The sequence below is a fragment of the Oryctolagus cuniculus genome, chromosome 4 (assembly GCF_051225735.1).
Source record: "Oryctolagus cuniculus isolate XC-2025 breed Fujian yellow rabbit chromosome 4, ASM5122573v1, whole genome shotgun sequence".
In the NCBI taxonomy this organism is placed as follows: Eukaryota; Metazoa; Chordata; class Mammalia; order Lagomorpha; family Leporidae; genus Oryctolagus; species Oryctolagus cuniculus.
Genome location: NC_142870.1, coordinates 44,189,295 through 44,261,383, shown reverse-complemented (window position 1 = coordinate 44,261,383; position 72,089 = coordinate 44,189,295).

Sequence of the window (72,089 nt, the reverse complement as noted above, 5' to 3'; positions counted from 1 at the left end):
TATGATTAAACCCTACAGCACAGCCAGATGGTCAGAATGAGGCCATCTATCTAAATAAATTAAGAATTTCAATATAGATGTAGTGACAGGCATCTAGAATAATGTGAAGACAATTATATTAACCTGATTGGGCTATCATAACATAATACTGTAGATTGGATGGCAAAAACAAAAGAAATTTATTTTTCCATAATTCTAAAAGCTGAAAGTCCCAGATCAAGATCCAGCATAGCCAGTTTTTCTTTAGGTTCTCAGATTATTTTTCACCCGTGCATGTGTGCTGGAGAGAGATCTTGTGTCTCTTCCCCTTTTCTTAAGGATACCAGCCTGAAAACATTAAGGCCCTACTGTTTTTCTTCCCGTTTTTTTGAAATAACATAGTTTAAATTTATATTATAGTTAAAGGCTTAACGCTCCACCAAATAAAGAAGTGAACAACAAAAATAAAAATGTAGTTCAGCAGGAATATAGACTGAGGCTTTAAAAATTAATCAAATGAAAAAAAGTCTATCTCAGTCATATATAGTAGATTTTAAAAATTACAATTAGAATTATAGTAATATATCATTCTAAACCCTTTTGTTTGACAAGCATTTAAATCAAAGTTTGACAAAACACTACATTTGCAGGAAAACTGATACACAGAGGTATTTATTTCTTGGTTACTTTGTTTTGTTTTTCTGATTTTTAAAAGATTTATGAACTCATTGAACTTTTATCACCTCCTACTTGGCCCTATCTCTACAATGTCTTCATGCAATTTGGGGGAATTCAAACCACAGAAATCTATCCTGGCCCTTCAAAATCCATGTCCTTTATTCTATGCAAAATATGTGTATTACTTCTCCAGTTCTAACAATTCCATATCTGGAAGGCAACATCTTGAGAAGTTTTGATTCATCATCATCTCTGAAGCCTAAAGTTCAAAGTTTTATTTAAGTACCATTTAAATTACCACAATTTCTCCTTGCAATGCCGGCATCCCATATAAGAACCGGTTCAAGTCCCAACTGTTCCATTTCCAATCCAGCTCTCTGCTATGGCCTGGGAAAGCAGTAGAAGATGGCTCAAGTCCTTCATCCTCTGCAACCACATGGGAACCCAGGAAGAACTCCTGGGTCCTGGATTGGCCCTGCTCCAGCCATTGCAGCCATTTGGGGAGTGAACCGCCAGATGGAAGACTCTCTCTCTCTCTCTCTTTCACTCACTCTGCTTCTGCCCCTCTGTAACTCTGCTTTTCAAAATAAATAAATAAATCTTTTTAAAAAAGAGCATATATAATGCACATTCCCATTCAAAAAGTGAAAGCATAAAATAAGGACGGTGTGACACATTCCGTGCAAGTCTAAAACTTAACATATAAAAGTATTTGATCTTTAAGTTCAAGGATAATCCTCCTACTGGTGGGCATTGCCCAGCAGTTAAGAAGCCTACATACCTGGGTTTGATACCTGGCTCATGCTTCTTCCTGCTAATGTAGACCCTGGGAGGCAGCAGTGATGGCACAAATGATTGGGTTGCTGAATTCCACATGGAAGACCTCAACTGAGTTCCAGGATTTAGCCTCCAACTTGGCCTTGGGAGCATTGCAGACATTTGGGGAGTAAACCAGCCAAAGGAGCTCTCTTCTCCCCTATCTGTCTTTCACACATGTACATTAAAAAAAATAAAGAATAATCTTTGACTTGATACTCTGCACTCTGGGGTCATTAAGGTCATCTGCTTATCCTCATGGTTCTGCAGGATTCTTCTCCAAGGCACTCTGTTCTCTGAAACAGAAGAGGAGGCAGACTTTGCCCCTGGGACAGTGCTAGGAATTGAAGTCCTGATGATTTCTGAATCTCCTTTGAGTTCTTTCTTCCCAGTTCTTAAATGCTAAAGCATATTTGCAATTAAATAGCTCATCCTTCAAGTATGATAGTCTTCATTTATTCTCCTCAGTATTCCCCATGTTATTTTGTCTCTTTTAATCCCATCTGGCAGTATTTCTGCTAATATTATCTCATCCCTACTCCTGGTTTCTGCTGTGGTGGTTGAATAAATTTTCAATTCAAGACCATACTGATCTTTTCAAAGAGTTATTCAACCCTACCCTTAGTTTCTCATATGAACATGCTTTCTCAATGTTTTGCAATAGAATTAGGTTCTATCTCTTTATTGCATTTTCTTCTTAAATTCATCTCTTCCCTCTTACATTTCACTATAAGCAATCAAGAGATATCAAGAAGCTCCTTCAACACTTGCTTAGAATTCTTCTCAGTTAAATATCCAGTTTCAACACTTACAAATTCTATCACCCACAAAACATTAGAGCATAATTAGAACACAATTCATCCAAGATTTCTGTCACTTGTATTTTCTCTAATTTTCAATAAACTTATTTTTGTTTCCATCTGAGATCTCACTAGAATGGCCTTCAACATTTGTATTTTTTACTAGCATCATTGTTGTTCATCTACCATTCTCTAAGAATCTTCCTATGTGTCCATTGTTAGCCTCTACCCATTATCCAGTTCCAAAGTCACTCCACATTTTTAGGTATTTGTAAATATTTATTTATTTGTTTATTTGCAAAGCAGAGCATTAGAGTGAGAGAGAGAGAGTGTGCAGTTCTGTGTTTGGGTTCACTCCTTATATGCTCACTACAGTCAGGACTGGGCCAGGCTAAAGCCAGGAATTCCACTTAGTTCTCCCAAGTGGGTAGCAAGGGCCCAAGTACTTGGACTAACAAATGCTGTTTTACCAAGTGCATTAGAAGGAAGCTGGATTGGGAACAGAGCAACCAGGACTCAAACCAGCACTCCAATATGGGATGCTGGCATCACAAGCAATGATTCAACCTGCTATGCCACAATATCTGCCTGTTCAGGTGTTCATTACAGCAGTACTCCAGTTCTCATTACCACGGTCTCATTACCACAGTGAACAGTTTTCAGAGATACAGAGCCAAGAGTAGTATATAGATGTAGAAATAGAATTATTATAAGGAACTGGCTCATATGGTTATGGCGGCTGAAATATTCCAAGATCCGCAATTGGCACATCTTCTGGAGACCCAGAAAAGTTAATGTTACAGTTGCAGTTTTAGTACAAAAGCTTGAGAATCAGGAAAGTGGTTGGTATAAACTCCAGTTTGACAGCCTGTAGCCTTGATGTCTAAGAAATGTCGAAGTGTCACTTCGAGTCCAAAACAGGAAAATATTGATGTTCCAGTCCAAACAACCAGACATGAGTTTGCTTTTATTCACAGGAGTGTTATCATTTTGGTTTATTTAGGCCTTCAGGTGGTTGTGTGAGGGATAATCGTATTAGGGATGAAAAGCTGCTATACTCAGTTTTAGTATTAATACTAAGCACAAATACCCTAAGAGACAAACCCAGGATAATGTTTGACCAAATATTTGGATCAAATTGATACACATCATTAACCAAGACAATAATGATACAAAACTTTTTAAACATCTGTTTAGGTTTTGTTACAAGCATATATTTGAAAGTGTTTTGATTATCACTTTTTTTTGGGGGGGGGGCAAATTGTGAAATGAGTAGGAGCAAAGATATTCCTAAGAAACTTCAGCTCCAGTATCATAAATACAACACTATCTGTGAACATTGTTTTGTCCTCTGTTGCCTTAAAAGAAAAAAAGGAAGAAAGAAAACAAAGACTGCCCTAAATTAAAAGCTAATTTCTGTTTTATATGATATGAGTCTTCATATAAATAATTTTATATATTTAGATTTTTCTTTTTTACAAATATAACATTTTATTTTATTTTATTTATTTGAAAGACAGTTACAGAGAGAGGTAGAGACACCCAGAGAGAGATCTATCCATTGATTCATTCCCCAAATTGCCACAATGGCTGGGGTTGGTCCAGGCCGAAGCCAGGAGCCAGGAGCCAGGAACTTTATCCAAGTCTCCCAATGGGTACAGAGACCCAAGTACTTGGACAATCATCTTCTGCCTTCCCAGGTGCATTAGCAGATGACTGGATTGGAAATGGAGCAGCCATGACTCAAACAAGTGTCCATGTATGATGCTAGCATGGCAGGCTGGAGCTTTAATCTTCTGCACAGCACAGCTGGCCCCAATCTTCATCTTTTTCTTAATACTTGTTGCTGTGGATTCATTCTGAGAGAAGGAGCATGGTGGGGGCAAGAGGCACAGAATCATAACACAGACACCAGGAGTCAGGTGAAGGTGGGCTCAAGGTGAGCAGCTTGCAGACTCATTTATTTCAGTTGGTGCAGCAGCTTATATAGGCAAGGAAGCCAATCCAGTCAAGGGGCAGTTTATGTCACAACTAATCACAGCCTGTTGCCAGGCAGGCTCCTTTGCCAGGTGGGTTCCAAAGCCATTCCTGAGTAACTGATGCTCGCTTGCCAGCAGCCATCTTGGTGCAGCCTTCTCATTCCACCACATTTCCCCCTTTTTGTTTATTTTTGAGCAACAGGAGACATGATCCTTGACCCCATTTCCATGTGGTCTCCTCATGCAGCTGTGCCTATCTTACGTTGTACCCCAGGGGATCTTACCCATCATTGACTAACCAGTCCTCAAAACAGGAGACCACAGGAGTGCTTGCTCAGATGGGTTAGGAATGAAGAACAATGGTCATCAGGAATGGAGTGACTATACGCAGGCTGTTGGCTGTTCTAATGGCTGACTAGAGCTAAGTGGAGTATAAAGCAGTAGTGGATGTGGCTGTGGGAAGTTCTTCAGGGTAGGATGATAGGACAGCAGCTTGATAATAGGTAGCAGGTGTGTCTGCTCACAAGGTGGGTTCTCAGTCTTGTTCAGCTGGTTCTGGTTGACCGTCAGTTGCAGGCTTGATGTCTCTGGCTGGTACCCAAATGGGCTGTCCCGCATTCTCTGGAAAGACACAAGCATATCCTCAGCTGCCCTGAGAGCCTGGGGTGCCTGGGGACTGCCACAAATGTGGAAATCCTCACTGGGTGTGGATGAGATGACCTCGCATGGGTTGCCTCAAGGTCATCTAAGTTCATCCCACAGATATTTGGGGGGTGGCTGACTAGGCATTGCTACATTGTTTACTGTCATGTCATTTTAACTGTCAGATATCTCTCTCCCCAAGTCATCAACTGTTACCTGTGAGGCAGAGGCCTGGAGTGACAGGCTCTTATCACTCACAGATTCATTACTTTTGGTAATCTGTGTGGTTTTCTGAGAGGGGGGTATCTTTCCCATGTTTGAGCACCTAAGAGCAGTGTACCATGCCAACTCTAGCCAAAGGAAAGACACCCACAGCACTGCTGCCATAACCAAACAAATTCCTAGCACCTCAGCGGCTGATGGCGTTATGCAGGGGGTTCCCTACCTTAGACGAATAGATAGTAATGTGTCAGATCGTAAATATGTCCTATGCTTAGTGGGGGACTTCCTTGATTCATTAGGTCAAGGTTGTATGCCCACACGGTGTCTCCGGAGCATCACCTCTCTCGAGTGAGGGAAGATGACTTGGTTCCAAATTCTAGGATGATCAGTCCCTTATATGAATTCACCAAGCAAACCAAAAATACAAGGAGGAGGCGAGAAGTGGCCTTACGTTTCTGGGCAGTGTGTGTCTAACCTGGGGTCACTTAGACAGAGGACAAGGACAAGGACAAGGAAAGGAGCATAGGAGGGAGTTCTGTGCTCACCCTCACAGAACTGAATAGCACACAAAACACCGAGGGGCCTTCTTGCCGAAATCAAGGGGGGACCTTGCCGAATCCAACACGTTGTCTCTCTCTCAGTCATGTTGGGCTCCAGAGGTTGCTGTGGATTCATTCTGAGAGGAGAAGTGCTGTGGGGGCAAGCAGCGCGGTGTCATGACACAGACACGAGGAGTAACTGACATTGAGACATTGAGTGACTGAGTAACTGACGCTCGCTCACCAGTAACCATCTTGGAACAGCCTTCTCATTCCACCACAAATATTCATAGAAAATTTAGCAAAGAATTTTGAAATACATTCAAAAGCAAGAATAACAATAATAAGATGGCACAGTTATGCTTTTGAAAGGCCGACAATGACAGAATTTAACAAATTATTTCAACATAATATGCTTATAAACATGTATTAACATACAAAATTTATCTTTTCCTTCCATTTTTTCTATAACCCATAGCTAATATGCCTCTGGTTCTCCTTTACTATACTGATTTTTCCATAGTCACTAATACATTTTCTTTTGCAAAGGTCAGCAGTGACTTTTACTTGTTAAAAAATAAGAGCTTTTCTTTTCAATTTTTATTTTACAGCGAATTTCTAATATGTTTGATGCAGTGTTTATTTTATCTTTATACATTTTATATGCTTGTCATATCCATCAAATTCTTGAGTTTGTGTTTATATGCAAATTCCCAATATTTCCTTCTCAGTTAATTTTCAGTCTCTTTTTTTGTCCCATTCACCTTCTGGCTTGAGAATTCATTTTCGTTTTCATCCTGGATGACTTGGTTCATGAAGACCTGCATGATGACTTTTCCAACATACATATCAACTCCATCTTTTCAAATATAATATCCAATACAATTTCAGTAATGACTAAAATAAGTATTTTGTTTAAGATTTTTTAACAGTTTTCAAAGTATTTATTATTTACCCTTAATGGAGTAATACAAAAATATAAAGCAAAACCAGCATCACATATGCCATTTTCATGTTTACTTTTTTTTCCCTAAGGGGAAGGGTCAAATACTGAATTTGGTGTGTACCTCACTTAATAGACTGAGAACAACATGACAAAAATTAGTATTGAGTTTAATCCTATGATAGGAGAGTGTTAAAAAATACCCTATAGAAGTAAACCTCTCATCTTAGTAAATTACCTCTGACTGGGGCTTAATAGTGTTAAATTGTGGTTTGGCTTCTTGTATCCTGGAAGGAGCAATTTATTTCCAATGAACAAAAATTTACCTTCAAAATAGAACTCTGTTTTTATGACTTTAACTGAGCCTGGTATCAGCTAGTAAAAGAGCAATGCTAATGATTCTCTTTGGGAAAATCTTGGGCATTCATTTAAAAGACAACAGTAATACTTTATATATTTATTCAATTACATCATTATTTTAAAAATTCTTAGTGGAATGTAAAGAAAAATTGATGATTATTACATTTGCCCTTATCTTCACATAGATACCATTCCACATTCTGAGCTAGATAAATCATTCAAAAATCCAAATGGGTTTCTTTTCTTTTTGACTATTTTTCACTTAATTCCCACATTAATTTTCAATGATTACTGAGTACCTCTTATTAGCTAAAATCAAGTTCAATACCAGACCTGTGAGAAAGGGACAGAGGCTCAGCACTGCAAAGCTGTTAGCCAGAGAGGCTACAAACTGGCAGTTAGTGAGCGCAGATCTCACCTGCAGATATATTTGCTTGATCTGCTTAGGTCATCACAAATCTCACCAGTCGATATTGATTCCCACCCCTGTCTAGACCATGCACCATTGTGTTTACAATCTCTCATCATGTTTGTTAAGCCTTGTGGCTGGGCTGCAGAAAAAAAAAAATGGGAGAGTGAAATAAACGTTCATGGAATATCTAGCAGTCAAATCCTAGTATGAAGCAACATGGTGAACTTTGATTTGATTTTAGTAGCTTCCTTTATCTAATTATGTATCTAGTGAGTCCATCTGAGAGAGAAAGTATGGGTTTTTCAGTAGGTGCATTTGAAATCATGATAATAGAGGAAGTCACATCAGCACTGGAGTATTCCTCTTTGGTTTTGCTCTGTTTCTTAGTTCAGCTCTATTCTACACAGCATTTTAAAAACAATGTACACTGCCAATAAAAACAGAGCTGCTATGCTTGAGATATTTGTGCCAAGAAGAAATATTCCAGACTATACATAGAGTCTGAAGATACAGAAAGAAAAAAGGGTCAAGAATGGAGCTCTAAAGTATTCCTGCATTTCAGTGTGGAAGAAATAAAAAAGAGCAATAGAAGAAAGTACAGAAGTCAGTGAAGTAGAAGGAAATCCCGAAGCTAGCCTGAGAAGGAATTTCAAATGAAGGCACTTGATCTGGCAAAGATATTTAGAATGAAAAATTTAAACAGCCTTTTGCATTTGGCTATGCATTCACCTAAAACAATAACAGAAAAGGAGGTGGAGAGAATCAGATAGTAATGGTTATAAAAGTAAGGGGAGAGGAGAATGTAGAATTTTATTGAAAAATGGAGGAATGTGATGGGATAACAGTTTGAACAAATAATAGAGTCAATAGAAGATATTTTTATAAAGAGATATTTATAATGTGAAAGGCAGAGTTACAGATGGGGGAGACAGAGAAAGAGGGAGGGGAGAAAAAAAAGAGAGGGAAAGTGAGAGTGAGAGTGAGAGATTCTTCCATCTGCTGGTTCACTCCCCAAATGGCTGCAATGGCTGGGGCTGGATCAAACATTTAGGACATCCTCTGCTGCTTTCCCAGGCACATTAGCAGGGAGTTAGATTGGAAGTGTAGTAGCCAGGATTCAAACTAGTACCCATATGGGGTGCTGGTGTCACAGATGGAGGTTTAACCTGCTGCAGGAAGATATATTTGTTGTTTGGTTTCAGCATGGAAATTATTGAGAATTAAAGCCATGGAAGAAAGCAGTGAAATACACATAGCGATATCTTAGATTTGGTAACAGGTTGTGGGATACAGAAAGCAAAAGGAAGGATTTATAGGAAAAAGACAGGATTTATGAAAAAGACAAGCGTCTATTCATCCATGAAAATATAGAAAGCTAAAGAGTTTGGTGAACTGAAGGATAGGTAATTTGGAGGGGTTTATACTTAGAAAATATGGGTATCCTATATATATATGTGATATATATATATATATATATATATGGGAAGATGGAGAACTCAGGGACTGGAGGAAATTCATATTGGATAGCTTTTATTTTTCTGTGATACAGAAAACAAATGCTTATTAGAATGAGTGGCTACAGATGGGTTAAAAAATTGAATAAATTATGAAAGAACACATGAAAAAGTAACAAAATAAAATTTTCCAGAACCAACTTAGAAAGAGTACTTAGAAAGTACTCTGCTAAGGATCTGATTATTATTATAAACCATATAATTTTTAGTGGTGTAAAAATTAATCATTATCATTTCCCTATTTTGTGTGTATACATATTTATCCTATATATATACACACATATATATACACAAAACACATACACACACATAAAGACATACATACACATGCACCTATGTACACATAGACACATAAAACACATACATATTCACACACATATAAACACACATATATATCACATCTCTAAACACATACATGTATACCTGTTTCTATATATGTATACATATATTTTAAAATTTTATTTATTTGTTTATTTGAGAGAGAGAGAGATTGAGACCAGCACACAGAGATTCCATCCAATAACAGAATGTTTCATTCCCCCCCACACTCACTGGGGTTAGCTACGAGCCAGGAATGCAATTCAAGTCTACCACATGGGTACTTGAGCCATTACCACTACTTCTGAGAGTGTGCATCAGCAGGAAGGCTTGTGTCAGGAGTCAGAGTAAGGAAATTTAACCCAGGCACTGTCATGTTGGATTTGGGTGTCTTCACCGCTTGGCTAAATGCCCATTCCAGGTCACATACTTATCATTGCTAAAGTAATAGAAATTATAGGAATTAGTGTGATTTTGGAATCAAATAATTTTGCCCTAGGTATTTCATGTGCCTTATAGTGCTATATCAATGTAGAAGCTATAATTCTATTTATATCAAATCATACTCTATATTCAAGTGTTTCAAAATCAATGTTTGGATTATTTTAGCCAGCAATTCATTTTGGAACCCACAACTAAAGTCAATCCACATTACAGTCATATACTGGCTCAGCTTTGTGGTGACTTTCAATCAATTCCATTTGACAGTTGAGGTAAAACAAAAAATATTTCTGTGCAAAGATTCATGTATACATGAAAAGAAAGTACTTTATATGGTGTAAATTTTATGGTCAATAACTTCTGATCTTTAGATGATATGCAATCCAAGATTATCTCTTCTTAAGAATATGAGTTTCAAACAACAATAAATGTAAGCTATTTTTGCATTCATGATTCTGACCATTCTGAGATCACTATTTAAAACATATTTATCTCTGTATGTCTTTTAGCAAATCACAATTCTATATTGCAAGGTTGGAAATCATTATGCATAATACAATTATTTCTCATAGTTATTAAAATGAGCTTTTCTTCATATGCACTGATGCTATTGCAGATTTATTATTAGATCTATTATTCCTAGGGTATGTACTTTAAATTACCTTCCCCAGATTTATTATAAGTACTGTGAACTGTTTCAATCTCTTCCCTTCTTCTAATATGAATCTATAGGGTATATTTGCAAAAGACCTAGACTATCAATAGATCTGTTATCCTAAGAAGGAGTGTTTTGTAGTTCAAGGCTAACTGACCCTTATTTGGATCTATGACCTTGGCCTCATTAGAATGGTCTTTAACCATCTGAGCTTACTACTTCAGGCCACAATTATTATGCCTTTCTTGCAGAAAGTTCCTCAATCCCTATTTGAAATGTTCTAAGTTTCCTAAGTTATTTCAGTGACTTTTCTCACTTTCTCCACTTAGAGCCCTCCAACCAGGATAGGTGAGGTTACTTAACCTCCAGTTTTAATCTAATATCCACAGAAATCAAGTTCTGGAACAAATTGCAAAAACAATTTCAGCTTATCCATCAATCATCCATTAGATCAGTGCTGTCACCAAATCACACTTGAATTTTCTTTCTGGCACCAATCTCATTTTACCGCATGCCCTGAACTCCATTCCTCTCAGAGACTGAGTTACTTGATTGGCCACATGGGTATCTCATCATTACCTGTGTAACAACAACAACAACAAAAAATTGAATAACCAAAAGAGATGTTTTGCCAGTTTAGAGCTAGAGACTTTAAATTATTAGCTGCTGAGTTATTGATAGAAATAAAGGTAAGTATAAGTGAAATAAGAAATACAAATGAATAAGAACAGCAGTATCATAGGAAACATGCTCCATTAAACAATAGTCTGTGACGAGGAATTAATAATGTCAATGCCCTCAAAGACTGAATAATTACCCAGAATCTAAAACTATTACCATAACACCTTGGTTTTCTTTTAATTAGCCTTAAAAATGCACACATATATATAGAATGGAGAATGTGGGGAAGGAGCAGAATCTTGGCCTCGATATATAATCACAAATACAAAATGTTTTACATTTTCTCCCCTTGAATTAATTAAATGGATTAATTATTTTATGTAAATATATATCAAGGGGCCAGCGCTGTGGCACAGTGGGTTAATGCCCTGGCCTGAGATCCTGACATCCCATATGGGCCCCAGTTCAAGTCCCGGCTGCTCCACTTCTGATCCAGCTCTCTGCTATAGCCTGGGAAAGCAGTAGAAAATTGTCCAAGTCCTTGGGTCCCTGCACCCGCATGGGTGACCCGAAAGAAGCTCCCAATCCCTGGCTTCAGATTGGCGCAGCTCTGGCCGTTGCAGCCATTTAGGGAGTGAACCATTGGATGAAAGACCTCTCTCTCTCTCTCTCTGCCTCTTCTCTCTCTGTGTAACTCTGACTTTCAAATAAATAAATATTTAATATATATATATATATATCAAAAGAACTTATAAGTCAGTACTTAGAAAGTTTGTTGTTCTGTTCAGCAGTGCACACGATGGGTTACGGCAAAAGTGTTTTCACTCTTTTATTTAGGAGGCTTTATTTAGTGTCTATTATGAAGTCTAGTATGAGGGACAAGTGTTTAGTATTCAATGATGTACAATGTGTACTGCTATTGAAATTAGTGTGGACATTTAATAAGCAGTCCCATTTAGCAATAAGAATTGAAAAGCAATAAAACTAAAGAGAAGAGCTAGTACTTACAAATTACAATGAGTTCGGGGCCAGCACTGTGGCTCACTTGGTTAATCCTCCACCTGCGGCACCGGCATCCCATATGGGCGCTGGGTTCTAGTCCCGGCTACCCCTCTTCCAGTCTAGCTCTCTGCTGTGGTCCAGGAAGGCAGTGGAGGATGGCCCAGGTCCTTGGGCCCTGCACTCTCATGGGAGACCAGGAGGAAGCACCTGGCTCCTGGCTTTGGATTGGCATAACTCCAGCTGTAGCGGCCATTTGGGGGTGAACCAACAGAAGGAGCACCTTTCTCTCGGTCTTTCTCCCTCACTGTCTAACTCTATCTGTCAAATAAATTTTAAAAAAATCTTTGAAAAAATTGCAAAAATTTCAATGAAAGCAATAAAAATGCTAGAGAGAGAGTAGAGTGGCAGAAACCAGTAAACTTCCTGAACAGAAAATTATACGAGTCTCCAAGGTCAAAACTTACATATGGTGTAGACAGTATAATTTATAAGAAATAACTATTAGTGCAGTTATCTGAATGGAGAAAGGACCTGGATGAAGCTCCTGGCTCCAGGCTTCAGTCTCACTCAGCCCTGGACATTGTGACCATTAAGGGAGTGAACCCCTGGATGGAAGACTTGTCTTTCTCTGCCACATCCTCTCCCTCTCTGTAGCTCTGCCTTTCAAATAAATGAAATTGCTTTTGTTTAAAGAAGTTTTAAAAAATCTAAAATGCTTATAACACAGAGAGCTAGTGATTAAGTGACATAAAAAAAAAAAAAACTGTGTAGTGGCCAGAATTTATAGGTTATAGGAAGCATTCAAAAAGCAAAACTCAGAACAAATGGCATAATTTAATCTACTTTCTATAATACTAGAGAAGCTGTGTAATCCATAGATTGAATCCATAAATATTGGAAATAATACATTGATCAGAAAAACATTCTAGAAAACAAGTAATAAACATATGCTATGTACAAAACCATAAAAGAAAAACATGAAAAAAACTGAAATGCTGAATTAAACACAGTATTCCAGACATAAACAACTTACATAGAAAATTATTTTAAAAACTTCAGGGACTGGCATGGTGACATAGAAGGTAAGGCTGCCACCTGCAACACTAACATACCATTTGTGCACTAGTTTGAATCCGGGCTGCTCTTCATCTGATCCAGCTCCCTGTTAATGTGCCTGCAAAAATAAGTGAAAGATGGTCCAAGTGCTTGGGCCCTGGCACCGATGTGGGAGATCCTGATGAATCTCCTGGCTCTTGGATTTGGCTTGGCTCAGCCCTGAACATCTGAATGATGAACGAGCAGATGAAAGATCTCTTTGCCTCTCTCTGTCTCTTCCCCATTCTCTGTAACGCTGCCTTTCAGGTAAGTCAATAAATCTTTAAAAAAAAAAACTAAAGCAAGTTAAGGATTCACCTAATATTCAGAAAAATGAAAATCTATGAGGAAAATAAAAGAAGGTATGTTGCAGGATGAGGTTGAGTCCACGAGCCAAAACAGAATTTCTGGAAACATTTCAGTGCTTTTTGTGCTATTGTCAGTTCACAGTATTTATTGTATAATTTTGATTTCTAAGTCTCTAAGCTAGTGTTTTCTATATTAATTCTTCATACATTATGATAAACTAGAACATATTGGTGGTGGAAGACAGAAGTAAAGGCTAAAAACCAGTGAAGAGACCAGCTATAAACGGATGGAACAGGTGAGGGAGAGGAGCAGGTCAAGGGTGGCTCCAGGGTTTCTGGTTCCATCCACAGGCAGGAGGTTGTTACTGGATCCTGAGATGAGCAAGATTAAAGGAAGAGCAGGGAGACAGTATCCAGTTGTGAATATTTTACCTATGAAATTCCAGAGAGACATTTCAGAGGAGGTAAAGCAGGCAAAGGGTCTTAGAAATCTGTCACTCAGAAACTAACCTGGTGTATAGGCCCACCTTTGGAAGCTGTTCACATATAGAACACATTTGAAGCCATAGGAATGAGTGCAAGAGCAAAAGGAAATATGGGGGGGAGGGCGGGAAGGAATAGTCCTCCAGTTTCAGAAATACACTGAGAGATTGGCACCCTGGCCTAGCGGGGAAAGCTGCCATCCTCAGCTCTGGCATCCCATATGGAAACCGGTTCAAGTCCCAGCTGCTCCACTTCCAATCCCGCTCCCTACCTGAGGAAGCTGGGGAAGAAGGTTCAGGTGCTTGTGTACCTGCACTCACGTAGGAGGCCCAGCTGGAGCTTCTGGCTCCCGACTTCTGCCTGGCTCAGCCAGGCCATTGCAGCCATTTAGGAATTGAACACCAGAATGGAATATCTCTCCCTCTCTCCCTTTCTCTGTCTCTCACTATTGCTGCAAAACTCTTTTACATAAATAAGTAAATAAATAAATCTTAAAGGAAAAAAAGAAATAAACTGAGAAAATGAATTTCAAAAAATCTGAGTGACCTTGAAGTTAAAAGGAATTTTTTTTTAAGATTTATTTATTTATTTGAAAGGTAGAGTTAGAGAGAGACGGAAGCAGAGAGAGAAAGGGGTCTTCCATCCACTGATTCACTCCTTAAATGGCCACAACCGGCCACAGCTGGGCTGATCTGAAGCCAGGTCTTCCAGACGGGTGCAGGAACTCAAGGACTTGGGCCATCTTCTACTGCTTTCCCAGGCCATAGCAGAGAGCTGGAACAGAAGAGGAGTAGCCAGGACTCGAATCTGCACCCATCTGAGATGCCAGCACTGCAGGCAGCAGCTTTACCCACCATGCCACAATGCTGGCCCCTAAAGGGAATTTTTAAGAGAGCAGTATCATATATTCCAAAGAAAAATATTGTCCTAGGAGGAAGAAAATAACTAACATTGTTGAATGCCCTTGTTTAATTCAACAATGTAACAAAAGTTTCTATTTAATTTCTCAATACTGACAAAATTAAAGACCATGGTATGAGCAATTTTGTTGATGCTCAAGGAACTGATTACATACTGGAGCTGGTAAAAAATGAATGATTTATAAGAATCTCTAAGGTGAGCTGTGCTGGCGAGATAGTACAGTGACAGGCTACTTTGTTTTTATTGTCATTTTTATTATCTTAAGATCAAATGAAATCACATTGAAAGAATAGTTTCAAAATTCTGATGAAAGATAAATAACGGTAGCAGTGTACTAAAAGGTAATAGGGGATGGAGTCTAATTTTATTCGTATTCCAAAGGAAGAGTATTTCTCCAAAGTAGAAACTAAAATCAAGGAGAATCTGAGTTTATATGAATGTGACTAAGTTTGTAATCTTGAAAACAAAATACGTTATTTTGGGGATACTCTTTTTTATGAGAAGTATAAGGTAAAAACCTTGCTGAGGGTGAACGAGGAAAAGCGACGCAGAAGCTCTGATTCAGCAGTGAAGGCTATGTTGGCCAGCGAGGAATGTGAGCTGAGGATAGCACATGTTATAGAATCACTCCACGGCTTCAAGTGACTTCAAGACTTTGTGAGCATTCCCAATCTAGCTAATTTTTCTCCAGGGATATCAAACTATCACTCACCACTCACTTGAAGTGCTTCTTCTCCTCTATAAATTCTTGTTGATTTTGGTATCCCGGTTGTAAACTATAAATCCTGACATGTTCATTTAGCGATACCCAAATAGTTGCTAGGAGTACATTTTATCTCAACAATAAGCATGTCTTTTACTCATGCTTTTACTGGCACAGTGACCACGCTTGCTTAGATCCTCATTACTTCTTCCCTAGAATAATCTCCCAAATTCCATTTAATGAATAATAGATATAGTATCATATCATGTATTCTAATTTGCAGGGTGGGTAAATTTTATTCACATTAAAGTCTTCAAAACTCTCATGGTCTTCTACTTAGCTTGTAACCCCTCAAACATACATATATATGCCTGGACTTTCATGATGTGATTTTTTTTTAAGATTTATTTATTTATTTGAAAGCCAAGAGTTACACAGAGAGAGAAGGAGAGAAAGAGAGAGAGGTCTTCCATTCTGCTGGTTCACTCCCCAGTTGGCTGCAAGGCCAGAGCCATGCCGATTAAAAGCCAGGAGCCAGGAGCTTCCTCCAGGTTACCAACAAGGGTGCAGGGGGCCCAGGACTTGGGCCATCTTCTACTGCTTTCCCAGGCTTTAGCAGAGAGCTAGATTGGAAGTGGAGCAGCCAGGGCTTGAACTGGCACCCATATGGGATGCCGGCACTGCAGGAGGTGGTTTTACTCACTGTGCCGTAGCACCCAGCCCCATATGATTTTACTCTTTCTCTGTTTCATCTTATACTTTTTCCCTAGCACACACTACAATTTTCCTAAAGAATCTATCTCCTCTTACCTGTATACTTTTATTAAGTCATTACTCATAAGCTTTGAGTTTTATAATTATGATACTCCTACCCTCTAAGCTAATATTAATAATAATATTAATTATAGCTTATTCACCTATATTTTAAGCCAATCTCAAATCCTGTCTTCGTTATAATTATGCTCTCATCTACTGAGGCAGATAAGACCTAGTCTGTTTTCTATTTGCTTTGCTTACCATGGTTTGCTGTAATCTTCATTTGTGCTTTTTTCATGTGTGGTAACCATTGTATTTTGTTCTAAAGGAACAAATGACCTAAATTCAAATGTATTTCTTTCCTTTTTTAGAAAAAAAACATTTCAGCATGAGCAAATAATACCTTAAGCTAAAGCTTCTTTATTTGAAGAAAATGATATAGGAATTATATTACATTACAGTGGAGATGAAATGAAACAACACATGAAAACAATAAATGTTAAATCTGAACGTTCTCTCCTTTCATTCATTTTTACCATGCTCCCACTTGAACAAAACCTATCACAACATATTCACTTTAAATTTTTGTCAAAGTAAAATGAATGCATCAAAATTATCTTTAATACATGTCTTTAATAGTCTTTAAAATGTTAATGCAGGATTAACATATGCAGCTTTAGTCAGGCAGTCTTCACTGGAACTTATTTTCATGGATTCTTTATTATAATAACCCATTAACAATCTAGATAATAAGGTAATAAATTTAGATTTGTTTCTTTGTATTCATTCATGTTTTCTTGCAGATAGGAAGCTAAAGCACTGTCCCCAAAATAATAAAATAATAATAAAATAAAGTAAAATGGTGGAATGACATCATGAGAAAAAAAGGAAAATGGAAGAAATGAAAAGAAGGGGCTGACTAAGACTGATTTTGCCTCAACAAGTGAGTTTTGGGCCAATCCTGAAGAGAAAATATAATGAAATTCTATGGCTCAAGAGTTGAAATTACAAAATAAAATAGGCTTTTGTTAGGCCCCATTGTTTCCCTTCAGGAGACATAATTAACTGAGATCAGACTGCTAAGCACTAACCTATGTATATATTGAAAACAGAAACTACACATATAAGATGTGATACTCAACTCCTATTTCATAATTTTCACAAACATTTGAAATATATTAAGATATTTCCTAACTAGCAATTACAAAATAAAAAGCCTTTTTTTGTAAATCACATAGGCATTTTCATGTCAGCAGGAACCTCTTGATGGCAACAAAGCTTTGTAATTCATAGGTGCCTGTTTTTATTCCACATTTTAGCATGGTTATCAGAAATGTTTCTAATTCTGTATTAAGTACAGAACTATTATATAATCAGTTTGTTACCTGAAGGGTGGATTATGGCTTTGCATTTTTGTGAAGTTTTAAACTTGTGCTTCAAATGAAATATACATGCTTAGTGGAAATAATACTAAACTGTATTTGCTGTTTACTGTTTTTAATATTGAGAAAACTACAGTGTTTTCAACCTGCTATGGGAAGTTAAGGCACATTGCCAGAGATCCAAGATGCTGTCAATGTAGGAGTAGGGAGAGGAATAGCACCTAAAAACCCAGACAATTTCGTGAGGTACTTGTAACTGATAGGATCAGTAGGGAGTTTCCAAGCTCCAGAATCTAAGGCAGGCAGTGCTCACTTTAGTTTTGGCAAATGCCTTGTATAGGAATGTTGGATATGATTTTTCCCATAAACTAATACTGCAAGTGATAGTAAATTCCTTATGCTCCCTACTAGCATGCTGAATGCAATTATATTCAAATATATATGTATGTACTGTATATAATAATGGCACAGCAGCTATTACAATAGTTTAAAGCTCTCCCTTTCTCTTGTTCACAGATTTTTCTGTTTTTAGTATCTGCAGGGTTTTGGTTGTTCAAAACTCCTGCTATGGATCCTCTGTTTTTGGTGAAGGAAGCAGTTAAAGAAGTCCTTGACTCTAAGCCAGAGAATATGCTTGACATTTAAAATTCACAGAATGATTTGAATTGTGATTTACACATCTCACTAGATTGGTATCCTTTCAGTGGTACAACTACTTGAGGAAGGATGGGAACTCCTTTCCTCTATGAGAAGATCTTCATTGAAATGATGAAGAAAGGAATAATGATATCTGCACAGGAGCTTGCTTCTTAGATCTCTTTCAGTATTTGATAGTGTCCATTGGCCCTTTCTCTGATGAAGGAGAAAGGATGTTTCTGTGAATTTCTGCATTTTCCAAATGCTGCCCTTTTCTTGATTGCCTTAATTTTTCCTTCTTTACTCACCGTCTTATTCTATAAATCCTCCCTTATTCCCAGATGCTCCTCAGGATTCAGAGGCGGATGCTGTGCTCTTTGTTCAGATGCATTGTCTCCAGGGATCTCACGCACTGTAAGTACTCCCACAGTATGCGGCAGATAGATAGATATGCAGGCTTCTAGATTATCACATCTGATGCCACGGTTTTATGAACTTCCAGATTTTTTGTGCTGTAATTTGTCACACTGCTCTCAGTGTTACACCCTCTGATCCAGCAAAGTATATATTTTACCTCTTTACTGTTTGAACACAATTACTTAGTTTCCCCTGTGTACGTTGTTTTTATAATCTCCATGAAGGCACACACTTTGTGCCTTTATGTTTGAATCTCTAGTGTCTAGCACAGTATCTGGCACTAAGCCATTGTTAAAAGAATAAATATTCATAAGAAAATTCTTTTAAGACAAAGTATTGTATTGTGACTTAGAGATCGGACTGAAGGCCATACAAACTGTTAGGTAACACCTGCATTCAAAAAAAAATGTGCTCTATTTTCTCATAAACTTGGAATTTGCTTGAAACTAATAAGAATAAGAAATTAAAGAATTAAGAAATATTTTAGGGGCTGGCGCTATGGTGCAGTGGGTTAAAAGCCCCAGTCTGCAATGCCAACAACCCATATTGGTGCTGGTTCGAGTCCCAGCTGCTCCACTTCTGATCCAGTTCTCTGCTATGGCCTGGGAAAGCAGTAGAAGATGACCCAAGCCCTTGGGCCCCTGCACCCATGTGGGAGACCTGGAGAAAGTTCCCAGCTCCTTGCTCCTGGCTTCAGATCAACTCAGCTCTGGCCGTTGCGGCCATTTGGGGAGTGAACTAGCAGAATGGAATACCTCTCTCTCTCTTTCTGGCTCTACCTCTCTCTCTAATTCTTTCAAAATAAATTAAAAAAGTAAAAAATATTTTAAATTGCTACCCTTGACTTGAATGTGATTAAAAAAAAAACTATCAAAGTGTCCTTCATGGCCTTAAAAAATGTTGAATCACAAGTGAAAAAAAACTAACAAAAGTGTTACGTATCCCACATAACTATCAGACTTGGCTTACCTCCTCCCTGTTCAGGTATTCTTACATGACCAGATTGTGCTCCAATGCTTTTTAATAGGCCCATTGTTAACCTGTTTAAGGATCAGAGAATAGGCAATGGGAATAAATAGTGAGTCTTTAGCTTTGCAATGCTGCCCAGAAGACCTTAATCAACAAGTATTGATTCCAAGTCTAGAGGGAGGTCGGGCACAGTCACGTACATTAATATTTATTAAAAGTTGTAGGTGAGGTATAATAAAAATTAGATTTTCTATTTATCTGCATTTAGATGGCAGGGAAATTAGGCTGTAAAAGGACCAATAATTGATTTCAGTTATTTTCTTTATTTCAGGTTGGCAGGCTTCTGGCACTGACTTGTGAGTGAATTCAGAGGTGATGTTTACATGAAATCTGACCTGAGAACAGGACTCCAATACTTTTATCACAAATTCTTCAGTCAAGAGACAAGCAGTTATCCACAGAGCAATAGCAATGCAATCTAAATTCCCTGTACTCTGGTTTCTGCTTCTGCTTCTGCTTCTTCTCTCCCTATTGGGAACATTGAATTTACAGAAGACTGACTGGTATGGGTGATAAAAGGGAACTTGAAATGACCCCACACTTCTAGGAATCTTACTTAAGCTAAAAATCGTTGACATCAACTGAGAACAGCCCATTCAAAAACAATAAAAGTTGAGTTTTTTCTATTAAATTGGATGTTTGCAAAATGACATAAAAAGCAAGGGAAGAAAGAAGAATGAGGAAGGATCAGCTTTGCTGTTTCAATGATTTTCTCCATGAGTACTGATGGAGGTGATTATTGCTAGTAAAGATGGAGAGATGGTATAGTATGCAGAACTCTGAGGACGTATTTCCTGACTCACCACCTTGTGATGTTCCATGTTCCATGGGCAGGTGGCCACCTGAAGCAACCTGCAAAGTCATTTATTGAAAGTTCTAGTTCTTACATTTTAGTGATTGACTAGAAGTTCAGAGTTTGTCTCTGTCTGTTTTGTTTTTTTTTTTTTTTTTTTTTTTTTTTTGGACAGGCAGAGTTAGATAGTGAGAGAGAGAGAGACAGAGAGAAAGTTCTTCCTTTTTTCCATTGGTTCACCCGCCAAGTGGCCGCTACGGCTGGCGTGTTGCGGCTGGCGCACTGTGCCGATCCGAAGCCAAGAGCCAGGTGCTTCCTCCTGGTCTTCCCTGGGGTGCAGGGCCCAAGCACCTGGGCCATCCTCCACTGCACTCCTGGGCCATAGCAGAGAGCTGGACTGAAAGAGGAGCAACTGGGACAGAACTGGCGCCCCGACCAGGACTAGAACCCGGTGTGCCTGCGCCGCAGGCGGAGGATTAGCCAAGTGAGCCATGGTGCCGGCCTGTCTGTCTTTTATATCTTTCACCCACACAAGTCACTGCAGCAGACAATTCTCCCACAAAGCACAAAGGTATTGGTACCTACATGACAGCACAAGAAAGTACAATAGAAAGAAGCTAGGTCTCATGATCCAGGTAAAGTAGACTCACAGGCCCCTTCATTTATCTTAATATTAAGTTGAATTTACATAATAACACAAGCTTTTTCAGAATATTTTCATGTCATTAAAAATATATAATTATCTCCAATTTATAGGTTGCTTACAGATGTCATATTTATCATGCTAGCATCCTTAACACAGTGTCAATCATATTTCAACCAACCATTGCCAGGCAGTGTTTAGTGACCTCAAAACAAATAGCAGCAAAATGAAGAAAGGTTTTCAAGTCTAAGATGGATTTGACTAATTCCAAGGAAGACCTGGCTTATCCTTGAGAAACCTTGAGAAATCCTGAGACAGCGCATCAACAACTGGACATGACAAATTTGGACCAATCAAGGTCATCAACAGTTAAAAAGGATTCAGAATGAATATGCAAAGACAGTTATGGAACTGGATTAACATTAGTGTTGTGGCCTTTAAACAGGAATGTTTATGAGGCCAGCATTGTAGCACAGTGGGGTAAGACATCATCCACAATGGCAGCATCCTATAAGGAGTGCCGTTTAAGTTCCAATTACCTTACAGCTTCTACTAATGTACCTGGGTAGGCAGCAGAGATGTCCTAAATACTTGGGCCTCTGCCACCCAGCTGGGAGACCTGGATGGAGTTCCAGGCTTCTGGCTTTGTCCTGGTTCAGTCCTGGCTGTTGCAACTCTTTGGTGGATAAAAAAGCAGATGGAAGATGATTTTCTCTGTGTCTCTCCCTCTGTCATGCTGCCTTTCAAAAAAAAAAAAAAAAACAAAACAAAAAAAAAAAAAAAAACAAATTTTAAAAAAGATAAGAGGCCGACACTGTGGTGTAGTATGTTAAACATATGCCTGTAGAGCCGGCATCCCATATGGGTGCTTTTTCAAGTCCCAGCTGTTCCCCATTGGTCTAGCTCCCTGCTGATGGCCTGGGAAAGCAGAAGAAAATGACTCGAGTGTTTGGGCCCCTGCACCCACGTGGAAAACCTGGAAGAAGCTCCTGCCTCCTGACTTTGGATCAGCGGATCAGCCCAACTCTGGCAGTTGCAACAATTTGGGGAGTGAACCAGTGGATGGAAGAGCTTTCTCTCTCTCTCTCTCCCTCTCTCTGTCTATAACTATGCTACTCAAGTAACAAATATTTGAAAAGATAAGAAAAAGGCAGGCATGTTTATAACAGAGCCTAGCTAACTGTTTAACAACACCTGTTTGTTCTTTTTCCTAGATATATGGCTAAACCACACCACTGAATAATTAATTATTTGGTAGCATTGACGGTAAATCCCCCCAAGTAAAAAGATTCATTTCAGTATGATGTAAAAAAGTAAATATATAGCATGTTCAAACCACCACATGCTTTTCATTGATTTTCAAGAGCAGCCAGAACAACCTTAACTAACAATACAGTCCATTCGCACATAGTCAACCAAAGGTCAATCAATACACCTCAGGCATTCTAGTCTGCTTTCTGAAAAACAGCTGGAAGATAATCTGATTTCTTTTGTTTTTGCAACTATTGGCTTCACTTTATCGGCTCCCATGGAGTACCACTGAGCCCCTGGAAATTAACATAGGGTTTAGATTGTTCAGTTTAATCCATAGTATGCCCTAAACTGTATCCCCATACTACTCTTTCTTTGGTGTTTATTGCTATTGGACACTTGGTACAACTTGTCTATCCAATCTAGCTCTGGGGTCTGAGCCCTATTGCCATTGAACCTTTTACTGTTAAGTGCTCTAGCTCTTCTTGCTCAATAAAAATACTATAGGTCCATACCCTGATTCTTACTGATATATCAATATACAAAACAAAATGATAGATTCAATACCTAGCATTATGAAAACCAAAAGCCAACCCCCCTACTGAAGAAGATAATACAAGATAATATATATGTGTGAAGGTCTATAACATACATTAGTAACCAGATAAAGCTCCTGGAGTTTAGAAATTCAGAAAGGAAAATAAGGTGATAATGTCATGCATCAACTTATTTGTGTGTGTAGCTATTTTTTTTTTTTTCAAAAAAAAAAAAAAGCTATGGTATGTGTTTATTTCTTCACAAGAAAGCAACTCAGTTTGGACCAAAAACACTGGCTTACATCAGCCAGACTAATTATAGACCTTATAACAAATTGACAGAACTCAGGGACAGCCTTGGTCAAGAATGACTAAAGATCTGAGAGGAACTGATGTAACAGACTGAGAGATAAGCACCTACCAGTGGGAAAGCCTGGGAGAAAAATTAGTTGACAATTATTTGGCTACAAACCATTCAGGGGGCTGTCGCTGTGGCATCGTGGATAAAGCCACCGCCTGCAGTGTCGGTATCCCATATTGGTGCCGGTTCGAGACCCAGCTGCTCCACTTCCAATCCAGCTCTCTGCTATGGCCTAGGAAGGCAGTAGAAGTCTTCCATGTTTTCTTTCTATTCTAAATTATTGCTTTCAGCAAGCCCCCTTTATTTTGTTAGATTCGAAATTTTTACAAAGTGTTATTCCTCTAACACTTAAAAATCCTGTCCAAAGTATGTGATAGATATATAAGCAAATATAAAGTAGTATGTTGCTTACACAATCCTCTATTATGTTTCAAAATGTTTTCAATAACACTTTTAAAATTGGCATTAAAAATATGGTAAATGAAAAATGCTGAACTAAAATGATTATAGAATATTAGTCCAAAATGTTATGTCTCACTTTAGCAAAAAAAAAAAAAAAAAAGGCGGGGGTGAGAGAAAGAAAGACAAATAAATGGATTCCGGTGCCGCTGTAGCTCAATAGGCTAATCCTCCGCCTGCGGCGCAGGCACACCGGGTTCTAGTCCAGGTTGGGGTGCCAGATTCTGTCCCGGTTGCTCCTATTCCAGTCCAGCTCTCTGCTGTGGCCCAGGAAGGCAGTGGAGGATGGCCCCGGTCCTTGGGTCCTGCACTCACATCGGAAACCAGGAGGAAGCACCTGGCTCCTGGCTTCGGATCGGTGCAGCACGCCGGTTGTAGCAACCATTTGGGGGGTGAACCCACGGAATAAAGGAAGACCTTTCTCTCTGTCTCTCTCTCTTCACTGTCTAACTCTGTCTGTCAAAAAAAAAAAATACATATAGAAGTGTGTAAGCTTCCCTAAAATACACAAATTCACTCTTCAATAAAAGAGAGAACTACATTATGTAGGCTCATACTCCAGATTTTTCTCTATACAGATACAATTGATTATGTGATCCACAGCACATTGTATGCACACACTTTAATTTTTGTGGTCAGGTTATGTATCTTGCTCTATGGTGTAATCCTTTTCACTTAACAATATACTACACTTAAAACTGTCCATATAAGTACATACATATTCTTTTGAGAGTTCTCATTATTCTATATTTTTCTGTGCAATAGTTTACTAATTACTTGATTAACTGTTATGTGATCTTCTCAAGGGCTTTACTATATCCATCTTGCTATGATGAATACTTTTTAAAAGATTTATTAATTTATTGGAAAGACAGAGTGATAGAGAGAAAAGTCTTCTTTCTACTGGTTCTGCCCACAATATCTGGTGCTGGGCCGTGCTAAAGCCAGGAGGCAGAAACTCCATTCAGCTCTTCCACGTGAATGATAGTGACTCACATACTTTAGTCATTTACTGCTTCCCAGAGACATTAACAGGAAACTGCGTTGGAAGCAGAACAGCCAGTAGTCTAGACACAGGATTCAGGCTTCAAAAGCAGTGGCTTAACCCACTGTACGCCATGTTCTCCCCATGATGAATATTGTGGAGGGTGTTTTCTCTGTATTGCTGAATATTTTTGTAACACAAAATTCTGAAATGTATCAATTGGTTGAACAATTGGCTTACATTTAAAGTTTAATAGAGATTTCCAAGTTGCCTTCTCTGACGTCTGGGATGACTTGAAAATGATATATGAGAAGATCCTTTTTAATACACACTTGACAATGATGGGTCTAGCAGTGACCATTGCAACCATCTGGGGAGTGAACCAGTGGATGGAAGATTTTTCTCTCAGTCTCTCTCTTGACTTTCAAAATAAATAAATATATCTTTTTTTAAAAAAAGCTACAAAACACTGATTTGTATTATTAAGTGTCTTTCCCAGTTCTTGTTATTCATGATTTCTTTTTAACTTTTATTTAATGAATATAAATTTCCAAAGTACAGCTTATGGATTACAATGGCTTCTCCCCCATAACGTCCCTCCCACCCGCAACCCTCCCCTTTCCCACTCCCTCTCCCCTTCCATTCACATCAAGATTCATTTTCGATTCTCTTTATATACAGAAGATCAGTTTAGCATACATTAAGTAAAGATTTCAACAGTTTGCTCCCACACAGAAACATAAAGTGAAAAGTACTGTTTGAGTACTAGCTATAGCATTAAATCACAATGTACAGCACACTAAGGACAGAGATCCTACATGAGGAGGAAGTGCACAGTGACTCCTGTTGTTGGCTTAACAAATTGACACTCTTGTTTATGGCATCAGTAATCACCCTAGGCTCTTGTCATGAGCTGCCAAGGCTATGGAAGCCCCCTGAGTTCACCGACTCTGATCATATTTAGACAAGGCCATGGTCAAAGTGGAAGTTCTCTCCTCCCTTCAGAGAAAGGTACCTCCTTCTTTGATGGCCCTGTTCTTTCCACTGGGATCTCACTTGTGAAGATCTTTCATTTAGTTTTTTTTTTATTATTAGGTTCCACTTTAATATTCTCTGTTCCAAGGATTAACCCCTTGTATAGATAACCTCTCCCTTTTTATCAATTTTAATGTAAACATTGCTAATTCTATATTTTGTCCTAGAAACATTTCTTATTTTCATAAATATTTTCACTGGACTGCTTTGTGGTTTGCTTGGAAAGTTTCTTTGTGAGAAATAAAGTAGAATTTATAATTTTCTCTTCTAGTATACTCTAATACAAAAATACAGATACATAGGCTCACATGTTAACCTATTCACTGAAACTTACATTTTAATTTTATTTCTGAATCTGTACTCCCTCAAAGTGTTACCATTTATATTCAAATGAAGGGAAAGTATGCTATTTATTGATTGATTTTAGTATACTATTCATTGGGCTTCAGTTCCTCAACTCTGAAGAAAGGGTTTAACACCTGATGATCAGCATCTCCTTTAAGAGTTTTAACAATATGGGCACAAAGGAAATATTCAGCTAATAATATAATTGTCAATATAGTAGAAAATCTTGATAATCAAAAGAAGTGTTACTTTTAAAAAAAAGTAAGTAGAATAAGAATATATTCATATTGCAAACCAATGTGAAATTAAAAACAATTTCCAGCTCTGTTAAGTAAACATGTCCCAGTAGTAGTGGCTGCCTCATTTTAGTCAATTAACCAGACCACATCACTTTTTAAATCTACCATTTTCTTCAAAGAAATCATACATACCTGGGGAATAATAACATAAGCAACAATGACAATAGTAAAGAATATTTATGTACTACTGATTGGAGTATCATGAGGGGCAGAAGGTTTAGAAATGGTCCCATCTTCTGTTTTGGAGGACAGAAGTTCTGCTAGAGATCATTTGTTGGGACATACTGATTAGGTGGTGAAATTGCATCTGGGAGTGAGCTCATACCCTATGGGGTACTTGAGAATATAATTAGACAGTCATAAGAAAAAGACACAATGAGTAGTCCTGATGATGTGAATGTACTTGTGGATGAGCAAGAAGTTCAACAACAAAACAATCTAGATGATAAATGGGCAAAGGATTAAGTAGAAAATTTTCAGAATAAGAAATACAAATGAGCACAAAACACATGGAAAATATTCAGCATTACTAGCAACAAAGGAAATCCAAAAAATACTCTTCAGGAAGAATCATCTCACTCTACTTAGAATTACTATCATCAAAAAATCCAAAATTAACAAACTTCAGTGAGGTTGTAGAGAAAAGAGAATTCTAATATACTACTGGTGAAATGCAAATTAGCACAACCATTATTAAAAAAAAAGTAGTATGATGGTACCTCAAAAAACTACAAATAGATCTACTATATGATACAGCTATCTCACTTCTGGGACTATATCTTTAGGAAAGGAAGTCAGCATATGAAAAATATACTTTCACTCCCATGTATATAGCAGCTCAATTCCTAACAGCAAAGCTATGAATGAACCTATACGCCCATCAATGGACTACTAAATAAAGAAAATGAGGTATATATACACAAAGGAATATTACTAAGCCACATAAATGAATTCTTGCCATTTGAAACAAAAGGAATGATATTGGAGATCATTTTGCTAAGTGAAATAATCTAGACAGACAGAAACATACACACACACAGTAAAAAATTAATGTGGCTACAATATTATTTGACATGTGCATATTTACTTATGTTGTCTTCATTGAATTTTTATACCACTTAAATAATGGAGTATTCTGTCCTTATTTTACGATATTTTCATGAATCCCATTTTATGTGATATTGATATGTCCACACCTGCTTTAAAGAAAAGCTTGCGACCGGTGCCGTGGTTCACTTGGCTAATCTTCCGCCTGCGGCGCTGGCACCCCAGGTTCTAGTCCCGATGGGGGTGCTGGATTCTGTCCCAGTTACTCCTCTTCCAGGCCAGCTCTCTGCTATGGCCCGGGAGTGCAGTGGAGGATGGCCCAAGTGCTTGGGCCCTGCACCCGCGTGGGAGACCAGGAGGAAGTACCTGGCACCTGGCTCCTGGCTTCGGATCAGCGCAGTGCACTGGCCGTAGTGGCCATTTCGGGAGTGAACCAACGCAAGGAAGACCTTTCTCTCTGTCTCTCTCTCTTTCACTGTCTAACTCTGCCTGTCAAAAAAAAAAAAATAGTTTGCATGTATTTAAATATGAAGTGAATCTAGAAAGTTCTCAAACATATGTGTTTTCATTGAACTCTTCTTAAACTTTTCTTTATTATTTACTCTGAACCTATTTGTATCTTCAGATCTAAAGCATGTTGCACATAGAATTCATTTAATTCAATCATTTTTTCTTTTCTGTTTCTCTCTTTTGTTTGGATTATTCCCATTTTTTACCATAAAAAGCTGACATTTACTGAGAACTCAATGTGCTTGGCCTTCAACTAAGCACTTCATGCACATAATCACTTTTACTCGTTTTTCCAAATTTTTTATAGGTGGGTCATATGAAAGATCTATTTTCAGATTTCTGAGTAATGTCCATACTGTGTTCTATAATGATTGTACTAGTTTACATTCTCACTAACAGTGTATCAGGGTACATTTTTCCCAACATTTTCATCAACATTTGTTATTTATTTTTAGGATGATAGCCATTCTAATTGGGTCCAAGTGAAACCACATTGTAGTTTTTATTTGCATTTCACTGATGGCTAGTGATCCGAAGCATGTGTTTATTGGTCATTTGTATTTCATCCTTTGAAAAATGTCTATTCATGTTCTTAGCCCATTTCTTTTTTTTTTTGCTGAAATTTTCTAAATTTTAATTTGTTTTTATAATTTTATTTATATAAGGTGAAAGAAATTCATGTATTTCATATACACAGCTTTAAAAGCATAGTGACACTTCCCACCCTAATCTCCTTTCTGCCCATGCTCCAACTCTCCCACCTCCTTCCTTTCTTATTATTACTTTTAATTTTCACAATGACATACTCTCAGTTAATTTAACTGGATAGTTTGTTTTGTTGTTGTTCAGTTTCTTGAGCACATTATATATTCTAGATATTAGTCATTTATCAGATGTATAATTGGAAATTTTTCCTCCCTTTCTGTCATTTTCCTTTTTACTTTGTTGAAGGTTTCCTTTGCTGGGAAAAAGCTTCTTAGCTTGAGATAATCCCTTTTGTTTATTTTTGCCTTTGTTTCCTGTGCTTCTGGCAACTCATCCAAAAAATTCTTGTCATGCCATTGTCTTGCTTTGTTTATCCTATGCTTTTCTCCTGCTGTTTGATGGTTTCAGGTCTTAGATTGGAATTCTTGATCCATTGGGAGTTGACTGTCTTACAGGGTGTAAGGTAGGGACTTTGTTTCACACTTCTGCAAGCAAAGATCCAATTTTCTCAACACCATTTGCAGAAGAGACCATCTTTTCTCCAGGGAGTGATTCTAAATTGTTTCTCAATGATTAGTTGGTTTTAGATGCATGGATTAAATTCTTGTTTCTCTAATCTTTTCTATTGGTCCACCTTGTCAACTCTGTGTCAGTAACAGAGTGTTTTGATAATAACTGTCCTGTAATGTATCTTCAAATCTGATATTTTGATGCCTCCAGCTTTGTTTTTATTGTTTAAATTTGCTTTAGCTATTCAAGATATCCTGTCTGTCCATATGAATTTTCACATCATTTTTTCTAGATCTCAGCAGAATGTCTTTGGTAGTTTGATTGGGATATCATTGAATTTGTAAATTGTTTTGTGTAGTATGAACACTTTAACAATGTTAATTCTTCCACTTGATGAGTATGGAAAATTATTTCATTTTTTGTGTCTTCTGTTTCTTTCCTTAATGTTTTGTAAGTTTCATTGTAGAGAATTTTCATGTCCTTGGTTTAATTTACCCCAAGGGATTTAAAATTTTTTATAGCTATTCTAAATGGGACTGGTCTCACAAACATTTTCTTAGCCATGACATTGTTTGTGTATACAAAGGCTATTTATTTTTGTGTGTTGACTTTATATTGTGCAATTTTGTCAAACTCTTTTATGATTCCCATTAGTTTCTCAGTGGAGTGTTTTGGTTCCCCATGCATAGGATAATGTTATCTGCAAAGAGGGGTAATGTGACTTCCTCTTTTCCTATTGGTATCCCTTTTATTTCTCTTTCTTGTCTAATGGCTTTGGCTAAAATTTTCAGAACTATGTTAAAAAGTAATAATCAAAGACTGAAAGACAAGTGATAGAAAAATATATTCCAGGCTAACAGAAAACAAAAACAAGCAGGAATAGACATCCTAACATCAGACAAAATAAACTTTAAGACAAAAACTGTTAGAGACAAAGAAGGGCTTTACATAATTAAAAAAGGATCAATTTACCAGGAAGATATGATTATAATTAATGTATTAAATACATACACATCCAGTACTATGGTACCCACTTTATAAAACAAAATTTTAAGGGGACATATACTCCAATATAATAATAAATAGGGAATTTCAACAACCCACTTTCATTAATGGACAATTAATTAGACAAAATATCAATTTAGAAACAACAGAGCTAATTTACACCATTGACCAAATGATCTAATTGATATCTATAGAACATTTCATCCCACAGCTGTAGAATATGCATTCTTTTTATCAGTACATGTAACATTCTATAGGATTGAACTAGGCCATTAAACAAGTCTCAACAAATTATGGGAAATGGTGGCTTGATCAGCATAGCCCTGACTGTTAATGAACAACTAAATACATTATCCCTCTTAGTAGTTTTTTTTATCTGTTCTACTTAATATGACTGGTTTAGATCTGTAATTGATGCACAGTTATTCTTAAGTGTTGAAAATTAACTGAAATGTGATCCCTGTTGAACATGGTGGTGGGAATGGGAGAGGGAAGAGATGTATAATTTGGGACATGCTCAGGCTGACTTGCCCCAAGTGGTGGAGTTGGAAGCCTACCAGGGGATTCCAATTCAATCCCATCGAGGTGGCATGTACCAATGCCATCTCACTGTTCCAGTTGATCAGTTTCAGTTCACAGTTGGTCATGGTGAAGGGACTGGTAGTCAAAGGGAGCACATAGACAAGTCTAGTACTTGCTAACGCTAACTGATGGAGTAAATAAAGGGGAGAGTGATCCAACATGGGAAGTGAGATACTCAGCAGACTCATAGAATGGCAGATGTCCTAAATAGCACTCTGGCCTCAGAATCAGCCCTAAAGGCATTCGGAGCTGGCTGAAAAGCTCATGAGAGTATTTCAGGCATGGAAAGCCAAGACACTCTGGCAAAAGATCTCTGCGAGTGAGATCCCAGTGGAAAGAACAGGTCATCAAAGAAGGAGGTACCTTTCTCTGAAGGGAGGAGAGAACCTCCACTTTGACTATGACCTTGTCTAAACAAGATAAGAGTCAGAGAACTCAGAGGGCTTCCATAGCCTTGGAAACTCATGACTGGAGCATAGGGAGATCACTGATGCCATAGACAGGAGTGTCAATTGGTAAAGTCAACAACAGGAGTCACTGTGCACTTACTCCTCATGTAGGATCTCTATCCTTAATGTGCTGTACATTGAGATTTAATGCTATAACGAGTACTCAAACAATATATTTCACTTTGTGTTTCTATGGGGGTGCGAACTGTTGAAATCCTTACTTAATGCATACTAAACTGATCCTCTGTAAAAAAAAAAAAAAAAAAAAAAAATTATCAATTCCCAACTTGACTCTCACTGGGATTAAACATGACAATAGGTCTGCTCTGATTTCATCATCATTTAAAAAATCATCTATTATTTTTCACTTTATGTTTCTGTGTGGGAGCAAACTGTTGAAATCCCTACTTAATGTATACTAAGCTGATCTTCTGTATATTAAGATAATCGAAAATGAATCTTGATGTGAATGGAAGGGGAGAGGGAGTGGGAAAGGGGAGGGTTGTGGGTGGGAGGGACGGTATGGGGGGAAGCCATTGTAATCCATAAGTCGTACTTTGGAAATTTATATGCATTAAATAAAAGTTTAAAAAAAATATGCAAATCATAAAAAAAAAAAAACAAATTAAAAAAATGAAATCATACTATATATCTTTTCTGATCACAATGGAACAAAGCTGGAAATTACCAATGTAAATAATATTAGAAAATATGCAAACATATGGAGGCCAAGCAATTATGCTTCTAAATGAACAGAAGATCATAGAAAAAATAAAAAGCAAAGTTAAAAAACTCCTAGAAATGAATGAAGATTATTACACAACATATTAAAACTTAGAGGATACAGGAAAACATTGTTGAGAGGAAAGTATATAGCAATTACTGCCTTAATCAAGAAATTGGAAAGGCATCAAATAGATGACCTAATTTATCATATAAAGAATATAGAAAAAATAAAAGCAACCCAAAATTAGTAGTAGGAAAGGGATAATTAAAATTAGAGAAGTGGGGAACACATGAATTAATAAAATCAGAGATAAAAAGGAGATATTAAAAAAGATAGTAGAGAAATAAAAAGAATAATCAGGAATTTTGCACATATCTTTCTGCCCAAAAATTGGAAAATCTAGAAGAAATGGAATAATTTTTGGACAATAATATTTACTAAAATCGAGTCATGAAGACATAGAAAACTTAGATAGACCAATAACAAAGATGGAGAATGAATCAATGATAAAGGCCCTCACAACAAAGAAAAGCCCAGGACCAATTTTAACAAATGTTTAAAGAACTAATTCCAATCTAATCTCAATTCTTCTTAAACAATTCAAAACAATTGAAATGGAGGGAATCCTCCCGAACTCCTTCTATGAGGCCAACATCACCTTAATTCCAAAATCAGAAAAGAATACAACAAAGAAGGAGAACTTTAGAACATTAATCTGTATGACGATAGATTCAAAAAGCCTTAAGAAAGTATTAGCTAATTGAATACAACAACACATAAAAATTATCCCATTTGGTCCATGCGTGATTTATCCCTGGGATGTAGGGATGGTTCAACTTACGCAAATCAATAAATGTAATACATCACATTAACAAATTGAAGAATAAAAACCATATAGGTAACTCAATAAATACAGAGAAAACATTTGATAAAATACAACATTTTTTCATGATAAAGACATTGAGCAAATTTTGTATAGAAGGAACAAAACATGAATAACACATACAACACAATAAAGACTATATATGACAAACCTATTGCCATTGTCATATTGAACAGAGGATAGTTGAAAACATTCACACTGAAATGTGGAACTAGACAAGGAAGTCCACTCTCACAATATCTATTTAATATAGTTCTGCATTTTTCACACTTAATGCTATTATTGATATTGTTGGGACTCTGTTGTCATGATTTTTGTGTATATATATATATATATATATATACTTATATTTTTACTTTGTTATTATTTTTTCCTTTGTTACCCTTTACTAACTCCTTTTCTATTAAGTGGATATTTTTATAATAATATTTTAACTCCCTCAAAAGTACTATTTTTTTCCTTTGTTACCCTTTACTAACTTCCTTTATATTAAGTGGATATTTTTTATAATAATATTTTAACTCCCTCAAAAGTACTTTCTTAGAGGTTGTTCTATGGCTTAAAAAGAACAAGAAACTAAATTAAAGAACAAGAAACTAAATTGCCTCCTCCCCCTACCCCTTCCTCTAAAATAAGTAAATAAAAATGAAAGAAAATAATGATGTGGAGCTGCCATTGTGGTGTAGCAGGTAGAGCTTCTGCCTCCAACACCGGTATCCCATTTGGGTACTGGTCAATTGTTCATGTCCCAGCTGCTCCACTTCCAATCCAGCTCTACGACATGGGCCAGGAAAAAACACCAAGTGATGGCCCATGTACTTAGATCACTTTCATCCACAAAGAGAAGCAGATGAAACACCTAAATTCTGGCTTAAGCATGATCTGGCACCAGCTGTTGCAGAAATCTTGGGAGTGAACCAGTAGATGAAAGATTTTTCTCTCTCTCTGTTTCTCCCTCTCTCTGTAACTCTGGCTTTCAAATAAATAATAAATCTTAGAAAAAGAAAATAATTATCCAAAATAACAGCAGTTTAAAATAATAATATGCTTTTATTCATATTCATATTCATTTTTACCTGATATCTTGTACTTCTAACACAATGACCAAGAATTTAGATTTCTTATATTTCTTCTATATCTTGGCTCTATTGTTTAGAAAATCACAATAATTATTTGTTGGCCAATGGGTGGAAGAGGATAGGTGAAGGAATATCACTTACCTCTAAGCCACTGGAGCACAAGCAACATTGATCATTTAGACACATCACTCATTAGCATGAAATTGTCATATTCCTCCCTACCCTGCTGGTACAAGGAGATATACAGTGTAGTACTTCAGCAGTCAAAACAAGATCTTTGTTTGGTGGAGGGAGATACCAAATATTTTATGAACTACAAGTTATTTCTGCCATGTAAGAAGACCTGTGAGGAAGTTACTAAGGTAATAGATGTTAATGACTTAGATGAAACCATTGAAGATTTAGAGATGATTAAAGCAGGGAGGGTTTTGAAGACATTTGTAAGGCCTTTGGGTTTTACACTGAATGTGATGGGTGCTTTTGGAGGGTTCTGAAGAGAGCAGTTGCACAATCTGACTAATGTGTATTTGCTATGTGTATTTCCTTTTTCCTGAGATGGGAAATTCTGAATTCTCTGTGTTCATTGTTAAAGGTAACCACAATCTTGTTTCACTAAATTTTTGCCTAGTAGTAAATGTCCTCCTCCATTTTCCTGGTAATATAACTTTACATTGGTAGCAAAGAAGCCAGAAAATGTAGTAGACATTTCTCTATTAGTTTCAGTTCCCTTGTCTTATTTTAAGGAACTCACAGAAAAAGTTTAAGGGAGACATTTACCTAGATGGCATTCCTAACATGTATCTCTGCTCCATAATTATGCAAAAGATAATGCATTTTGTGTAGAGAATACTTTGGATATATTTCAGAATCTTATTTAAATACCCAAGAAGAGAAAAGAAAATCTTTTGTAATCTCATAAGTCTCTTAAACTCCAGCTCAAATGTTTTGCGTCAAGTCTACATGCTTACTTTAACAATACCTTAGTAATTGGTTAAAAATTGAAAGTATCAATAGAATGCTAAGCAGAAGTATATTTTAGAAATGGTTATATTTGTTAAGAGTTTGTCTACAAGATAATACACAATTTTGTCATTGTAGAAATAGTACACTGTCATATTAATATATGACAGAGGAGTTTTTTCTATCAATCATGTATTTCTCAGAAATGAGAAAATCTAAAATCATCATAACGAAAAACATTGAAGGTAATGATCTTATCTACATCACTTATGTTTCATTTCGGTGTGAATCTTGTAAAATAAAAGATAAAGGTCCCCTCTAATTAATTGGTTAGCAATCCCAGTAGAACACCTATTTCCCATGAGGTAAAAATATGTTTAAAGGAAATTGAAGACCTCAATATAAAGTAATTCTCTTATGATGCCTGATAGTATTTAAATTTGTAAGACATTACACCAAATGCTTAATAAAATTTGAATTTCAAGAAACCATTTTTTCATTTTGATAATAAACAAATTCTACCATATCATGGAGAAGACTCTAAAAAATGCTCCCTAATAATCAATCTGTGATATAAATAAGCACATTTTGAAACACATGATAGTATTTTTTTATTTTTATTTAAACAACCATCTATATTACTGAATAGCATAACTGTTTTCATTAGCAAAAATTATCTGGATGTTTACTATATTTATTAAGGCTAATAATGCTGTTCCAAATAATTTTGTCATTCAGAATAAAAATATTATAGGATAATTTCCACAACGCTCTTCTGTTAAATATTTATGTCTAAAGAAAGAGCCATTAACAGATAAAATAGATTTATCACAGCTACAGGTTTAGTCAAAAGTCATGATTTCCAACTGCAAATGACACCATGGAAGTAATAGAAAATGAATTCATTTTATCTTCACCACTTGTTTCTCATCAGATTTGACTGCAAAAACTGCCATATTAAATTAACATTATGGAAAAAATCAGATAATGTTTATAAATCAGATCATCACCCTAAATGGAAGAACTAGGGTGGAAAACTAATTCAATTATTTATTCCCCAGGCACGCATAGAGAATTTTACTGTCTGATATATATGCTTTACTATTCCATTTCAAAATTGACCCTAGAAACTGCCAACTGACATTTGTGTTCTAATAATTTTTGCTAACACTTTTAATTCAAATTCATGATTGTGTACATTGGGCTGAGGTAAACACATTTCCATGTGTAAAGACTACAGATTCTAAGTGAAATAATCTCTTTTAGTCAAATCTTTTCCTAATATAAGAAGTAATGGCAGCAATGACCTTGAAGATCTAGATAAAATAATTTTATTACAATGCATTGATTTATCTAAAATATGACACTAAACTAGTGAATACAAGTTTGAATCATACAAAAATGTGACTAAAGATTTTTCTTTTTTTAAACTTTTATTTAGTAAATATAAATTTCCAAAGTACAGAATATGGATTACAATGGCTTTTTCCCCCCATAACTTCCCTCCTTCCTCCAACCCTCCCATCTCCCGCTCCCTCTCCCATTCCATTCACATCAAGATTCATTTTCAATTATCTTTATATACAGAAGATCAATTTAGTATATACTAAGTAAATATTTCAACAGTTTGCACCCACACAGAAACACAAAGTATAAAGTACTGTTTGAGTACAAGTTATACCATTAAATCACATAGTACAACACATTAAGGATAGAGATCCTACATGGGAAGTAAGTGCACAGTGACTCCTGTTGTTGATTCAACAATTGACACTCTTAGTTATAATCCTTTTTCTCTCTCCATGCCTTTAGGAACTCCTAGTATTTAATAGTATCCTGTAGATTTCCAACAATATTTTTTTAGATTTCTAATTTCCTCTTCTTTCCTTTGGTTTGACTGTATACTTTGCTATGCTCTGTCTTTGAAGTCCAATATTCTCTCTTTATTCTCTCTTCTGCCTCACTGATACTGTCTTTAAGGCTCTCAAATGTGTTTTTTTCATTTGTTCTATTGAATTCTTCATTTCATTTTGGTTTCTCTTCAATATCTCAATTTCATGTTCTACTAAATTCCTCATTTCATTTTGATTCCTCCTTAAGATTCCATTTTCATGAGAGAGATTTTCTGTCCTGTCCTGTATGGATTTCTGTAGTTTATGCATTTGTTTTTGATAACTTCTAAATGTTCTTATCATAAATTTTTTGAAATCGTATCTTGCATTTCTTTTATCTCATCATCTTCATAATCTTGTATTGGAGTGTCATGTTCATTTGGGAGCCTCATGATGTCTTCCTTGTTCTTGTTTCCTCAGTTTCTGGATTTGTTGTTTGGCATTGTGGAGATATTCATTGGTTTCTTTGTGTTTTTTTTTTTTTTTTTCTCACTGTGGCAGCTTTTCTCATTATACTATGATTCTAGATTAAGTGGACAGTCTGCTTTTGGTGAATCTCTAGAGGTTTGTGATGGGTGTGGCCAGAGAGTTCTGTTCAGCTCTTCAGGGTTAAGGGTGTGCCAAAGGTGACACCCAGGTTTGGCATGGTAAATCTTCTCTCACTCTCTTTTTTATTCAGAAGGGAAGTAATTCCACTCAGCTGAGCTCTTCTCCTTGATGGCAATCAGTGCCTGAGCATTAGCCCCAGTGGGTATAATATTTGTCTGTTCTGTCCCAAGGACCACACAAAGGATCTGTGCAGTCCTCAGTGTAAGCTCAGATTCCCCTGCAATGTCTTTCACAGGGTATCCGAAGCTGCCCAAATTTGTGGTGTCTCCCACTGAGACGACTCATGTCTCAGCCACACCATGAGTTCTCCCAAACACCCTCTGTTTTTGTTCACGGTCCAGGTTCATAAGCTCCACACATTCACTAGGTCTTAATCTCCTGTTATTTCTCCCCACCAGAGTCAAGTTTTTCTGCTTGGCAGAGGGCTGGCGCAGCCCCGAGCTGGCATAGCTGTTATGTATGTCCAAAATAGCGCCTGCTCTATTGTCTTGCTGGCCTTTGTAAGGTGAGTGGAGAGAGAGAATCGTGTCTGTTCCAGTCCCTTTTAATTTTTTTCTCTCCTCTAGTTAGGCTAGTGTACTTTCCACCACAGGGCTCTTCCTGCCGCTTTTTTGCCCATGTCTCATGGTACTGAGGTTTTGGCTCACCTCCCTTTCCAGTGCTGAAGCAGAGACTCTCTCGGCAGCTGGGCTCCAGAGCCATGGGTGCCCATGCCCTCCACATAGGTCCACCATGTCACTCTAATTCTGGAAGAGTTTCCTCTGCAGTTTTTTTCCTAACTCTTCCTTGAGACTACAGTATCTCCACTTTTATTAAACTATCTTTTCCTGGACTATCAGTGAGCTACTTCCCTATTCTGCCATCTTGGAGCTCCACCTCCAACTAAAGATTTTTCTAAAACAGTTGAGTCACACTGCAGTGATAATAATATAGAGAATTTATTTTATTAGCAGACAGAAGAAACAACTTTTTTTCTGCTTTCACAGTTTGTGAACTAATTTGTTTGAAGTAAAGTTATTAAAAGTAACTTTCGTTTGCAGTGATGATTGATCTTGTTTTATGAAAACAACTGTTCTGTCTTCTTTCTCTCCAAGGAGATTTCATTGAGTCTTATTTATATATTTTGGATTGTTTTCCAATCAATGATATCCATTTCTTTCTTTACTGCAAGCATCAATGCTTCAGTCAATGATACCCTCAAGTGAAATGAAAATAACAGAATTTGATGCTCATCTTTTCTTTTCTCAGTTAGATCCATTTCTCTACCTTTAGGGCATGAAGCTAATATCTTTAAATATGTATAATATCTACTGTGTTAGTTCATTGTCTGCTGCTATGACAGAATACCTGAAATTTCATAATTTATAGAGAACAGGGATTTATTTGGCTGATGGCCCATGACTGAGAAGTCCAAGAAGATAATGCTGGCATAATGTGAGCTTTTTTTTTTTTTTTTGAGGGATGCATTCAAACTACAGCATATGCATATTTAAATGTGTAAAATCCATATTTTTGTGTATAGCTATATCTTAATATTCTTATGTGCTTGATAGAAAAAGCATATAGATAGTATCTGATAGTAGAGAGACACAACAGAAGAGAGAGTAAAACAGAATACTGATGGAAGAGAAATGGAAGAATGAGGGTAAATGATTTACTTATTTAACATGCTTAGCAAGCAAAGGATTTGCAACTTCAGTACTTCATTCTCCGTATAAGCAATTTCCTTTGTATTGAGCATGTATTCATGTATGAAATGACTTTTAAAAATTTATTTTTCCTTTTCCTTTTCCATTCATGAACAACCACAGATCAGAATAACAACAGTTTAATTTCAGGAAGCCACTGAATTCAATTCAATTAGTCTATACAGATTCTCAATTCATTTTCTCTTATTTTGAATTCACTTTATTGTGATTTTTGCTTCCTTACTCTTATACTTACCTAACATTCGGATGTTCAGAAATTTAGAACATTGTTGAGCATAGGATCTTTTACATGGATAAATGGATGTTGAAAAATAAGAATTGAGGCAGGCATTTGATGGAGTAGTTCAGATGCCCCTTATGATGCTTGCAGTCTGGATTTGAGTGCTTGGGTTTGAGTCCCAGCTCTGCTCCCAATTCTAGCTTCCTGCTAATGTGTACCTTGAGAGCAGCAGTACTTGGGTGCCTGCCACCCACATGAGAGTCTTAGATTGATTTCCTAGCCCCTGATTTCAGCCTGGCTCATCATTCACTTTTGCAGTCATTTGTGAAGTAAACCAATGGATGGGAGATCATTCTTTCTTTCTCTTTCTCTTTCTCTTTCTCTTTCTCTTTCTCTTTCCCTTTCCCTTTCCCTTTCCCTTTCCCTTTCCCTTTCCCTTTCCCTTTCTCTTTCTCTTTCTCTTTCTCTCTTTCTCTCTCTCCCAACAAATATTCTGTATCTGTATCTCTGCATTTCTCTTTTTCTTCTCTCTCTCTAGCTTTAAAATAAATAAAACATTTAAATAAAATGAAATATAAAATCAGCATATATGAAAATCAGGGAGGAAATTTTAAAAACGGTAAGAAATGCTGCCAAAGCTTTTGGCTGAATGTAGTCATTAGGAAGCAGACAGTTGATGAGGGAAAAAGAGTGGCCCTCAGGCGTAGATTTACTATTATCTCTAAGCAGCAGTAGAAACAGAGAAGGAAAATGGTAAGGATGAATAGTGAGAAGAGGAAGGGAATAATGATGGAATATGATGTTCTGGGTTAGGGCAAGGCACTCCAAAGGCCACAGTAGGGTTTAGTTCAGAAAGAATGTAGATAAAATTGATAATAGGGAATTAAACAAGTGATTTTACAACAACTTCATTAATAGTTTCCTTTGTTCAAAGTAATATCCAAAAGGAGTGGTTATGTCCATCTACAATAATAGAAATGTTTATATCTCCTATAGATAATAAACTCCTTGAGAACAAGAATCCTAATGAAGTTTTTGATCAACATAAAGTCCAATTGTATTAATGTTGTCAGAATTGAATGATGTAAAATATGTCATGATAGCCTATTTTTGTTACTCAATTTGCAGCAGTAGGAGAGGACTGATGGCTATCAATACATAAAATGTATATATAGGTCAGTGCCTTCTTTAGTAAGACAATAGGGTTCTATAATTCTTAATATCTCTGGTTTATTGAGTGAATTTTGACTCTTTGCTCCCATGTTTTTGTATTGTATAAGCTTGTTTATGAAAACCCACATCCATATTATGCATGTTTAAAAAAATGGGAAAAACAATGCTGGCCCTCATTCATTGATATGCAAAAGTGAAATGAAAAATTGTAGTACATTCCTTAAATATGAACTTAAATTTGTCCACACTCACAGCTGGAAAATATACCTTGACTTAAAATCTAGATTTATTTTGGAAAATTTCACCTCAGTCAAATGATATGGTACATATTTATTTGTAAAAGAACCTTTTACTGTATGGTTAAGTAATTACAACAGCCAGAAAACATCACACGCAGCTCAAGACTAGTTGGATGATTCAGGCAGGAAGGAAAAAAAGGAATTATAGAATCTAAGAATGAAAAAAGTATTAATATTCATGTTTAAGCCATGAAAACCACTTTGATGCCACGACAAAACATGTAACAGCTGTATTTTGACATATGCACATGATGAGAGGGAGAGGGAGAGAGAAAGAGATTGTTAATTTGATGTAGAATCAAAACAGGGACGAGACTCTTGCTCTAAATAACTCTGTTCCCTCCTAATATCCAAAAGCATTCTACAAAAGTAGCAATTATTGGCAATACCATTATTAGAGAGACTTTCTAAGTTTATGCTAAAATATTCTTTCTGTACTCTTCACTTAGGTGTATCCTCTAATGGCTCATATAATAAAATCACCTTCATGTCCAAATAGCAGAAACATATAATTTTGATGAGTAATCATGTTTCAATAATCCTGCTCTTTTCCCAGCAAATTACCTCTAGTTGTACAAAACATTTCATTATTTTCCATTATTCACCATAGTCAATTTGATTTTTTTCTGTATGTATTAACATGAAATTTCTTCTAGGAATCACATTTGTAATTAAGCATTCTGCCAGCATAAACAAAACAAAACAAAACAAAACTTAAATTTTTAATTGTTGAGATTTAGGTATCCCTCCTTCACTGATGTTGCATGTTGTTCAGGGCACATGGTCCATTGCTGGAAATGTTATTCTACAGAAGGTCAGCAAATGGATAAATAAAAAAGCAGTGTACATTTTCATGTTGTCACTGCAGGCTTTGATAATTTCTTTGAATTTACGGAATATGAGGCACAAATTAGAGTTAACAAAAAATGAAAATATCATTTGTGATTACTGCTATGTGTTTTTGCTTTATTTATGCAAAATCAATTTAAAGACTAGGAGGAAAATAATTCTCTGCTCACCTATTATGGATTCCTGGTTGAAATCTCTTTAACAAAAGACAGACTAATAACAGAAGAGCATTCACATTTATTTAACAGAAGTTTTAACTGGGGCCAGAAACTTCAGCTATGAAGACCAAAGACAGGGAAATTTGTAGGGTTTTATGTATAGTCATTCAGAAAAATGATTGGAAGGCTAAAGTGTATGTTTCAGTGTTAATTACCCAGGGCAAACTTAGTGAGGTCACTTTGTTCAGCTTTTTCTCTGGATCTCTGTGTCTTCATTCCTTTTCTCTTTGTTTAGCGAGTACTCTTTGGGATGAGGGTCATATGACCTACTTTAGAGATAGATGAGTTAATTCTTTAATGCCCTGTTTTAGGGCATAACGGTGAGGGGTTTCACAAACATGCCTGCTTCCGCTGTTTTCTCAAATGCCGTGGTCATGTGTTCTGAGTCTCGTCAATATATTTGGATATGTTTGTTATATTTACTTAATGGCTAAGCCAGGAAATAACCACACATATATTGATATATTGACATACATGTATCCACTTCACTGCATCATAAAATTAAACAGCCATTAAAAAAAAGAAGTTTTGAGAAAATGATATATTTGTAAGCATAAATTATATACTTATATGGTGTTCAAAATAAATTAGAATAATATGTTCATACCCACATAACAATGAAACAAATGAAAAATCCCTCTATTACATTTGAGTCACAGAATCATAGACAAGGGAAGTAAAAGATATACATAAAGGAAAGTCATCTCAGCTTAATTATTTTGTAACATTCTGTTAAGAAGTTTCCTTGATTGGCCTCATTGAATCATCATGTCACAACAGTACGACCTTATGCCAGTTGCTTAGCCTCATGGAATCTCAGCCTTTTTTCAACAAAGAAGTTAACCTTGACAACCCGCAGGATCTTTCTCTGTCCCCTAAGTATGTTCATTTTCAGGTCTGAAATCACACTAATAATTTTTATACAAAAAAAGCAAGTGATAATAAACTTAATATATGCTTGAGATTCCATGAAGATATGTGAGTGCCTGATCATAAGAACACATTAACACATTTCAATTGTTGATATTATTTTCCTGATATTATTATTTCTCTGATATTTTTGTTATCTTACAGAATATGGTCATCATAGTGGAGACAAATAAAGATAAGATCCAGGGTACATTAAAAATTATATTAAGAGGCCAGCGCCGTGGCTCACTAGGCTAATCCTCCGCGTGCGGCGCTTGCACCCTGGGTTCTAGTTCCAGTTGGGGCGCCAGATTCTGCCCCAGTTGTTCCTCTTCCAGTCAAGCTCTCTGCTGTGGCCCAGGAGTGCAGTGGAGGATGGCCCAAGTCCTTGGGCCCTGCACCCGCATGGGAGACCAGGAGAAGCACCTGGCTCCTGTCTCAGATTGGCACAGTGTGCCAGCCGCAATGCACTAGCCATAGCGGCCACTTGGGGGGTGAACTAACGGAAAAAGGAAGACCTTTCTCTTTGTCTCTCTCTCTCTCTCACTGTCTAACTCTGACTGTAATATATATATATATATATTATATATACACACACACACATATATATATATATAAAGAAAATAATACTAAATATTGGTTTAAATGTTCACATATATTTATCCTAACCTGAATATGTATTTTATAATTACTAAATTTTTAAAAGATTTATGTATTTATTTTAAGCACAGAGTTAGAGAGAAAGAAGGAAAGCCAGAGGAAGAGAGAGATCTTCCATCCACTGGTTCACTCCCCCAAAAGGCTGCAATGGCTAGAGTAAGGCCAAGCCCAAGCCAGGAGCAAAGTGTTTCTTCCAGGTCTCCCCTAAGTGTGCAAGGGCTCAAGGACTTGAGCCATCTTCCACTGCTTTCCCAGATGCATTAACAGTACGCTGGATTGGAAGTGGAGCAGCCAGGACACAAACTGGCACTCGTATAATATGCTTGTGACTCAGGCAGTGGCTTTACTCACCATGCCACAGGTCTGGCCCCTAATTACAAAATTTTAATAAGCTAAAACAATATATTTCAAGAGCAGACATGAATCAGCTTTATATAATACTACAGTAGAGCGCATCTACAGTACACTATCCTACCTTATACTCAATAGTTCTTTTTGCATGAATCATGTATATTTATCTGAAATTTTTATTGCATAATTTTAACTTTCATTAGGAGTCAATGCAGTGTGGTGATCAAGAGGATCAAGAGTGAGATTTTTGGGATGGACTTTTGGTGCAGTCATTAAGACACTGCTTGGCATATACTGGAGTACCCAAGTTCAAGTATTGGCTCTGCTCCCAACTCCAGCTTCCTGCTAGTAAGCATCCTGGGATGCAGCTGCTGACGGCTCAAGTACTTGAATCCCTGGCACACATGAGGGAAACTTGGATTGGGTTCCAAGATCCTGGCTTTGAGCTAGCTCAGCCTTGGTTGTTATGGACATCTGGGGAGTGAACCAGCAGATGGAAGAACTCTGTCTCTCAGTCTCCCTGAAATTCATTTTTTTAAAGTGGAGTATAGATATTAGAATATCATTAACTCGATTCAACCCCTGGGTCTGCTATTTGGGCAAGTAACATCAGGTCTGTGAGACTATTTCTTCACCGAAGTTTTGTGATGAAAAAAGATAAAACAGTGTCTGGCACACGGTAGGTAATGTGAAAGTGCTATGCTGTGATTCACAAGTATAAAAGTGTTGCTCTTATTATATCATAATTAGTTATCATGAATGCTTAAACTGTATAATATGACTATAAAAGAAATTAGAATTGTTCATGCTTTGTAACTTTATAGGTTCTGGTTTTCACTAATTACACTGAAATTTTATTTTGTTTCATTTTAGATAGATGACTTGGATGAAATGAAATTTATATTTAACAATATATGTATATATATATGTATAATTTAAACATGCTAGCTATATTTTCAGAGGGAGAATGAGATGGTAGAAAAAGACCTGTTTCTAAAGATTCTGTTGACAATCAGCGGCTTTGTAACAAGAGGTAAAATCTGCATGTTCCAGAACTGGAAGCAAGCTATTTCTTGCACTCATCCAACAAATATTCATTATGCACTCATGCATATGACAGTGGATGTCATATTCTCAGCCAGCCCTATATAAATATGAAACTGTCCCTGCCCTCATGTTTACAGGCTATAAAAAGAGATGATTTATTATAAGAGATTATATTCCAAGGTAAAAAGAAACAAACTTCATGATAAAGTACTTTAAAAGTTGAGAAGAACTGTGTCATACCTGACAGGAAGGCTGTGGGGAGAGATGACAAGAAAAGCACCATATGGAAGAAAGGTGGCCTTCTGAGTCAGGCAGAGAAAGATGCAGAACATTCCAGAAGGAACAGTGAAAGGAAGGCAGAGAACGAGTTGATGTGAAGGGAAGAAAAATTAAATGGCATTGGATTCTTTTGAGTGCCATTAAGGTAAATTAGCAAATAAATTCTCTTTGATAATAGAAATATTTAACAACCACAATTAATGAATTTATGTTTTTTTCTCTTATTGAGAATATTAGCTCACATCACACTTCAATAGAATGACTTCATTTAAATGCTAATTAATCAGAGAGGAAGAAAAAGCAGAAAACAAGACCTTTTCCTGATTAAGAATAATTGCTATCTTTTGAGTTAATGGTCTTATTTAAAAAGTACATTTTTAGTAAGAATGAAGCTCTATGTTATAGATTACAGTAAAGAAGAGATTAAATACAAAGAGAGACTTCAAATAAGTTTAAAAATCATTTTCTATCTCATAGTATAGTGTGATGCAGTATTCTCTAGTAGTGTGATACAACTTGTAGAAAGCAACAATTTTAATAGTTTTGCTTCTTGCTTAAAGCCTTTTGTTAGTAACAGGGAAAGAATAATAATCAATGTAAATAAAAGAGTGTGTTTTAAATTTAAAGATAGTATTATTTCTTTTTAGGAAGCTTCAAAATGGTCATCAATCTAATAAAACAAAGCATAAGGAAAGCAATATTAGAGAAGCAGTCCAGAGCATTTGGGAATGAAGGAGAGGGGGAAGGAAGGCAGAAGAGAGGAAGGAAGGACGATGGCCTGAGTAAAGGAGGAGGGAGGGAAAGAGAGTGAAGGAGAAGTAGGAGGAAGGGAAAAGGAGTAAGGATAAAAAAGCCAGGAAAGGTGGAGGTAAGAGAAGGAGAAAGAGGACAGGGTTTTCATAATAATAATTTAGGACTTTGTATCTGGAATAAAAATATTCCACTTGAAAGATTTCTTGCTCCAGTGGTTTTTAATAAGTATTTTTCAAGAACACTAGTAGCATTATTCACTTATAAATTTCAAGGTCACAGAGAAAAACATTTTTCCCAGGAAAATGAGCAATTTCATGAACCTTGGAAGGAGCATATGGTCACCACTAATCTAGTAACTTAATCCTTTCCTTTGGGTCTCTTATTCTATTTTCAGGTTATCCATCCTTTGCCTCAAGGCAGGACTACAACTAAGCCCGGTAAGACAGATGGGTTTCTAACTTAGTCAAGATTTCTAGGGAAGTCATTTCCACAGCCTCTCTACATTAATCAAAGTAACAAGTTCCAGAATCCAGAAGATTAATAAAATATGCCATGAAGGCACAAGTTTTGGGGACACTGTTTTTTTGATCCAATGTCTGACAAGCAATAATTCCATTTCTTTTCAATAAGATACATGTGTTTGAAATGGCTTCAAATATATAATAGCTGATACAAAACCTTAGTATCTGGCATACATTTTTCTTTCTTACTCCAAAAGTAAAATATACTTGGTAAAGAAATACAAATTAAATAGTTTGCACATTATAGAGGCTCTTTACCTATGCAGAACTGAATTGTCCTTTTGTAAGTATTATTTTCCTTTAAAATCTTAGGATCCTAAAGATCTAAACTGTGGATGTTTTCCTCCCAAAGAACTCAATCCTCAAAACTTTGGAAAACATGAGCCGGCGCCGTGGCTCAATAGGCTAATCCTCCACCTTGCGGCGCCGGCACACCGGGTTCTAGTCCCGGTTGGGGTGCCGGATTCTGTCCCGGTTGCCCCTCTTCCAGGCCAGCTCTCTGCTATGGCCAGGGAGTGCAGTGGAGGATGGCCCAGGTGCTTGGGCCCTGCACCCCATGGGAGACCAGGAAAAGCACCTGGCTCCTGGCTCCTGCCAGGATCAGCGCGGTGCGCCGGCTGCAGCGGCGGCCATTGGAGGGTGAACCAGCGGCAAAGGAAGACCTTTCTCTCTCTGTCTCTCCCTCACTGTCCACTCTGCCTGTCAAAAAAAAAAAAAAAAAAAAAAAAAAAAAACTTTGGAAAACTTTATTTTCTAAATAACAATGGTAAATCTTGCAAAGTGCAAAACTACTTCCCACCAAACAGAAGTTAAGTAAAATATAGAAAAGCGCAAGCCACTTACCTGGCTTGTGCCTTGCTATCATTTTGTCTTGCTTTGTCCTCTGCTTTTAAGCTCATTTAATGTTTTATCTGTCATAATTCTCTGCCAATATTGCCAGCATGGTTTTTCTTTTCTTCTATTGAGTTTTTCATTTATTACGACAACCATGATTAAATTAATGGTTCTGGAAAGAAATAGGCTTTGATTCAATTTCAAGGTAATATTAATTACTTCACTATGTTTAAGTAAATTCCTACAAATTATATTTATTTTTAACAGTTTATTCCAGAATAGCTTTAAATTTACAGAGCAAAAACTGTGAGGAAGTAATACAGAGTTCCTTTGCATCCATCACCCAATTTCTCCTGATAACATCTCATATTAGCATCTGTCACAATTAATGAACCATGCTCAACATCTCCTCATTTTTTTAAGATTTATTTATTTATTTCAAATACAGAGTTACACAGAGAGAGAAGGTAAAGAAGAGAGAGGTCTTCCTCTGCTGGTTCACTCCCCAGATGGCTGCAATGCCCCAAATTTCTTCCAGGTCTCCCACATCGGTACAGGGGCCCAAACACTTCTGCTATCTTCTACTGCTTTGCAAGGCCATAGCAGAGAGCTGAATCAGAAGTGCAGCAGCCGGGATTCGAACTGGAGCCCAGATGAGATGCTGGTACTGCAGGCAGTGGCTTTTCTCAGCTAAGCCACAGCGCTGGCCTCTTTCCCCTATTTTTTTTAATTTTTTATTTAGTAAATATAAATTTTCAAATTACAGTTAATGGATTACAATGGCTTCCCCCCCATAACTTCCCTCCCACTCACACCCTCCCATCTCCCACTCCCTCTCCCATTCCATTCACATCAAGATTAATTTTCAATTATCTATATATACAGATCAATTCAGTATATATTAAGTAAATATTTCATCAGTTTGCACCCACACAGAAACACAAAGTGTAAAATACTGTTTCAGTACTAGTTATAGCACTACTTCACATTGGACAACACACTAAGGACAGATCCCACATGAGAAGTAAGTACACAGTGACTCCTGTTGTTGACTTAACAATTTGACACTCTTGTTTATGGCATCAGAAATCTCCTTAGGCTCTAGTCGTGAGTTGCCAAGGCTATGGAAGCCTCTTGAGTTCGCTGACTTTGATCTTATTCTGACAGGGTCATAGTCAAAGTGGAAGTTCTCTCCTCCCTTCAGAGAAAGGTACCTCCTTCTTTGATGGCCCCATAATTTCGACTGGGATCTCACTAGCGGAGATCTTCCATTTAGGTCTTCTTTTTTTTCTTCCAGGGTGTCTTGGCTTTCCATGCCTGAAATACTCTCATGGGCTCATGGGCTCTTCAGCCATATCCCAATGCCTTAAGGGCTGATTCTGAGGCCAGAGTGCTATTTAGGACATCTGCCATTCTATAAGTCTACTGTGTATCCCGCTTCCCATGATGGATCGTTCTCTCCCTTTTTGATTCTATCAGCTAGTATTAGCAGACACTAGACTTGTTTGTGTGATCCCTTTGACTCTTAGACCTATCAGTGTGATCAATTGTGAACAGAAATTGATCACTTGGACTAGTGAGATGGCATTGGTACATGCCACCTTGATGGATTTTATTGGGATCCCCTGGCATGATTCTAACTCCACCATTTGGGGCAAGTCCGATTGAGCATGTTCCAAATTTCACATCTCCTCCCTCTCTTATTTCCACTCTTATATTTAACAGGGATAACTTTTCAGTTAAAATTTAAACACCTAAGAATACTTGTGTGTTAATCACAGAGTTCAACCAATAGTACTAGAACAAAACAAAGAGAAAATACTAAAATGGATAAAGTATTACATTGTACATCAACAGTCAGGACAAGAGCTGATCAAGTCACTGTTTCTCATAGTGTCCATTTCACTTCAACAGGTTTCCCCTTTGGTGCTCAGTTAGTTGTTGCCGATCAGGGAGATCATATGATATTTGTCCCTTTGGGACTGGCTTAATTCACTCAGCATGATGTTTTCCAAATTCCTCCATCTTGTTGCAAATGACCGGATTTCGTTGTTTTTGACTACTGTATAGTATTCTATAGAGTACATGTCCCATAATTTCTTTATCCACTCTACTGTTGATGGGTATTTAGGTTGGTTCCAGGTCTTAGCTAGTGTGAGTTTAGCTGCAATAAACATTAATGTGCAGACAGCTTGTTTGTTTGCCAATTTCATTTCCTTTGGGTAAATTCGAAGGAGTGGTATGGCTGGGTTGAATGGTAGGGTTATATTCAGGGTTCTGAGGAATCTCCAGACTGCCTTAAATAGTGGCTCGACCAGTTTGCATTCCCACCAACAGTGGGTTAGTGTCCCTTTTCCCCACATCCTCTCCAGCATCTGTTGTTGGTAGATTTCTGAATGTGAGCCTTTCTAACCGGGGTGAGGTGAAACCTCATTGTGGTTTTGATTTGCATTTCCTTGATTGCTAGTGATCTTGAACATTTTTCATGTGTCTGTTGGCCTTTTGGATTTCTTCTTTTGAAAAATGTCTGTTGAGGTCCTTGGCCCATCTCTTAAGTGGGTTCTTTGTTTTGATCTTGTGGAGTTTCTTGATTTCTTTGTAGATTTTGGTTATCAACCCTTTATCTGTTGCATAGTTTGGAAATATTTTTTCCCAATTCTGTCGATTGTCTCTTCCCTTTCTTGACTGTTTCTTTTGCAGTACAGAAACTTTTCAATTTGATGCAATCCCAAATGTTAATTTTGGCTTTGACTGCCTGTGCTTCTGGGGTATTTTCCAAGAAGTCTTTGCCAGTAGCTAGAGCTTGCAGAGTTTCTCCAATGCTCTCTAATAATTTGATGGTGTCAGGTCATAGATTTAAGTCTTTAATCCATGTTGAGTGAATTTTTGTGTAAGGTGAAAGGTAGGGGTCTTGCTTCATGGTTCTGCATGTGGAAATCCAGTTTCCCAGCACCATTTATTGAATAGACTGTCCTTACTCCAGGGATTGGTTTTGGATCCTTGATCAAAAATAAGTTGGCTGTGGATGTTTGGATTGATTTCTGGTGTTTCTATTCTGTTCCATTGGTCTATCCATCTCTTTCTGTACAAGTACCATGCTGTTTTGATAACAACTACCCTGCAGTATGTCCTGAAATCTGGTATTGTGATGCCCCCTGCTTTGTTTTTGTTGTACAAGATTGCTTTAGCTATTCGAGGTCTTCTGTGTCTCCATATGAATTTCAGCATCATTTTTTCCAGGTCTGAGAAGAATGTCTTCTGTATTTTGATTGGTATTGCATTGAATCTGTAAATTGCTTTTGGGAGAATGGACATTTTGAAGATATTGATTCTTCCAATCCATGAGCATGGAAGATTTTTCTATTTTTTGTTATCCTCTTCTATTTCTTTCTTTAAGGTTTGTAATTTTCATCGTAGAGATCCTTAATGTCCTTGGTTAAGTTTATTCCAAGGTATTTGATTGTTTTTGTAGCTATTATTAATGGGATTGATCTTAGAAGTTCTTCCTCAGCCATGGCATTGTCTGTGTATACAAAGGCTGTTGATTTTTGTGCATTGATTTTAATCCTGCTACTTTGCCAAAATCTTCTATGAGTTCCAATAGTCTCTTAGTAGAGTTCTTTGGAGCCCCTAAATAAAGAATCATATTATCTGCAAAAGGGATAGTTTGACTTCTTCCTTCCCAATTTGTATCCCTTTAATTTCTTTTTCTTGCCTAATAGCTCTGGCTAAAACTTCCAGAACTATATTGAATAGCAGTGGTGACAGTGGGCATCCCTGTTTGGTACCAGATCTCAGTGGAAATGCTTCCAACTTTTCCCCCATTCAATAGGATGTTGGCTGTGGGTTTTTCATAGATTGCTTTGATTGTATTGAGGAATATTCCTTCCAAACCCAGTTTGCTTAGAGTTTTCATCATGAACGGGTGTTGTATTTTATCAAATGCTTTCTCTGCGTCTCATGAGATAATCATATGGTTTTTCTTCTGCAGTCTGTTAATGTGGTGTATCACGTTGATTGTTTTGCACACATTGAAACATGCCTGCATGCCAGGGATAAATCCCACTTGGTCTGGGTGGATGATCTTTCTGATGTGTTGTTGCATTCTATTGGTGAGAATTTTATTGAGGATTTTTGCATCTATGTTCATCAGGGATATTGGTCTGTAATTCTCTTTCAGTGCTGCATCTTTTTCCGGCTTAGGAATTAAGGTGATGCTGGCTTCATAGAAAGAATTTGGGAGGATTCCCTCTTCTTCGATTGTTCTGAATAGTTTGAGAAGGATTGGAGTCAGTTCTTCTTTAAATGTCTGTTAGAATTCAGCAGTGAATCCATCTGGTCCTGGGCTTTTCTTTGTTGGGAGGGCCTTTGTTAATGTTTCAATTTCTGTCTCAGTTATGGGTCTGTTTAGGTTTTCGATGTCTTCCTGGTTCAATTTAGGTAGGTTGCATGTGTCCAGGAATCTATCCATTTCTGATAGGTTTCCCTGTTTGCTGGCATACAGGTCCTTGTAGTAATTTCTGATGATTCTTTTTATTTCTGTGGTGTCTGTTGTTACATTTCCTTTTTCATCTCTGATTTTATTGATTTGGGTCTTTTCTCTTCTTTTTTTAGTTAGTTGGGCCAATGGGGTGCCAATTTTGTTTATTTTTTCAAAAAACCAGCTCCTCGTTTGGCTGATTTTTTGTAATGTTTTTTTATTCAATCATGTTAATTTCTTCTTTGATTTTAATTATTTCTCTTCTCCTACTAGATTTGGGTCTGCTTTGCTGCAGATTTTCTAGATCCTTGAGATGCATTGAAAGCTCATCTATTTGGTGCCTTTCCAATTTCTTGATGTAGGCACTTATTGATATAAACTTTCCTTTTAACATTGCTTTTGCTGCGTCCCATAAGTTTTGGTATGTTGTGCTGTTATCCTCATTTACTTCCAGAAAATTTTTGATTTCTCTTTTGATTTCTTCTATGACCCATTGTTCATTCAGGAGCATGTTGTTCAATCTCCATGTGTTTACGTATGCTCTAGGGATTCCTGAGTTGCTAATTTCCAACTTCATTCCTTTATGGTCTGAGAAGCTGCATGGTATGATTCTAATTCTTTTGAATTTGCTGAGACTTGCTTTATGGCCTAGTATGTGGTCAATCCTAGAGAAGGTTCCATGTACTGCTGAGAAGAATGTAAATTCTTTCTGTGTAGGATGAAAAGTTCTGTAGATATCTGTTAGATCCATTTGGGCTATAGTGTCATTTAAATCTACTGAAGTACTGAAGTACTGAAGTCCCCAAGTACTATTGTTTTGGGGTCTAAGTCTCCCTTTAAGTCCCTTAACAAATCTTTTAAATAAACCGGTGCCCTGTAATTAGGTGCATACACATTGATAATTGTTAGATCTTCCTGTTGAATTGATCCCTTAATCATTATATAGTGCCCCTCTTTGTCTCTCTTAACAGTTTTTGTGGTAAAGTTTATGTTGTCCGATATTAAGATGGCTATGCCTGCTCTTTTTTCATTTCTGTTGGCATGGTATATCTTTTTCCAGCCTTTCACTTTCAGTCTGTATGGATCTTTGTTGGAAAGATGTGTTTCTTGTAAGCAGCAAATAGATGGGTTTTGTTCCTTAACCCAATCAGCCAATCGGTGTCTTTCAACTGGACAGTTCAGGCCATTAACGTTCAATGTGACTAATGAAAAGTGGTAACTTTGCCCTGCCATTTGCCAAAGATAAGTTCTAATATATGCTTTGAATTCCCTGTGATCTTTTGCTGTGAGTTTTCCTTCCTTTACCTTCTTTCATATTGATGACCGTGTTTCTGTGTTTCTGTGTGTAACACATCTTTAAGCATCTTTTGCAGGGCTGGACGAGTGGCAACAAATTCTTTCAATTTCTGTTTGCTATGAAAGGTCTTTATTTCACCTTCGTTCACAAATGAGAGCTTTGCAGGTATAATATTCTGGGCTGGCAGTTTTTCTCTCTTAGTACCTGGGCTATGTCTTGCCATTCCCTTCTAGCTTGTAGGGTTTCTGATGAGAAGTCTGCTGTGAGTCTGATTGGAGATCCTCTGAGAGTAATCTGACGTTTCTCTCTTGCACATTTTAGGATCTTTTCTTTATGTTTCACTGTGGTAAGTTTAATTACAACGTGTCATGGTGAGGATCTCTTTTGGTCATGTTTACTAGGGGTTCTATGAGCTTCCTGTACTAGGATGTTTCTGTCCTTCTACAAACCCAGGAAGTTCTCTGCAAGTATCTCACTAAAAAGGCCTTCTAATCCTTTCTCCCTCTCCATGCCTTCAGGAACTCCTAGAACCCGAATGTTGGTTTTTTTTTAATAGTATCCTGTAGATTCCCCACAATATTTTTTAGATTTCTAATTTCTTCTTCTTTTCTTTGGTTTGACTGTATCCTTTCCTGTTCTCTGCCTTCTAAGTTCGATATTCTCTCTTCTGCTTCACCCATTCTGTTTTTAAGGCTCTCTAATGTGTTTGTCATTTGATCTATTGAATTCTTCATTTCATTATGATTTCTCATCACTATCACAGTTTCCTGTTGTACTAGTTGTTTCATTTCATTTTGATTCCTCCTTAATATTTCATTTTTGCAAGAAAGATTATCTATCTTGTCCATTAAGGATTCCTGTAGTTCAAGAATTTGTTCTTGAGAACTTCTTAATGTTCTTATCAATCTTTTGAGATCTGCTTCTTGCATTTCTTATATCTCATCATCTTCATAATCTTGAATTGGGGTGTCTTTTTCATTTGGGGGCATCATAGTATCTTCCTTGTTCTTATTACCTCGGTTTTTGCGTTTGTTGTTTGGCATATTGGAGATATTTGGTTTCTTCACTGTGGTGTTTTTTCTTGTTATACTATGACTCTAGATGAAGTGGACAGTCTGTTTTTGATGGAGCCTTAGAGGCATGAGATGGGTGTGGCCTGAGAACTCTGTTTGGTTTCTCAGGGTTAAGGGTGTGCCACAGGTGACACTCCCAGGTTAGGCATAGTAAATCTCTCTCTCTCTCTCTCTCTCTCTCTCTCTTTCTTTCTTTCTTTCTTTCTTGATTCAAAATTGAAGTAATTCCACACAGCTGAACAGAATTGGAGGTAGTTAGCTGGCAATTGATATACCCACAGGAGCCAGAGATCGGAAGCTCTTTCCCAAGGACCACACAGGGAATCTGTCCTGCCCTCAGTGTGGGCTCAAATTCTCCTGCAGTCTCCCACTGGGTTGCCAAGGTTACCGAATTGTAGTGTCTCTGGAGAGTACTCACATGAATTACGTGAGTTCTCTCCCCCACCGTGTCTTTTTTCACAGTCTCAGTTCAGTAGCACCACTAATTTACTAGGTCCTAATCTCCTGTTAACTCGCCCCACCCAGAGTCAGGTTTTTCTGCTAGGCTCAGGGCCGGTGCAGACCTGAGGTCGCCCTGCTTATGACGTATGTCCAAGATGGTGCCTGCTCTTTGTCTTGCTCGCCTATGAGAGGTGAGCAGAGAGAGAGATAAACTCGTGTCCTTATCAGTCACTTTTTTTTTTCTCTCTCTCTCTCTTCTAGTTAGCCTGGTGAACTTTTACCCATGGGGTCGTTCCCTCTAGTCTCCTCTTTCTGCTTGCCTGCCAGTGTCTCAGGCTATTGATGTTCGGCTCACCTCACGTTCCAGTGCTGGTGTGTTGAGTCTGCTGCTGGTATCCCAAACTGTGGGGTCCCACACTCTCCACGCAGGTCCACTAAAGTCTTCACTCCAGAGATTGATGTTTGCTCAAGTTTTACTGAGGCAGTTTGAGCTTCTTCAATTTTCCTCCTCCCCTTCCAGGGCTGGCGTGCAGACTCTGCGGCTCCTGTGGCTCAGGAGGCTCCAGCGGCTCCAGCTGCTCTGGTGGCTCCCGTGGCTCAGCTTCCACATGGTGGGCAACCTTGCTCTCCCTGTAGGTCCTCCGAGTCACAGCCACTAGATCCGGAAGAGTTTCCTCTGCAATTTTTTCCTGATCCTTTTCCTGAGGCTACTGTAACTCCACTTTTATTAAACTATCTTTTCCCAGACTATCAGTGCGCGCCCTCACTATTCCGCCATCTTGGCTCCCTTTCCCCTAATTTTTTAATCCAAACTCCTTTTATCCCTCCCACACCTCTAAAACTATTTATAATTTAAGAAACAAAATGAATACCCCTACATTTAAAATAAACTATCTTTTGTTCTTGCCTTCCTATAACATTGATATAGATAACATTAGAAATCATATTCCTTACTTCAGCTTTCAACTACAGATTGAACTATAGATCCGTATAAAACTTCATGAAAATAAAGACAGATAGCAACAACAAAAACATGGTAGAAACCAACACACATCAGAATTTCTACCATAAGGAAATGGTTTATATTCCTGCCAATGCTCTGAAATTTTCTGCAGATTCCAGAATCTGTGGTATTTTAGATGGGAAAAAAAATATGTTCAAATGTCAGATTATCTTGATGCACATTCTGAAAAAGTACAATTTTTCATGTTATAGTTTGTTCAAATAGATTTGTAACAAGTTATTTTTCGGAACACTGTTCAGAACACTATTACCATCATAAAACAAACAAAATCAGTACTACAAATTACATTTTCAGCGTTACTTTAGAAGTAATGCTGAAGTAACTTATGGAAGTAAATGCTTTTGCAGTAGTAAAAAGATTTTTTCTGCATACACTTGCTAATATGTGCTACCTGATTTTGTCTCATCCCTAATTGCCTTCATAAGAAACCCTTAATAAGATAAGTAGACCTTTAGTTTGTGAAACATTTTGAAAGTGATTTTATATAGGCATTTTTCCCCCAAAATAGCTAAGCAGAACCAAAGAGTGATACTGTTTTCCATGCTTTGATTAAGCAATTTAAGCTTTCCTTGTATTAAAGAAAAACTTTTTCTCTTGTTTGCCCTTGCCTGGAATTCTGTTAACGATAAATACTTTGTTCCAGTGGTGGATTTCAACTGAGTATGATGCATACAATTTCTTAACAATTGGTTTGGGATTCTTTAAAATAAAAGATTTACATAAAAGCACAATTATTGGGTACCTGTCTTGGTTTCTTGATTCCTATATTGAGCATTTTCCACAGGTAATTTTCATTAAACCCTACAGTGTTACACCACCAGAACTTCACTCCTGTGCATTCATTTTGGTTGGTACACTGCAACTCGTCAATGAGAAAAAGAGATCTTTCCTTGATTGATTTAGGGAAGCAGGTGGGAAATTTTGTGACATGACTTTTTTTTTCTTTTTCTGTGAATCTTCTTTGAAGTCCTAAATCTGATATAAAGGACATGCTAGTCTCTAATCACACTCTAATCTCTATTGGTCTAAATCCAAACAATTTCCTTATACACCCTGCTTGGTTGAGACTTCAATCCCTTATTATTCAATGATCCTATTTTTAAACTCCGCTTGGGAAAGCAGTGGTGACTTTTGATGCTAATCCTATTCAGTCCACTGACTATCCCCTTCAGGGAAATGGCCAAGGATTTTTTAAGGGGGTAAATATACAGCCAGGCACGTAACAAGAAAGAGGAAAGCTAAGTTAGAATTTTCAAAACTACAGCGGATAATGAAAATTGTGCCTTGATATTAAAAACCAAGTATATTTATTCTGATGAGCTATCTATTCATCCCATTGGAAATAACTAGTTAAATCTTTTAGTCACGGTTTGTCATTGCCTATGATTGTAGGATAAACATCTAGATTCATATTGAAGGCAAAACCACTAGCAAAACTTCAGACCCTTCCAATGAAAATTGAGCCAGGCTTTATTACATATTAAAATTTTAAATGAACATATTAATTAATATGATAATAAACTTTAAGTTATTCCTTCTTGGTTTTCTGTTTGGAAGTTACAAATGCCCCAAAACTCAAAATAAAGAAACATGACTTCTACAGTTCAGATTTCCATCACAGTCAAGCAAACCTGTAAAGTTTATATTCAAAAACTTAATGAAAGAGTTCAGATGAATTATCATAACACCATTTTGGCTTTAAAAATCTACAGAATTCATCATTAAGTAATTTCTTTATGGATCTAATACAGGTAATATAGTGGTGATTTTGTTATAAATTCCTTGTCACTTGTTCCTTATTCTTGCCATGACAATAAACATGATGCTGGTTTTTTTTTTTTTTATTTCTCAATCATCTTCTTGTATCTGGTGGTTCTTTTAAAAGGTTTCTCTTTCTATTCTATATCTGTCTGTTTCCGTTGTGATTCCTAAAAGCCAGGGTCTTAGTGAAATCTTCATTTACTTTCTCTCCTTTCATAGGGAGAGGTGATCTTTGACATTTGGTGCTATTGCTGAACTTTACACTTTACTATGTTAAAGTGCTAATTACACCATCTTATAATTGTGTATTGATTGGCAAACTCACCTTTGCAACAGCAAAATATAGGCTTCATGGCTTAACAATGACGTTAACGTGTATCCTAAAGGTACTGCTCAAGCATTTGAGAATGAATAACTGGATGGATGACTGAATATGTAGACGGTTTCTCCTTTCTTAAACCTAAAATCAAAAACTCTTATATCACATATCATATATAATAATATTTTTTTAAATATTAGGTTAAAATATAAGTCAGAAAAACCTGTCTTTTTTTTTTTTAATGTGTCTTGTACAATGTTTAATTGAGTCTCCATTCAATAACAGAAAAGTTTGGGCTTGAATGTTCTGTCGTTCTCCATGTGACGTGAAGAAAGCCCTTGCCTGGCTGGTTTACATCACACAGATCTCTTCTTATATGGAGGAAGCATTTTTTTAAATTTTTATTTATGTGTTTTATTCAATTTAAAGTTAGACTGACAGAGAGCGACAGAGAGTTCTCATCTGCTCTTTCACACCCTAAATGCCTGCAGTAGTGTGGGCCTCTTCCTCCCCAAACCAGGTGCTTGGAACTCAAAAAGGGTTTCTCACGTGGGTGGAAGGGACTCAAATGATAGTGATTGAGCCGTCACCTGCTGTCTCACAGGGTCCACATTAGCAGAGAACTGGCCTGCAAAGAGGAGCTGGGACTCGAATCGGGGCACTCTGTTCAGGGATGTGAGAGTCCCACGCAGCAGTTTAAGCACCATTTCCAATGCCCACCACAGAGCACATCGTTACTAATGCCCAGCTTTCACATTTTCTCATAACTTATATAGCTTCTGGTTTATAACTGATAAACTACACATTATATGTATTTTTACATTTAAGCATATATTAAGATTTTCTATCATGGATAACTGAAATACATATGGTTTATTGTACTTAAGCTTGAAAATAAAAATCTGAACTTTGATAGCCTTAAATATGCAATTTCTGCCTGCTGAACTGCTGAGATGCAGCAGACTCAACTACAGCCCATTTCCCTCTACTGATTACATCGCATGATCTGAACAGAATACAGAAAGTAGCTCCAGAAAGAATGTAAAAGTAAACAATAGCAGACAGACTGAGCAAAACCAACAATACTTGGAGAATCACTGTTTGGGGAGTCAGTTTCCTGTTTTGTTTTGTTTTCTTAATTTTATTTATTTATTTTTTTATCCCCTGGCATTGACTGGATGATGGTCTGTGTTGCAGAACTGCACAGAGGAGAAAGAAAAACATTTCTAGGGAAAGGCCCTCTGGACAGAGGATTGTGAAAAAGGACTTTGAAGTGCCAAGGCCACAGTGAAAATCCTTATTGTTCTTTCTGGTTTTCTTGTTTCATACCTGCTCTGGAGTCAATCAGATTACACTGCTGTGGTGCTGGCAGTGGCATGGGTTCCTAAAATTCCTAAAAAGAGAAAACCTACATCGTTAGCCATAAGAAATGGGAAGAGAAGCCTCTGTTGTTTCTAGTGTATGTGAAGAATCACTTTTACTTGATTCTCTGTTTTTTTGATAGTCAGTCTGATGGAACTGCATGTCAGCACAGGGGCTATGATTCCAGGAGAAATGCAATCTCCCATCCACAAGATTTAGGAAATGAGGCCACTCAAAGCTGTGGAGAACAGTTTGCAAGAGAGAGGCATGGAAGAAGATCCTTCCTACTGTAAATAAACAGATATTGACATCTCGACATTTCAATTTTAGCATTCTGACTTTATAATGGTGTAAAAGAGATGCCCATTTTGTAGAAATTATACCCTGAATTTTGTATGTAATCTTTTACCAGGCCAGCAATATGCAGTACAATACTGAAGAAGCTGGCCAGTGGCAGTGTGCCGCAGAACCAAGTCAACCAATCATAAGGATATAGAATTCAACACTACAGTGCCCTATGCTGCTCAGCCATGATGTTTGGTAGGCTGCACATATTGAATACACTTTAGATTTATAATTTTTCATCTTACAATGACTGCATAAAAACATAGCCCATCATAAGTTGAGGAGCATCTATCTATACATGGGCCTGACTCATCCCCAACGTCAATACACACAGCATGGGGCCGGCACTGTGGCACAGTGGTTCACGCCTTGGCATGAAGCACCTGCATCCCATATGGGCGCCAGTTTGAGTCCCAGCTGCTCCTCTTCCAATCCAGCTCTCTTCTATGGCCTGGGAAAGCAGTAGAAGATGGCCCAATCCTTGGGCCCCTGCACTCACGTGGGAGACCTAGAAGAAGCTCCTGGCTCCTTGCTTCGGATTGGCCATTGCAGCCATCTGAGGAGTGAACCAACGGATAGAAGACCTGTCTCTGTGTCTCTACCTCTCTCTGTAACTCTGACTTTCAAATAAATAAAATAAATCTTTAAAAAAAAATACACATGGCACATAGTCACTCTGGCAGAGCAAGATTTGAGAATTGCATTATGATATGAACTTTCAAAAACTTTTATTACTATATGTATTTGTTGTTTTATACTTATTATTATTATATGTAATGCTGTATACAACCATAAATTCATTACAATAAAAGAAATATACTAGACCAAAAACTATAAACTATCTCAACCATGTTATGCCCTTCAGGAAAATGTATCACTATAAAAATCAAAACAGTTCTGTGGGGGCTAGTGCTGTGGCATAGTGGATAAAGCCACCACCTGCAATGCCGGCATCCCATATGGGCACAGGTTCAAGTCCCGGCTGCTCCACTTCGGATTCAGCTCTCTTCTATGGTCTGGAAAGCAGTAGAGCATAGCCCAAGTTCCTGGGCCTCTGCACCTGTGTTTGAGACCGGGGCCAGCTCCTGACTCCCAGCTTCAGATCAGCACAGCTCAGGCCATTGCAGCTATCCCTCTCTCTCTCTCTGTAACTCTGCCTTTCAAATAAATAAATCTAAAAAAAAAAAACAGAAAAAGAAAACAATTCTGTGGTTGCTAGAAGTTGAGAGTAGGGAGAATGATCATCTAAAGAAACCACAGAATTTGGGGTTGATGGAACTGTTCTTTATCTTTATTATTGTTGTAGTTATGTAGTACTATTAATTAAGCTTATCAATTGTATACAGAAAACAGGAAATTTTACAGTGGCTAACTTCAAAAAATTGCCTTTTCTTAACTGTAGTGCCTACTCTTTCACAAGTTTTCTAACTTTATCTACTTTTCCATTTATTTATAAAAAATGCAAATATTAGTGGTTACAGTTTGTAAAACACTACAATTAGAGACAAAGATTAAACACAAAAGGAAGATTTTTTACCTTCATGGAACTTACTTCCTATTGAGAGAATACAGACAATGAATATGGCTAGTAGTCAAAATATATAATATAACTTGATATGTGATAAGGGGAAGAGTAAATCAGGGGAAGTTATTATTTGTTAAAATAGTTTTATAGCCAAGGAATACCTCACTAGCCAGAGAATCCCTCAGTGAGAATGCTGTATTTACCTATGGTAAATGCTATATTTACCTATGGTCCGTAATGGTATGTTCCATTGTCAAATATATGGGACACCCATAAAGACATTGCTGATATGACATTTAAAAGTGCTGGACCATCTCACTATTCCAAGTGATCAATTTCAGTTCACAATTGATCATAATGAAAGGACTAAGAGTCAAAGGGAGCACATAAACAAGTCTAGTATCTGCTAACACTAAACGATAGAATAAATAAAGGGGAGAGTGATCCAACATGGGAAGTGAGATACTCAGCAGACTCATAGAATGGCAGATGTCCTAAATAGCACTCTGGCCTCAGAATCAGCCCTAAAGGCACTCGGATCTGGCTGAAAAGCCCATGAGAGTATTTCAGGCATGGAAAGCCAAGGCACTCTGGCAAAAAGATCTCTGTGAGTGAGATCCCAGTGGAAAGAACAGGTCTTCAAAGAGGGAGGTGCCTTTCTCTGAAGGGAGGAGAGAACCTCCACTTTGACTATGACCTTGTCTAAACAAGATAAGAGTCGGAGAACTCAAGGGGCTTCCATAGCCTTGGAAACTCATGACTGGTGCATAGGGAGATTATTGATGCCATAAACAGGAGTGTCAATTTGTAAAGTCAACAACAGGAGTCACTGTGCACTTACTCCTCATGTAGGATCTCTGTCCTTAATGTGCTGTACACTGAGGCTTAATGCTATAACGAGTACTCAAACAGTATATTTCACTTTGTGTTTCTATGGGGGTGCAAACTGTTGAAATCTTTACTTAATGTACACTAAACTGATCTTCTGTAAAAAAAAAAAAAAAAAAGAAATTATCAATTCCCAACTTGACTCTCACTGGGATTAAACATGACAATAGGTCTGATCTGATTTCATCATCATTTAAAAAAAATCATCTATTATTTTTCACTTTATGTTTCTGTGTGGGAACAAACTGTTGAAATCCTTACTTAAGGTATACTAAGCTGATCTTCTGTATATTAAGATAATCGAAAATGAATCTTGATGTGAATGGAAGGGGAGAGGGAGTGGGAAAGGGGAGGGTTGTGGGTGGGAGGGACGGTATGGGGGGAAAGCCATTGTAACCCATGAGTCGTACTTTGGAAATTTATATTCATTAAATAAAAGATAAAAAAAAAAAAAGCTCAGAAAGAATGATGGATGAAAACATGAAAAAAAAATAAAAGTGCTGGAGATAATATGATATTTTTATATTGCTGAATGATAATTCTGGCCATTAGCACTAGTTATACTATAGGCATACTTAATACATAGAAGAAAAACCATGTATTAAAATGTCTCAAACAGGTCTTTTTAGAAAAAAAAAGTGTTATTTAAACTGCTATTTTTAAAATGGAAGATATTATCCAGGTAAAAAGAAATTGGAAATATTAGTCCCAACTCAAAGACCAACACAAAAACATTTGTGAATTAACAATTAATTTTTGTGGTGGAGCGGGTAAAGCCACCGCCTGCAGTGCCAGCATCCCATATGGGCACCAGTTCAAGTCCTGGCTGTTCCACTTCCAATCCAGCTGTCTGCTGTGGCAGAAGATGGCCCAAGCCCTTGGGCCCCTGCACCCATGTGGGAGACCCAGAGGAAACTCCTGTCTCCTGGCTTTGGTTTGGCACAGCTCCGGCTATTATGGCCAATTGGGGAGTATACCAGTGGATGGAAGACCTCTCTCTTTCCGTCTCTGCCTCTCCTCTCTCTGTGCAACTCCAACCTTCAAATAAATAAATAAAATTTAAAAAAAAACAATTAACTTTTTCAATGGATGCAAATTGATGGGGTCAATATCAAGCAGGTATGTATTTAAGCTATCTATAACCAATAATATTTTATAACATTGTGTCACAATAACTACCATTAAAAAGTTTGTCTTAATGTTATTAAACATTTTAAACATTGTTATATTTTACTGAAATGCTGAAAACTGTCTGTGTGAATGTTAAACAAAGAGCTCCTCTTGGCTTGGGTACTGCAGTAAAATAGATACTTGGTCAAGATATCTCTCTTTACAAAGAACCTGGATCTCTTATTTCCCACCTTACCAGAATGCTTCCGTTAAGAACATAAACTTCCAATCCATGAGGATGGAAGATTTTTCCATTTTTTGGTATCCTCTTCTATTTCTTTCTTTAAGGTTTGTAATTTTCATCGTAGAGATACTTAACGTCCTTGGTTAAGTTTATTCTAAGGTATTTGATTGTTTTTGTAGCTATTGTGAATGGGATTGATCTTAGAAGTTCTTCCTCAGCCATGGCATTGCTTGTGTATACAAAGGCTGTTGATTTTTGTGCATTGATTTTATATCCTGCTACTTTGCCAACTCTTCTATGTGTTCCAATAATCAATATCATCAAAATGTCCATTCTCCCAAAAGCAATTTACAGATTCAATGCAATATCAGTCAAAATACGGAAGACATTCTTCTCAGACCTGGAAAAAATGATGCTGAAATTCATATGGAGACACAGGAGACCTTGAATAACTAAAGCAATCTTGTACAACAAAAACAAAGCCAGAGGCATCACAATACCAGATTTCAGGACATACTACAGGGCAGTGGTTATCAAAACAGCATGGTACTGGTACAGAAAGAGATGGATAGACCAATGGAACAGAATAGAAACACCAGAAATCAATCCAAACTTCCACAGCCAACTTATATTTGATCAAGGATCCAAAACCAATCCCTGGAATAAGGACAGTCTATTCAATAAATGGTGCTGGGAAAATTGGATTTCCATGTGCAGAACCATGAAGCAAGACCCCTACCTTTCACCTTACACAAAAATCCACTGAACATGGATTAAAGACTTAAATCTATGTCCCGACACCATCAAATTATTAGAGAGCACTGGAGAAACTCTGCAAGCTCTAGGTACTGGCAAAGACTTCTTGGAAAATACCCCAGAAGCACAGGCAGTCAAAGCCAAAATTAACATTTGGGATTGCATCAAATTGAAAAGTTTCTGTACTGCAAAAGAAACAGTCAGGAAAGTGAAGAGGCAACCAATAGAATGGGAAAAATATTTCCAAACTATGCAACAGATAAAGGGTTGATAACCAAAATCTACAAAGAAATCAAGAAACTCCACAACATCAAACCGAACAACCCACTTAAGAGATGGGCCAAGGACCTCAATAGACATTTTTCTAAAGAGGAAATCCAAATGGCCAACAGGCACATGAAAAAATGTTCAAGATCACTAGCAGTCAGGGAAATGCAAATCAAAACCACAATGAGGTTTCACCTCACCCCGGTTAGAAAGGCTCACATTCAGAAATCTACCAACAACAGATGCTGGAGAGGATGTGGGGAAAAGGGACACTAACCCACTGTTGGTGGGAATGCAAACTGGTTAAGCCACTATGGAAGGCAGTCTGGAGATTCCTCAGAACCTGAATATAACCCTACCATTCAACCCAGCCATACCACTCCTTGGAATTTACCCAAAGGAAATTAAATTGGCAAACAAAAAAGCAGTCTGCACATTAATGTTTATTGCAGCTCAATTCACAATAGCTAAGACCTGGAACCAACACAAATGCCCTTCAACAGTAGAGTGGATAAAGAAATTATGGGACATGTACTCTTTAGAATACTATACTGCTGTAAGAAACAATGAAATCCAGTAATTTGCAACAAAATGGAGGAATCTGGAACACATCATGCTGAGTGAAATAAGCCAGTCCTAAAGGACAAATACCATATGTTCTCCCTGATTGGTGACAACTAACTGAGCAGCAAAGGGGAAACCTGTTGAAGAGAAATGGACACTATGAGAAACAGTGACTTGATCAGCTCTTGTCCTGACTGTTGATGTACAATGTAATACTTTATCCATTTTAGTATTTTCTCTTTGTTTTGTTCTAGTACTATTGGTTGAACTCTGTAATTAACACACAATTATTCTTAGGTGTTTAAATTTTAACTGAAAAGTGATCCCTGTTAAATATAAGAGTGGTAATAAGAGAGGGAGGTGATGTGCAATTTGGGACATGCTCAATCGGACTTGCCCCAAATGGTGGAGTTAGAATCATGCCAGGGGATCCCAATAAAATCCATCATGGTGGCATGTACCAATGCCATCTCACTAGTCCAAGTGATCAATTTCTGTTCACAATTGATCACACTGATAGGTCTAAGAGTCAAAGGGATCACACAAACAAGTCTAGTGTCTGCTAATACTAGCTGATAGAATCAAAAAGGGAGAGAACGATCCATCATGGGAAGCGGGATACACAGTAGACTCATAGAATGGCAGATGTCCTAAACAGCACTCTGGCCTCAGAATCAGCCCTTAAGGCATTGGGATATGGCTGAAGAGCCCATGAGAGTATTTTAGGCATTGAAAGCCAAGACACCCTTAAAAAAAAAAAAAAAAAAAGGAAGACCTAAATGGAAGATCTCTGCGAGTGAGAACCAGTGGAATAAACGGGGCCATCAAAGAAGGAGGTACCTTTCTCTGAAGGGAGGAGAGAACTTCCACTTTGACTATGACCCTGTCAGAATAAGATCGAAGTTGGCGAACTCAAAAGGCTTCCATAGCCTTGGCAACTCATGACTAGAGCCTAGGGAGATTTCTGATGCCATAAACAAGAGTGTCAAATTGTTAAGTCAACAACAGGAGTCACTGTGTACTTACTTCTCATGTGAGATCTGTCCTTAGTGTGTTGTCCAATGTGAAGTAGTGCTATAACTAGTACTGAAACAGTATTTTACACTTTGTGTTTCTGTGTGGGTGCAAACTGATGAAATCTACTTAATATATACTGAATTGCTCTTCTGTATATAAAGATAATTGAAAATGAATCTTGATGTGAATGGAATGGGAGAGGGAGCGGGAGATGGGAGGGGTGTGAGTGGGAGGAAAATTATGGGAATTATGGGGGGGAACCATTGTAATCCATTTACTGTTCTTTGAAAAATTATATTTATTAAATAAAAAATGGAAAAAGAACATATTCTATAAATTTACAGATTAATATTAATATGAAAACTAGTTTTCATACATTGTCCTATACAAAAGAAAAAATAGAGATTTTCTTTTACAGAAAATTAGCATTGTGTCTTCATGTCTTCTTTTTTAATTTAATTTTTTTTAATTTTATGAGAGAGAGTGTATTCATGTTTTTATCTGCTGGTTTACTCTCCAAACACTTTAATAGTTGGAGCTTGGACAGCTCCTGAGCCAAAAGCATATAATGCAATCCAGATCTTCCACACAGGTGAAAAAAAAAAAAAAAAAACACAATTGTTTGAACCATTACCACTGCTTTCCAGGGTCAGCATTGACAGAAGCTGGAGTCAGGAGCCAGATCCCCAAATCACCCAAATATGGGATGCAAGCATTTTTACTGCTAAGGTAAATATCCTCTTCCTAAAATGTGGCGCCTTAATGGCAGTTAGGTAATAAGCACTTTTTAGTTTGTATACCTTGAGTATGCTTCTTATTTCTTCATTTGTATCCATCTAATTTTGCCTCATTTTAATTTTTACCTTTTTCTCATAGATATTAAATATTATATTTCATTATTAGTGCTAGGTGTGCATGAATAGAGAACCATAAAAATTGCTTTTACACTCATTTAATACACAAACACACAGATACTTCATATAATTCGTGGGAAATAAAATTAAAAAATGTTTATTTTTGATGCAAAAGAAAAAAAATCCATGTGTAATTTTTTAATAATATACATTCTCCATGAACATTTTGAAGCTTCATCTACACTTGAAGTTTTTGAGCTGAAACTTAATTTTTAATTTCATTTTTACAAAGTTTTTGAAGCACCCTCATATACATCAACATGATATTTAATATCCTGAGTCTTGCAATCAACTTCAATATTAATTTCTATTTGAAAGGTCAGAAGTAACATTGATCTCAGATTTCACCTCATTTTTTAGTAAGTTATCCTCTCTTGTCTTTCAAGACATATAGCTTCATTTTCTTTCCTACACAATGGTCATAATAAATTCTTATATTATTTTTAAAATATACATTCATTTGAAATGGAGAGTGCAGAGAGAGAGAAATACAGGGATAAGTGAGAGAGAAAGAGAGAAAGAGAAATCTTTCATACACTTGTTCATTTCCCAAATGATCCCAACTGCCAGGATTGGGTCAGGCCAAAGTCAAAAGTCAAGAATTCCATCCCAGTCATCCCCATAGGTGGTAGGGGCCCAAGAAGCTGTGTCATCTCATGATGTCTACCCAGACACATTACAAGGAGCTGGAACAGCGTGGAGCCATCACTCCACCACAGGGTGCCAGTATTGCAGGTAGTGGCTAAATCCACTATGCCACAATGCTGGCCCCTGTACTTGTATTGTTAATCTCTGCATGTCAACATGTTATGCCCTCCAGAAGTATTAAGTTACTCAAAAAAAGGAAATGATATAATGCAATTTACTATAATTTTTGACATATCTGTCAAATAGTGCTAGAAAGTTGATTTAAAAATCAACATATCAGCATAATATGCAGACATACACAGATTTTGTCTTATTTCAATAATCATTTATTGAAATAGATTCTCTTATTCATACTTGCATATTGGAATGTTTTTAAATTAAGTTTTAGTGGTGTTATATTACTTTGAATAACCAATTGATAAAGAAAATAATTCTCAGCAGCAACATTATATTTGGATCAGGATGCATTCTTATATTTGAGTAATCACAAATAGTTGAAGTTTTATAACCCACAATTGTAAACTCAGTTTTTTTAAAAGCAACTTCTATATATAAAATTCCTTCATGAACAGTCACCAAGTAAATTTTCCCTACAAATAGTTCATGTCTTTTTAATTTTATTTGCTTTATTACAGTCTGCATTCACTTGTTATTATGAGCAATAATCTCCAGCTGTCCAATAAAAGTCTTGTTCTTATTAATTGTTATGATAGCTTTCACTGGATGAATTAATTTACAAATGCATACTTAAAATTATGCACCATTATTGGCATTTAAAAGCAAACCCTTGAGGGGTGGAGGTTTGGCATTTCAGTTAATATATGCATTAAGATCCCATGTCCTTTGGTCCTTTGCTAAGTTTAATACTTGATTCTGGCTTCTTAATTCAGCTTCTGGCCCAAGAAGCAGTGGCGATGGCCCAAGTTATCATGTCCCTGTCACCCACGTGGGACACCTGAATTGAGTTCCCAGTTCCTGACTTGCTCCCTTCCTAGTCCTAGCAGTTACGGGCATCTGAAGAGTGAATCAATGGAATCTCTCCCTCTTTCTCCCATAAAGTTTAAAAATAGCACATACTTAAATACCTCTAACTATAGCAACAAAGGATCCTGTATGCTTACATCAATATTTCTGAGTGAGAATATAATTTCTACTAGACTCATAGGAATCAAATAGTTGATGCAGTGGAGGACTGATTTGTATAAAGTGATCACAATTGAAGTCTCATTTTAGGATAAATTCTGTATAATATTCAGTTATCATAGTTTAGTTGAGCTCCATCACCTGTAAAATTAATATATGGAGTGTGCAAATGATATATATATATATGCATATACATGTACAATGTATAAATAACTATTTATGTGTGTAATGTTTGTATGTTTATATCCCAATGGTTTTATTTATCTGGAGAATCCTATTATAGCAGGTGATATATTTGGAAATATTAGGAGAAATATACAAAACCATCTGAAGTGATGTCCCATATTCCAGGTCACCTGTATTTACAGAAAAACAAAACAAGTAAACAGGGGCCAACACTGTGGCAAAAGCTAAGCCTCCACCCACAGTGCCGGCATCCCCTATAGACACCAATTCAAGTTCTGGCTGCTCTACTTTTGATCCAGCTCCCTGATAATGTACCTAGGAAAACTCAGGAGGATGGCCTAAGTACTTGGGCACCAACACCCGTGTGGGAGACCCAGATGAAGCTCCCAGCTCTTGGATTTGGCCTGGCCCTGCCCTGGCCATTGTGGCCATTTGGACAGTAAACTAGCAGATGGAAGATCTCTCTCTCTCTCTCTCTCTCTCTCTCTCTCCTTTCTCTGTATTTCTTTCTTTTGAATAAATAAATAAATCTTTAAAAAATCAACAAAATAAAAAATGAACTCACACATACAAAAAAAGAAATCTAAAGTATAGCTACTCTAGGGGCAGAGGGGCAGGCAGTGTGGTAGTGGGTTAAGCCCTTGCTTGGGACACCCACGTCCTGTATCACAGTACTGGTTCAGGCCCTGGGTTCTCTTGCTTCTGATACAATGTTCTGCTAACGTACCTGGGAGGCAATAGATAATGGTTTAAGTATTTGGTCTCACATGAAGGACCCAGTGGAGTTCCCAGCTCCTGGCTTTGTTGTGACCTAGCCTTGGATGTTTTGAGGAATGAATCAGTTGATAAAAGACTCTCTCTCTCTCTCTCTGTGTCACTCTGCCTTTCAAATAAAAAATTTCTTAAAAATCCACTATGAAGTACATCAAGTGTTTGTTACAAAGTAATATACTCTGACATAGTAGAAATTTGAAATAGAACATAAAATAACTACATTTAATATTTTACAGTCATAAAATTATTTGTGTAGCAAGGAGAAAAACTAAAGTATATTTGAGAAAGACCCAAATAGACCAATTACAAATGAAATCTAGGCTGTTAAATTAAAAGAATACACTTAAATGTATATTTGTGATACTGTGAATTATAAATAGTTAAAGAGAAAATTGAGAGAACTAGGTCACTGCACTAATTATCTAGAATGCAGCATAGATAGATGGAAAATATGACAAAAGGGTGAAAATACATTGAGGCTGTAAGGAGGTAACGTAACAGTACCCTTCAGGTCTGAAAGAAAAGTCTAAAAAAGAGGTCATTTGTTGAATTCTTTATTTGGTGGAAGCTTAAGCTTGTGATTATCAAATGAATTGAAAGCATGTCTTTGGGGCCTGGTGTTGTGATGTAAAGCATTTACCTGTGATACCAGCATCCCAAATGGGCACCAGTTAGAGATCCATCTGCTCCACTTCCTATCCAGCTCCCTGCTTATGCACCAGGGAAAAGAGCAGAGCACAGCTTGAGCGCTTGGGCCCCTCCACCCACGTGGAAGATCTGGAAGAAGCTCCTGACTCCTGGCTTCAACCTAGTCTTCACTAAATCAATTATGCATATTAAGAATTAATTTAAAAGGACCATCAAAAAGCAAGTCTCAACAATTTACAAAATGTCATTATTCAGATGGCCACATTATCTGGCTAAAGAAAAATAGAGAAATCAGTAAGAATAAACCATATTTTTGGAATTTAGAAAGTGCATTGATGGGGCCAGCGCTGTGGTCCACTAGTTTAATCCTATGCCTGTGGCACTGGCATCCCATATAGGCGCCAGTTCTAGTCTCAGTTGCTCCTCTTCCAGTCCAGCAATCTGCTGTGGCCTGGGAAAGCAGTGGAGGATGTCCCAAGTGCTTGGGCCCCTGCACCCGCGTGAAAGACAAGGAAGAAGCACCTGGCTCCTGACTTTAAATCAGCGTAGCTCTGGCCATTGCGGCCATTTGGTGAGTGAACCAATGGAAGACCTTTCTCTCTGTCTCTCTCTCTCTCTCTCTCTCTCTCTCTCATTGTCTGCAACTCTACCTGTCAAATAAATACATAAAATGTTAAAAAAAAGAAAGTACACTTTTAGTTATTAATTTTGAAAATTAACCTTAAATGAAGATATATTTAGAATCCAGTCATGAAATATATACAGATTAAAATCTATGAAATGCAAATAAACAATACAAAGAAAGTCTTCAATGAGAATGGTCTATAGGCAATATAGGTGAAGATACATATGATTTGCAAATACAAATAAAAAATATTATAAAAAGAAAGTACAAATAACATTGAAAAAGGCTAGATCAATGACTTCCTAACAAAATATAATTTTCCACAATGTAGTCAATTACAAAAAGTCTCAATATTCTCACATCATTCAGAAAATTGATTCAGTGATTAAAATACTTCAAACTTCTTTATCTACATTTTAAAAAAAATCTAAGTTCAGCCATTTTTCAAATAAGTATCTCAACATCTTCTAGGAGTAGGGACTATTTGTTTTAATCAAAATGTCTTCCAATCAGAAAAAAAATATGAAGTAAACCCAAATAACTGCTACTTTGACATCAAAACTAAATAAGGATGTTTTGAGAAAACTCACAGGTAAATTTCACTAAAAGTGTATTGCAAATATGTTAAATGAATATAACTGAAGCCAATATTCAAAATATGAAACAACTTTGTAAATTTGTGAAAAATGAAATTGGAAGATAAAAATAAAATGTCAAACTTTATTTCTCAACATAAACTCTATCAAGTTCAAGACACTTTAAAAGTGACGATACCAGCCAGTGAATCTATCCCTAGAGAATTGAGTGTTCTGGGTATTTAATCATGTCAGCAGAGTCATTTGTACAGAGACAAATTCTTACCCAATAAAGATTTTTTCTAAAGATTAGGAAACAGGGCCGATGCTGTGGCACAGGAGGTTAACGCCTTGGCATCCATATGGGATGCCGGTTCGAGTCCAAGCTGCTCCTCTTCCAATCCAGCTCTCTGCTTTGCCTGGGAAAGCAGTGGAGGATAAGGCAAGTCCTTGACCGCTACACCCACGTGGAAGACTCAGAAGAAGCTCCTGGCTCCTGGCTCCTGGCTCCTGGCTCCTGGCTCCTGGCTTCGGATAGGTGTAGCTCCAGCTGTTGGCGGCCATCTGGGGAGTGAACCAGCGGATGGAAGACCTCTCTCTCTGTCTCTACCTCTCTCTCTGTAACTCTGTCTTTGAAATAAATAAAAATAAATCTTTAAAAAAAAGATTAGGAAACAAAAAGTAGTTAGAGGAAGCCAGAGAGGACTCTAAAGCAAATGCTTAATAATTTTGTACAAAATTTTCACAAAAGTGTCCCTGTTTAATGAGACAGATGAGGAGGAGCATTCCAATGGAGGAGAAGCATTTTCTGGTTTAGCTTTCCCCTGTACGTTTCTACTAAAGCTTTGGGCAAATTTCTCAAAACACTCTGCTAACTGACTGTTATCATTCTTTGGCTCTCCAGAATTCAACAAGAGATCCCATTCAGTTAAAATTTCCCTTGAGGGGTGAGCATTTGGTCTATC